The 63,887-nt window shown below is 42.1% G+C and overlaps 2 protein-coding genes across 5 annotated transcripts; one reads left to right on the top strand and one right to left on the bottom strand.

The window, feature by feature from the left end:
- Positions 1–9,381: 9,381 nt before the first annotated feature.
- On the top strand, positions 9,382–50,583 carry psd2 (pleckstrin and Sec7 domain containing 2). Of its 2 annotated transcripts, none has more exons than XM_014409887.4 (15): positions 9,382–9,915; positions 17,928–18,495; positions 19,145–19,882; positions 36,875–37,063; positions 37,489–37,569; positions 38,349–38,461; positions 38,844–38,902; positions 43,644–43,733; positions 43,908–43,951; positions 44,111–44,301; positions 44,397–44,467; positions 44,890–45,047; positions 45,598–45,742; positions 45,982–46,125; positions 46,411–50,583. In XM_014409887.4, exons 2-15 carry the CDS (start codon positions 18,008–18,010, stop codon positions 46,639–46,641), a joined length of 2,742 nt encoding a protein of 913 aa, XP_014265373.2. In that variant the 5' UTR covers positions 9,382–9,915; positions 17,928–18,007; the 3' UTR covers positions 46,642–50,583. The 2 variants fall into 2 exon arrangements, with proteins under 2 accessions (XP_014265373.2, XP_014265372.2); XM_014409886.4 differs by having other exon boundaries at positions 9,484–9,915; positions 38,349–38,476; positions 46,411–50,579.
- A 5,297-nt stretch (positions 50,584–55,880) lies between these two features.
- Positions 55,881–62,787, bottom strand: purab (purine-rich element binding protein Ab). Of its 3 annotated transcripts, none has more exons than XR_191487.3 (2): positions 61,224–62,397; positions 55,881–60,502 (listed from the first exon to the last, which is right to left on the bottom strand). XR_191487.3 is itself a non-coding variant. In XM_004563193.3 (2 exons), the coding sequence occupies exon 2, from the start codon at positions 62,303–62,305 to the stop codon at positions 61,460–61,462; it is 846 nt and encodes a 281-aa protein (XP_004563250.1). In that variant the 5' UTR covers positions 62,306–62,386; positions 62,692–62,787; the 3' UTR covers positions 55,881–61,459. The 3 variants fall into 3 exon arrangements, 1 of the variants encoding a protein (XP_004563250.1); XR_191488.3 differs by having other exon boundaries at positions 55,881–57,744; XM_004563193.3 differs by adding an exon at positions 62,692–62,787 and having other exon boundaries at positions 55,881–62,386.
- Between the last annotated feature and the right edge of the window lie 1,100 nt (positions 62,788–63,887).

Genomic DNA, 63,887 nt, shown 5'->3' with positions numbered 1-63,887 from the left:
TGGAGTCATTGGTTTGAATTCACTCTGAGGGTAATACACGTGCGCCCACACTGAGTGGTGTTAATGCATGAGCAGCTCCCTCTGCTGGAGCAATGCAAAATAACAAGTCAAGTCAATGAAAGGATCATGTGACTGCAGGGGAAGGGGGGGGGGGGGGGATAAATGAGAGTGTGCTTTTAGTCATACTACAAAATATATGTTTAGTGTGTGTTTATCCTTATTAGGTATATAGATCTGTTTTGAACAACATAAATATAGTATGTGGAAGATGCATTACCTCACTGTATTGAAATAATGCAAAAACAAAAAACAAAGGAACAATAAAAGCACATTGTAATTAAAAGGATATTTTAATATAAATCTTTGTGTCCATTTAAATTATATAAAAATCAAAGTTAGAAACACAAGGATGAAATGGTTTTGACACATGCAGAGAAGGGATGGCGGACATACTGGACAAAGGATGTTGAAGCTGCCAGGCAGGAAAGACCACAGAGAAGATTCGTGCATGTAGTGAAAGACGACCTGCAGAGGGCTGGTGTGACAGAGGAGGATGCTGCAGACAGGGTGAGGTGCTGGTGTGACCCCTAAAGAGAACAATGGAAAGAAGAAGACAATTCTAAAATTTAACTGGATCATGACATTTCAAATTTTTTGATGGATAATAAAGAGACTAACCTAAAAGCTGTGTGCTTGGTTTAAAATGGAAAATGGTCTGTATTTATATAGCGCTTTACTAGTCCCTAAGGACCCCAAAGTGCTTTACATATCCAGTCATCCACCCATTGGTGATGGCAAGCTACATTGTAGCCACAGCCACCCTGGGGCGCACTGACAGAGGCGAGGCTGCCGGACACTGGCGCCACCGGGCCCTCTGACCACCACCAGTAGGCAACAGGTGAAGTGTCTTGCCCAAGGACACAACGACCGAGACTGTCCAAGCCGGGGCTCGAACCGGCAACCTTCCGATTACAAGGCGAACTCCCAACTCTTGAGCCACGATCGTCCCCGATAAAAGGATGAACATTAGTGGAGTCTCAGTTGAGTTGGGGCTGTTTGTATTACCAACCAGGGCACTGGATCAGCAATCATTAGCATGATATACGCTGAAGTAGTCTGTGTGGGTTTGTGCCCAAATGTACTTTCATATATATAAATCCCATTGATTTAGAGTGTATGCTGTCACCAGACCTCACCATCCTGCAGCTGGCGCCTCTTTTTTGTTGGTTGTACATGCTGTTCAGAGCTTCTGTCTCTAGGTTAATAATTGCTCATGTTGAACTTGGTGTAAATTACAAAATACATTTACTGAACTATAAAAGAGGAACATGAAGATCAATGTATGATAAAGGAGCTTTTTTTAACACTGGGTTGTATCCTTCGCAGGTTTTTCTGGCCCTGTTAGGCGGTTAACAGCATTTCCTTGACCTTTAACCCCAACAAGTCTGCTGAGACCACATCTGCATAATCTGTCTTGTTCTGCTTTTCCTATGTAATTTTTCTCTCAAGAACTGGGATCTCATGTGATACTAGCAGTTTGCATTTCCCATCATGTTTTTTTTTTTTTTTATCAGGGTGATTTTTAATAGTAAAACATTTGGTACTGCAACATATCCCCCCTCAGCTGCTCCATGTTTAATGCATGGGCTGACGCAGAGGTTGTGCATTAGCATGGATTCACATAGGCGTGCGGCTAAAACGACCGCAAAGAAATATTGTTTTAGTCCCCAGCGTCTTTTAACTGGCAGAAGCGACTGTGATGAAGCTCTCGGTGCTGAGTGTTTGCCACAACGTGCCACCAGCGCTGTATGTTGACTTTTTTAATGCTTCATTTGAAAAACGTAACATCATTACATACACAGGCTGCATTTTTCATGTATATGCAGCAATGCAAGCTTACGCTGTGGATACTGGTTTACGTTCCACATTTTAATACAAAAAAAATAAATACCAGGCTTTACATGGATTAAAATGAAACCCCATTTTAATCGCAAGTATTACAGGCAGAGCTGCTTTGCTGATTACATGGTATGGCTGAATCAACACGAAGAAGCAGCTTAAACAGTTAAAACAGCATTAATTACCTTGGAGGGGAAAACTGTAAACGCAAATATGTCATCATTACCTTATTAGTGCTGCTAGCGAACAGCTACTGATCCTCACATCCACCAATGTAAATCCCTCTATTTTTTCCTTTTTGGTCTCCACCACTTCTTGTTTGGGTAAAGAAATGTCCTCTTCAGCTGTTTACAATGATTTATAATAACTATAAACTAAGTCTGTGTGTGTGCTGTTTGGTGCTGGGGAGGTAGGCTGGTGTGCAATAATAATATTCATCTAAATCTATTTGTCACTGCTGATGGGACCCGTGAGAGGAAACAAAACAGCTGAATGACACTAAAACGATCTTGACGCCTTTCCTATGACACATACTCGTGATGAATAGAACATAGTTGCAGACCAGATAAGGTAATATTGCATCTTTAAGAGGAACAGGTCTCTCCTGTAAATGAGACATTGGGTGTCAATGGGGCTATCTGTATAAATAAAGTTTAAAATACAAACCATCTCAACCTTGTCTTTGTCTCCAAAAACGTAGCATCTTCAGCTGTGTCACCTCCAGCTCGGCCTCATGTATTTTTGTCATTGCCACCATCTCAAACCATCCATCATAGCGAGTCTCACTACCTTCTTCAAACCTTCCCTTTCACTCTTGCTCTTGTCCTTCTGTCCGGAATCCCCTGACTCCAGCCTGTGCGCTCTTCTTCACTGCTCTTGTGCACTATCCATTGTTTTGGATGGTTGGGTATCTAAACTCCTAAGGTTTTAATTCTCTTGCATACGAGTTAGCAAGGCGGTTAGCATTTGGACGACAGGACGACACCTGGGCCTGACACTGTCCAGTTGTTCTCTGGTTCCAAAGACATCCATATTTACAGCTTGACACATAGGGGCAGAGTGTGGCACTGTTGCCATGGTGATCGGTCTGTCGGTTGACCTGGCTGCCCAGCAGACTCGTAGCTCATACACGCGCGCGCGCACGCACACAGACACACACTAAGTGTCGCTACTACACATGGCACATTCTGTCATCATGTTGGCAGGGCCGCCAGTGTTTCCCTTGTTCGTCTGGCTGGCCGTCTTTCTCTCACACTCTCTTTCTCACACAGACACACACAAACCCAAGTAAATACAGATCGGCTTTGTCCATAAATAAACATGGAAGTTTACTTTTTTTGTTCATTTCTCCTGGGAATGCTCATTGAGAATCATAGATTTATACATCATCTCGCTCTCTCTGACACACACACACACACACACACACACACACACACACACACACACACACACACACACACACACACACAGTATCATTTTCTTTACTTTCATCCTTCAGCTCACGAGGACAAGTGGTCACAGGTGGAAGTGACTGACGCTGAAAAATGAGGACCCTTCCCAGCTCCATTTGCACTCCTGTCTCTCGGAGGAAAGTGTGTCTATGTAACCTGCTTTTTCATGCCTGTGGATATAATGACCCAGATGAGAGACACAGACACGCACACACACACACACAATGACATTTACACAGATACACACCACAAGTGCTGACATGCGGTGTCCCCCTCCTTTTCAGAGGTAATGAATGCTGATGAGGTAGTCAAGGGAATCACTGGAGTCCGACACAAAGGCGTGGGGTTTAATAATGATGTCCAATGAGGAGGTAAGTGTGCGGCTTGTTTGTTTTTTCTTCTTCTGCTGAATCTGTTACAAAGATAAATGCACAGTGCAAGGCCTTTGTGTTACTGATGTGTTCCCGTTGCTAGAGTTCTTTTCCCAAGTGCAATAAATTCACGCAAAACACTCGCTCCTTGTGTTTTTTCTTTTTTGTAAATGGCAACCAGTACAACATGAATTGTCTTGTAAGGCATTGAAGAATGGGTTTGAAATTCATTTTTAAATTTAAAAACCCTATTTTGCACGACAGCATAGTAATAGCAAGTAATATATGTGTATCCAAAGGGCAAATAAAGGCCACAACACTACTTCCTTTTACCTCTGTTTTGGGCTCCACTGACTATTTACAATTAATACTATTTTAAAATGAATTCCAAAATGGACATGCAACGAGTATAAACATGCAAAACCAGGAATAATGTGCTCACACGTGTATGTCTCTGTGCAGCAGCATCCATTTGTAAATGTGATAGTGAGGCCTGATCAATATCGACCTAAAGTGCACTACAATAACAAATGCTTGTAAAAATCTCTTTAAGTCACAACAAAGATAAAAAGGATCAACTCTAGAGAATCCATTTTTACCTCAAGGTTGGTAACAACTTGTTTGACAAATGTTGCAAGAGGACTCAAGTCAGAACGGTGGACAGCTTGGGCCACTCGGCCCAAAAATAATGACCTCATGAAAATTTAAAAGAGTGAGAACCAGCCATGCTCTGATGCCCTGAGGTATCCTAACATCAGCACTGTGGGGCTGGGTTCAATACGATTCAGTGGAAAGTCAGCTGACTGCAGTGTGTTTTATTAATAAGAGAGCTCAGTTAATACTAAAAAGAAGAGGCCCGAGGATGAATCCTTGAGCTATACCACAGAGGGTGGCCAATGATGAATGACATTTACCATGAGAAACGGAAAGACTTCTGTCAGACAGTTTCGACTTGAGCCACTCCAAGGCAGTGGCTCTAACATGCTGCTCTAGGTGGGAAATTAAAACATTGTGGTCTAATGCGTCACAAGCTGCTGTGAAATGCAAAAGCATAAGTATGACAGTCCCCAAAGCCAATGGTTAAAAAAATACCAATAAAAACGTTCAAAAGTGCAGACTCTGTGCTGTGATTTGCTTTAAAACCTGACTGAAATACCTCAGAAATATTGGGAGTGTTTAAAAAAGGCTGCAGCTGTAAGATCTCTACTTTTTCCAAAATTTTAGAAATGAAAAGGAAGCTTGAAATAGGTCTGAAACTGGACAACAATCAGACATTGTACATCATCTTAAGTCAGGCTGCTGCTTATAAGCCTTTGAATGTAAGTTCCAATATTGTTGAATATATGGTCCAATAGTGCCCCAAATGTCTTTAAAAAACACAAACAAGTGGGAGGATATCATTGGGAGAGCCCGATCTGAGTAACAAGTTTCCTCAGTTATGACAGACACTGGAACAAAATGGCTAAAAACTGCAGGAGTGATAATAAAGAAAGGGTAATAAGAAGGATGTAAGATATGTGCTCTACCAGTTAAAATCTCGTCAACAAAGAAATGTAAAAATAGCTTCTGTGCATTTGGACTGAGGAGGGTTAAGATCAGAATTTTCAATGCTAAATAATAGACAGGACTTGTGGCAGTGGCTGTTGATAACGCTTGAAAAATATACAGATTTCTGGTTCTTTATGATATTTACTCCAACCATCTTTTTAGATAAGTGTCTTATTATCATAAGACACTTGTAGCTTGCCTTTCCCCCCCATTTATATTCTGCTTTTTTTACATTCTCTTGGAGCAGCAGTATTTCTGTCCTAGCTTTGCTAAATGTTGGCATTCTTCCTTTTGGTGCAGTGTATCAGGAAAACTGAAACAAAACAGCAAACTGAAGCCAAAGAGCCCCCTCTCCCCGCTGCTAAAGCATGTGATGCTCATAAATACGTATTCACACAGAAATACACATTAAATGGTCACTTTCACACATTTAATGCTTTGTGATTCATTGTGATTTACTGCTACAAGGGTATAGTGGATTTAACTGAATTCAATTAATTGAAATCAGCTAGATAAGTGTAAATATATAGAATATATAGAATTAAACTGAAACATTATCAGAGATTTACTAAGCATAGCATAAGTAAAACCCAGGAACTTTATTTTAAAAAAATTATACCTGGGAATCCCACAGGCCAGTGGGAGCCACAAAGAGGCCGCTGGAAAGCTGCAATCACCAAATACCCGCAAAGAGTAAGGCAAGTCCTGAGGAATCAGCTGAATGGTAAGAACAAGGCTATCAACACCTTCGCCCTACCGGTGATCACATGCCCTGCTGGTCAAAGGAGGACTTCAAGACAAGGAAGCTTCTGAGCATGCATGGAGGGTTTCACCACAAACCCAGCACCCTGAGACTGTGCGCTAAACGTAAGGAAGGGGGCCGAGGACTAGTGAGTGTCATAACCTTAAGTTCCCAGGCCTCTGATAGAGGACCCGAGCTTGGAGGATAAAGACTGCACACTGTCTATATATCTATCTATCTATAACATATATATTATATATATTTTTTAAATAACTCTTCCTATTTATCCGCACAAATGAATCTGTGTGTACACTCGTATTAATTTAATATCAGATATCACAGATGCACACGTGTTTACACTCCAGCACACTGTGCTATGAAGTCCTGAGATCAAAGAGCCACACCATGTGCACACACATACTGTGATGTGTGTGCTACATATATGTGCCCACAGTGGTTCCTGCTTGTGTGTGGTGTGTGTGAGTGCTCCCCAGCTGTCTCGCAGAGCTCCCTGTTGTTTGGCCTGACATGGCAGACGGGGCCGGCGCTGTAAACTCTTGGATCAATGCTTGTTTGGAAGATTTCTGTATCTAATTCCACCAAAGTCAGCAGCACTGCATCTTCTGATGTGTGTGTGTGTACGTGTGTTTGTGTACCCTAGGGTGCTTGAATTTGTGCCCATGTGCGTGCATGCTTGCATCTCCATCTTCCTAATGAGTTGTATATGTGAGCATGTGCGGAGGAATGCTGCAGGAGGTCCTGGTGTGTGTGGATGCAGAACATCAGTGTGTGCCTCGGTGGCTTACACACACACACACACACACACACACACACACACACACACACACACACACACACACACACACACACACACACACCCGAACATACAGAGCTAAGAGTCATACAGCAGGGGCTAAAGACAGACACAGACAGACAGACATCATCAGTCTCTCTCGCACCTCCCCCTTGCTTTGATTAAAGACACAATGTTATTACTTGAGCAGACCAGCATTAGCTTATTGATTTATCTCCCCCAAACCTGCACACACTCACACACACACACACACTCAACATGCCAGTACACCTTATGATTGCACATTTGGGCACCCATGTGTATGCATGACGGAACAAACGCATAAACATACTCTGACACCACAGCCGTGCACATTAACACACTCATATGCACCATTACAGGAGACCACCCGCTCCAACAAACTAAAATGCAAGCTGTTAGCTCCCCCCCCCCCTCCCCTCACCAGTTACCTCCCCGCCTCCCTCCCATCGTCACATCAGGGATTTCCAGCGCTCCCAACACGTTGCCGGCATCATGGCCCTGCAGATGTCACTTAGCTGCAGACACACCTCTTCATTTCTCCATCTCGCCAGCCGTCCGCCTCTCATGGGACATAGAGGAGGGACCGAGCGGAGAGCACTGAGTGCATGTGTGGGTGTGCAAGTGTGTGTGTTTGTGTGGCTACAGAGGGGGAGGGGAAAGGATCTGGGCAGGTTAATGAATTAGTAATTAGGATTGACATTGCGTCTGCAGTGGGTTTTCCTCCAAACTATTTCCACCCCTCTCTCCCTCTCGTGCCTCTTTCTTTCTGGTCATCTGTGCATCCTCTGAACTCTCTTTGTCATCTTCACACCCCACCTCCCCTTGTACTTCTCCTCTCTTCATCCTTCTCCTTGGATAACCCCCTCCTCTACCTGCCTGGCTATGGGCCTCTCCTCTCTAACCTTCTCCTCCCCTTGTCTTCAAACGCACACCAGGCTCTTTTGTTCTGTCCACATCATCATCTCTTTTGCTTTATGCATCTCTCTCTCTTTTTCTTCCTCTTAATTCTCCCTGTGCCGCTTCATCACCCTTTTCACTCGCTCTCCTCCTTCTTTAGTCTCCTTCTAATGCGCTATTGATCTCTGGGATATTACTGAGGTCTCCACAGTCTGTGCAGATGTTACTGTAAAACTTGGCACTCCTGGACATTTGAAAGGGACGTGCTTCAGAGTCCTGAAGTACCAACATTGGAAGATTTTGGCACGAGCCAGTGCAGAGCCATATGAATGATTGGATGCTACTGCTGTGCTTCTGTTCATGACCTTGAGGTTCTTTAGTATGAAGGTACTGTCAAAGCGGAGCACTGTACAAAGGCAGTTCTGATGGTCTGAACTGCCTCCTGATTGAATTTAGCTGTGCTTGTGAAGTGAAAGAGAAAGGAGAGAAAAATGGTGTCAGACATATGCTGTTACAGGGTGAAAATATCCCCTTTGTTTTGTCAAGGGCAGAGCGGGAACAGAAGCTAATTTGCACTATATGCTGAGAGATAACATTAAATGCTTACCTGTTAGTTGGACGAAGAATGATAACACTTTTGTGTTAAATCCTCTGCAATCCAACTGATCATATGTGGCTCAGAGCAGGCACCATCAGCAGCCTGACAGCACAATCACAGTTTCATACCATGGTGTGTCTATCAGTCTGAAAAAGAAAATTAAACTCCCTGGCAATTTCTCATTTTGACAAATGCAAATGTGCAAACACACATGAATATTAATATGGGGCGGGGCAAAAGCATGTGCATTGTATTAATGGCAATTTAAGGCGTTGCAGAAAGTGTTTATCTGACACTGTGTGCTCATTCCTTAAAACCAGTGGTCGTGTTTAGCGGTTCAATTGGGATTATTGCTTTTCTCAGTGGGCTTTAGTCATAGTTTTGACAGAGGAGGTAGCACAAACAGCATTAGAAAAAAAGGGGGACTGACAAAGATCAACAGAAAGCGCTCGACCTGCTGTTACTGATGATTAACAGTACCCTGAAAACAACTTCTGACAGAACTCAAGGCTAACCACAGGTCAAAGGTCAAGACAGTGGTCCGTTGCGATAGAATTAAAAAAATGCAAGTAGATTTTTCCATGATCAGTTGCACAATACAAGAACATTAGGATGTTCACTTTCATTTATGTGTGGTAGGTTACAGTATGTTCTGGCATGATTACACTGAGCTGTTTCATGTAACATGGTTCACTGTGGGTCAAGCGGGCTATTGACTGTTTCATAGGTCATGTTTTCCCTTTTCAGGCATCCTGCTGAATTCCTGTTGAAACCAAACTTCAGCATGACCAATGCAGCATCCCAGATATGACAGCTGCAGGACTTTAGACCTTGGACAACACCATCTGAATGTCTGTAAATCATCTACATGCTCTCTTTTTCTGGTCAGTTCCCAAACTTTTGTATTCACACCATTAATTCTTAATTCTAATATCTGGTGGAGAGGGGGGGGGGGGAGTAACGCCATCCAAGATCCCAGGACCTTAGTGTGGGAAAGGTTTCACCACCTTTGAGCACTCTATAGCTCTAATACCACCGGTCCAGCTGCAACTAAGCTCCAGGTCTCCAGGTTATCATCAGTGGTCAAAGAGAAGCACGTATGTCAACACAACTGTCGGCGCTAATCTTCACTGCGGGCTGCAGTGTTTGATATCAACAGGCCATCGAGACACGTCTCGTTCACACCGCGCTCTAGCCACGGGAGAGTGATGGTACTCCCGAACGGTCCGAGGAGCGGGTTTAGAGTTTCTCAGCTGCCACTCAAAGCACGCATAAGCTCCACAGTGAGGAGGAGACGGGCAGGACGCCTCCGTTCATCCGTCCATTCATCAGAAATAATCCGGACCTCCCCTAGCAGCCTGAGCAGAGGCGCGAGACGACACCACGAGCTGCTTCGGTTGGACGTCAACGTCGGGCGCGCGAGCGAGAAGGGGGGCAGCTGAGGAAGGGAGAGAAAAAAGAGCCCGTCTGTCAGTGTGTGGCGTGTGGATGTAGGGGAAGAGAGGGGGAGAGAGGACCAGTGCCGCCGCTCAACTCCAAGCATATTTCAGCATCCGACTGGACGCATTTCACCGGTGAGTGAAGATACGACACGTTTATTTTTAAGACAAACGGTCAAAGTGTGAAGATATTAACCTAGTGCGACTGTGTTAGCGCTGTTTAACCGCCGGGTCTAGCGAAGCCCATGCTGGGTGACCGTTTAGTAGTTTATTAGCGAGAGAGGCATTTCTCACAGAGGCTGTCTTTAGCTTTCCTGTTTTTCTTGCTAATGTGGGAGCAAAAATGCTCACGCGGGGCTGCAAGCCTCCTCGCGCCGGCAAGCCGTGTTTGAGGAGCTAATGTAGGCTGTGAGATATGCACCGTGCGGGCCGTGGGATTTTACGGAGGTGTGTGCGTGTCTGTGTGTTTGTGTCCCCCGAGAGGAGGCAGAGAAAAGCCTTTTCTCTGCTTTTTTAGGAGGACAAGTCGGTCTTGAAACGCGACCAAGGCACTATTTTGGAGGAAAAGAAAGACACCGGCCTCAATTGAGCTTGAACCGTGTCTCCCAGCCATCCTGTTGTCATGGTTACTGGCTCGAGGAGGCTGGGAGAACATGGTTGTCTCGCGCTGTGGTCTCTCGCTCTCTCTCTCTCCTTCGCGCACACACACGCACACACACACTGGTAGAAACAATAAGCCTCGTCTGTCTGGTGTTTGTTTATGTCTTTTTAAGTGCATTGGGGGGGGGACTCGCTAGAAAAAATAACACTGGGCCAAAGCTCTCAAATCAAGTGTATCCTATACATATAAGGGCAAAGGTGAGATGTAACCATGAGACATGTACCTTGAATAACATCATACATACTCTAAATTCTTTCCATAATGTCCAAATACAGGAATATTACAGACTCTGCAAAGACACTGCTGTGTCTTTGCTTTTTCAGGATGTGGGAGGCTTCTTTTTTAACAGGTGTTTGATAGCCGCTTATTTTTTATCCCCAAAAGCAAAGTCGCTATTATCTTAATTATAGCCATTTGCATGTCTAGTCTAGATCTATTGTAATTCATTTCCCCGATACAACTGTGGGCTCTTCCCATGCAAACGTGTTGCTCGCTCTCCAGTGTATTAATTTCATACTCAAGGTGTCAGACATCCAGACACACTAGCACAGCAGCTCCACACCAAACTGTCACCTCTTGTTGTCTTTTTCTTCTTTTTAAATCATCCCACTAATGACTTTATTAGCAGATGTGGAAAAAACACAAAACATTTTACGCATTCAGACTAATGTTGTGTAAATATAGGGTTTGAGATATTAAACATATACAAAACACACTGAAATTCCAAAATGACGGCAACCTATGGTAGCACTTTATAGCACAGCCTGTGACTTACGGTGTAATATCTCAACACCTACAATGCAAATACTCAGAATTATCGCTAGGTACGGTGGAATAAGGGTAACAATTTGAGTTCTTAAAGGACATAAGAAACAAATTATACTGTAAGCAATTTGAAGTAGTGAGTAACACCATGGTATTTTAGAGGAAAAGACAAACAGTATTTACACATCTTTCACTGTAATTACTCACTACTTTTAGGGACTGTATTACTGAGTAGCCTAACCTCTTCTTACATAGTGGTTACAAAGTATATATAGGGTTGTGCCATTCAAATGAGCTATTTTAAATTCAAAGCTTTAATGTAATTATTCATATTGAAAAATTCAAGGATAATTAATTCAAATTTATTGTCCCAAAATAATACATAATTACAATGTAAAATGGGGAGCTTAGGCAAATCAGTAATACAACCCCTAAAATCTGTGGATATATATTTTTTTCAATCCTTGAAAATTTGTTATCACCATTATTCTATAAACTATATTATATACCTTCTGTTAAGTATGTTTAAGTACTGAATATAACAGCCTAAATTCAGAAATATTACACAACGGATTTAAGGAAATTACTCCATAGTATGTGAGCTGTATTACAAATGTTTCTAAATCTACACTTTTCAAAATCACTCACATGTCACAAAGGTCTGTTATGCTTGCCGTGCATAATAATGAGTGAATTTGTATTAGAAGGTGAAAGCACCCAGGGGAATAGGCCCAAAACAAGATAAATCACCACATTATTGTAAGCATGTATTTAGATGTAAGCAGTTAGAGTGACAAAATGTGAGCGGACAGTTGACCTTGACTGCACAAAAGTGACATATTGGGGTGATTTCAGGGAGCTGGCTGACTGTTACGCTCCACTGGGCTGGTCTAGCAAGTTTTAGGCGCTGTGATAATGCTGGTGTGACTTGCAGCACAGGCATGAATGCTAAGAAAATAGCCCTGGACCACTTCCAAGTCCACATTTTCCTGACTGCTTTCACATCCTCAGCTTATAAGGAGGAAATGATGACATTATTTTCTTCCTCTCTGCATCTGTTCTTGTAGCACAACAGCATTTTTGAAAGGTGACTCTGCTGTGTGTGCATGTATGAGGATAGGCTGCAGGGCCAGTGCTGCACCCAGCCTACGTGTTATGAACAGGGTCAGTAGGTCATTTATAGTATAGGACTAGTCTTTCTGAGCATGTCTTACTGATAGTGTAAGAGAGGAGAAGGGAAGAACAGGGGAGGTTTGCCTTCTCTGTTCTTAGTATGCAGATCTAATATCATCTGTCAATGTTCAGCTGGCAGCTTCATGAATTAATTTTAATTACTAATTAGCTTGTAGAAAGTATTTAGAAGGCTGTCCCGGTGGTCTTAATGCTGCTCTGCGGTAGATTTTCTATTGAAAGCTAAAATAAAATGGCTGTACTGTTCCTTTTACATGTATAGCAACAGCTTATTTATTTTGATAGTATAATTTACATTTTAGAAAAAATAGGGTGATCAACTTGATGTCAACTACTGTGGTGAAACACCAGCATTGCATTCTTCACACCACTTGACAGTATTGGGGTGCTGCCTTTTAGTAAGAAATGCTCACGGTGGCACGCAGCACAAACAAAAGAGCTGCATACAAATGCTTCAATATTAAATGAACGGGGGCAGCACTGCAAACGTAATGAGGTCAGGCAAGTTGAAAGTATCAATTGATGGCCTGCTCCAGCATCTAAATTCAGTGAAAGGTGGTGCAATGATGCCCAACAGAGGTATCTACGGGCAGGGGAGTGCTTCCAAAAAGATTTACTAGATAGAGAGATAGCTAGACAGAGATTAATGGATTAAGATGATTAAGTCTTCATAGAGCAGAAAACAGTTAAGGCTAGTACAATACTTATATCATATTGAAAACCAGTATCCTGATTTTCTTTCCTATTGTGTCACTCGTTCATTTGTTAAACTCCCAGAGAATCTTGGGTAATCCTTTCCACTGCATCACATTACATTCAGTGACTGCCAATGAAATCTGGCCAGAGTGCAACACCACTTGAGGAGTCCTGTGCTCATAGGCACAAAAGTATCCTGTTTTTATGTATTTACAGAGTAAGAGAAACCAATTTTATACTTAAAGGTCAGGTTAGCCTGTTAATATAACTGTATAATGTCTTTGATTGTGGACAAGGACTGTTAAGTCTGATAAAATGGAAGCTATGAGTTTGAAAGGGACGGCACATCTATTGTTGCAATCATTCAAAATGTCCAAATGGGAATTCATGCAAATATTTCAGACTGTCTTCTCACTGGGGTTGAGTTATATGTTAACATTAGCCAGCCGACCACTGTGAGTACAGGAAGCAGTGTTTGCTAATTTGTCTGCCAAAGTGTGTGCAGCACAGACTCACCAGACTCTCAAATTTTGTATTCTTTTTGCTATAGCCTTTAAATAACCAGTAGGACAAAATGAGTAAAGTTAGGGACACCTAACAAAATCTATCAAATTAGTAAATATAAAATTAGTGAGACAGTAAAGAAGACTTAAGTCCCACCCACACATAAAATGATTTACTTGTTCCAAATCGCTTTTCAATTATTGATCAGTTTGCAAGAGGATATTCCAAGCCCCCTTTGTGTAGGTAATGTATTTATATGGTAATGTATCTCATATGTCATTCACCAGTATTGCTTTAGTTCCTCGCTTCAAAGATGAGAAGACTTTAATTTATGACCCTTGACTTTACATCGGTTATTTTGCCTGTTGTTGCTACACATGGTTGCTTTTTATTGACATTATAACAGCGCTTATTCGTACACTGGCAGGTTCCCATGGTGCTACATTCATACATCATGAGAATCTCCATCAGAGCAGTCTGTCAGTATCTTTGTACAACTCTCTGATCTTGCTCAACACAACAACAAAGAAGGGAACCCTTGGGCGACCACTAAATTAGAAGAATAGCACAAAAAAGGCACAAATAACAGCCAATCGAGTGGACTAGTCTATCACTGAGCTAACACAACAGAGAGACAGATAACCATTCACACTTGCAGTCACTCTTGTAGCCAGTTTTGAACAACCAGTTACGATATAACCAGATAAAAAAACTACTGTGTATAGCTCTTAAAACTGAATTGATTATACTAATATTGTTCGTAATTTGTTCAGATATTAAATGAATGGGAGTTTGTTTTAAAAACATAAGTCGATGTGTCAGTGTCTGTGTTTGATGTGATCTTGGGTGTGTCAGAATTATGCCATGTTTTCAGTCACAAAGGCTTCCCTTTTCAATTAAAATTTAGCACGTGTACAATTTAAGTTAAATAAATATTGAACCCAAGGATCTAAAGCAGCGGCATCTTCAGCACCACTGTGAGCTTTGTGTTCCTGTAAGATCTTCTCAGCACTTTCCTTTTCACTCTTATTATCTCAGTAGTTGCTTCTCTGCTGCTTATAGAGACCAGTCATGCTTATCACCAGAGACTCCCATTGGACTGCAGCTCTGTGTCTCAGGGATCAATAAATCACACCACGGTGTATGTCTATGTGCAGTCTTTGCAGTGTGTGTGTGTGTGTCACAGAAGCACATGTAGACAGATAGAGAGATATAAAAGGCACAAGAGGGAAGAAAAGCTATTTAATGGCAACTTGGTCTTTTATCCATCATTCTCACCGGATTGGTGAGTTATAAGTCTAGGCGATGGCATGCTTTTAGATGTTAGACGTTGGTCACATGATTGGCAGGTTGTCTGATCACAATTAAAGGAAATTGATAACGGTTAAGAGCCCCAGTGTTCTGCTGACAAAAGTGGAATGCATGCATCCATCCTGATAGCCATTGTATATGTTGAGACACAAAGACTCAGAGACACACAGACACACACATACCCCATCTGATAACCGCTCCCCCAAACACACACACACACACACACACACACACACACACACACACACACACACACACACACACACACACACACACACACACACACAGACAGACACACAGACACAGACTCTCTCACACACACACACTCTCACTCACACACACAGACACACTCACAGTCACGCACACATACAGACACACACACATACACGCTCACACCCACTCTTTGGATAAGACCCATTTACCTCAATTACTGCAAAATGAGTGGTAGAGAGTGCAGAGTTAGACTGTGAGATAGCAATAAGCATAATGGTGAACAGATGAGGAAGACAGAGTGGGAGAAAAACAGAACACCGGAGACATGCAGAGAGGGAGAGACGGAGAATTCCCACTTCTCGTGTCTGGTTTCATAACCGCTCACTGCTTCCATTTATGGAAATGTTTCACTGCTTTATTTGTGCGTCTATGTGTGTGCGTGTGTGCATTTCACTGCTTAATAATATGTGCAAATTCCACTTTGTGGAGTAGCATAAATACATGCAAATTGTTCATATGCCTCATACTCATACATGAATATGGAATCCATAAAGCCCCGCTGGAAATGTGAGCACCCCAGTTTGGGAATATTCAAGCTCATTATAGTAGAGATTGGTCAGCAAATTCTCATCCAAAAATGTTTTGAGGCCTAAGAAGCTTTCAGATTCATTACTAGTTTGTGAGATACACTTTTCATAGTGTGCTATAATGGAGTTTTAAATGTCTTGTTTGTGAAAACTATGATGTTTTCATGGATGGAACTCTGAAACAATCTGGTGACTTATGAATAATGCAAACCACTCCCATAATCCTTCTAGTAAAAGACAAAAAAACAAAAGAAAATGAGTCGGCCAGTCACCGATGGTGTACTCAGAAAGACTTTGTTCAGAAATCTGTCGGTCCTTTGAGATCATCGCAGCAGCAGTCAGAGAGAGGATGAGGATTAGAGGAGGCTACAGTAGCAGAGACACAGTGCCTGGTTGTGCCTGTGTTGTGTTTTGTTCCGTTTTTAAAAGTTTACCTGCATTTCTTGCTGCGACACAAGACTGTCTTCGCTTTTTCAGAATGAAATGCGACAAGCAAGATGCACTCTTATTTGTGTCTTTTAAATGTGTCTACAATAACACTCCCAGAGTGAGAGCTCCAGCTTGCATTTGTGTGACAACATAAATAAAACTCAAAGAAGTTCAACTTTAGTAAGGGGAGAACTCTCCATAAATTCATCATCCTTTTGCAACTCTGATGAAACAGTTTCTGGGCCTGTGGTATCCTCATGCTCAGGGGTAAGCCAAAGCACTTCCAACATCATACTTGTAGATACAAATTTGGCTCACTATCTAGCCTGCCATAAATTTGTCCTCTCTAAAATGGTTCAGTTTTTTTCTGCACAGTTTGGCAGACAATTTTTCCCCTGAGAAACCAGAATCCAGATATGGATGTTCATTTTGGCCTAACAGGACCCTTACCTACATCTGCATGCTATCAGAGGAAGCTATGAATTCCACTAAATATTTTACTGCAGTTGTGTTGCAATTCCCAAGCTGTGGATGATTCAGCAAAGCAGAGAACCAGTAGAGCATGAGCAGACTGGCAGGGCTGCTTCCTGGCAGCCCTTTTTATGATACTGACACATAGAACAACATAGCAATAAAAACATAATCAAATATTCTTGATCTTGGAAACAGCATTTGGCCCAATAAATAGCTGTTCTGGAGCTGTTCAGTATGACACAAACTCCCTCAACTGATGAAGCTTATCCAGCTTTCATGTCATAGACGTTCATGTTTCAGTCTTTGAATCTTAAAGACTGAGCTTTAAAGTTGCTCGACTTTATGTGAAACTAAAAATCCAAAGCCTAAACAAACTAACTTTAAATGAGAGAAAGACAATCAATATGAGAAGCTGGAACCAAATAAGCTTTGCTTAACAGTGACTAAGAAACGATTAATTATTCATTAATTATTCATATTTCTCTTAGTCACCATTTCACGCCATCATTTCATCGGATCTCAAAAAAGATAAATGTATATTTTTTTTATTCTCACTAAGTCTCTCTCCATATAATTTATATAAGAAAAATACATCAACAGCTGCATTATTCAACATTTTACAACAGGAACTGTTTCTGAGAGCTGCTCATTAGCATTTGCCCATAAACTCCTGAAAGGTGAATATAAACAGAGGGCTAACAGATCAGCAGCAGACCTTTACAATACGTTTACAGAGTTCTATGATGCATTAACTGTGTGTAAGCCATCATCAGTGATGAACCTAACACTATGCTGTCAGAACATGTGATTGTTTTGTTTTTTTTAAGTAAAAATTGTTTTCCCAAGTCTTGATAATCAGTGGACAAAAGAAAATCAATCAATCAACCCCTGACCCTAACATAAGATTAGGATTAGGGCCTAGAGGATGTGATTGGGATTGTTGCCGTTGATGACTTGGACCTCACAGGGTTAAGTGCATTGAAGGCAGGCATCTCCATGGAGATCAAGAGGAGCTACTATTATAAGGAATCTGCCGAGAATCTCTGTGCCTGCCTGTGTTCCTCTGCTGTTCGTCGCCCTCCTTTCAGAGCTGTTTTGGGATCATCTGCTGCAGAGGACATAATGTTCCAACATATACTGTATATCTCTCTCCAACACTGGCTTGCACACCTAAAAACACACGTATGCACAGCTGCTGCTTTGTTAAGAGTGACCTCTGTGACTTGCAGAGGAAAGCGCAGAGGTCATAAGAGAAATAATCAAATGACTGCTCTGGTTCATGGTGGTGTATCTTTCTTTTCTTCTTTTCTCTGCAGAGGATACATCCAAATTTAAGGTTTAATCTGCATCTTTTGTCTAAGTGGAGAGTCACCCATCCCCTGCAGGGAAGGGCACCATGACCCAGGAGGGGCAGGCTCTGCCCTCTCCCACCCCACCAGAGAACCCAGTAGAGCCCAGTACAAGCACCACTACTGACCCACCCAAAGAGACACATGACAAGACAGATGAGGACAAGGTGGATGCTGGTGCAAATGATGAGACAGATGAAGGAAAACAAGAAGAAGACGTCAGGGAAAGTGAGGAGGGGGAAACACAGAGAGAAGTAGAAGGGATGGTGGAAGTGGAAGGTGATAGAAGAGAAGGGGAGTTGAAAGAGGAGTGTGAAGATGGGGCCGGGGATGAGCATCAGCTGACAGAAGGAGAGGCGGAGGGGGAGAGGGAAGGGACGAAGGGGGGAGGATGTATAAATATGGAGGAAAGCTTAACGGGGGAGGAGACAACACATGAGGCGGAGGAGATGAAAGAGGAAGAGGAGGGGAAGGAAAATGAAGAAATTCACCCATGCACAGAAGAGGAGGCAACTAATTCTCAACAAGCTGGCCGGTTAGTGGACAAAATTTTATTTGTACCACTTTACCTGTCAGAGCAAGCAAGTGTCATGTTGCCTGTTAATTTGCATTGCTAAAAAGACAAACACAGCTTCCTTATATTTTTATAATAACCTAAGAGTGTCACTTTTGGTCAATGTTTTTTGTGCTTTGTGATTTGAATATTTTTTATGTTAAATTGTTTTATCTCTGCGGTTCCCTTTGTACATAATTAGCCTAATGTGCTTTACTCATATTTTACAAAATAAATAAGCCTCAACTTAATGAGCTGAAAAAATGGAAGAAAAATATTTAAAGAGCTAAGGGACACAGCAACCATTTCCCAGCTCCCCAACTGTCCCAGAAAGACATTAGTGGAGGGCAGTCTGTAAAAAGCTCAACATGTGGTAGAAAAATGTGCCTGCTAATTAGCAGATTCATATATAACAAGCAAAAACTACGCAGAATGATAAAGACATACTGAAAGCAAAGTACATCTAACCTTTTTCTTTTAAAAAAAGGGATGAAATAGTGATGCTTTTGTATCATATTGTAGTAAATAGCACAGTGTTTTTAGATGAACAAGATGACTGATCTTTTTTGCACATTTTTATCCATTTTCATGCGTGTAGGTCAGATGTTTTCTTTTCTTCCTGTTGATATAGATTGGCAAATGGTATAACTGGGAATGACGATGAAGATGAAGTAGGTGAAGAGGACGAGGGAGGAGATGAGGGGGCGATACAAACACACTTGGACACTTTCAGCTCTAATTTTGAGACAACTGTAGAACAGGCTGACACCGAAGTGGAGGAGGAGGAGGAAGAGGTCCAAAAAGAAGGTGATGGCAGAGAAAACCAGGACAGTTTCAGCTCAGCTTTTGAACAGATTGTCGAGCAGGTCGACATTCAGGATGAAGAGGAGGAAGACGAGAGAGAGTTGGAGGAGGAGAGGGAGAAAAGTAGGGTGGACAACAAAGATGGTTTCAGCTCCACATTTGAGCGCATCGTGGAATCTGCCCTGCTCAGGGGTGGGACCTGCTACAGCAGCCTGGACTCTCTGGATGTTCTGTCACTCACAGATGAGACAGACAGCTGTGTTAGCTTTGAGGCGCCACTGACACCGCTCATCCAACAGAGGGCACTGTTACAAGGTCCTGAACCTCTGGAGCTTGAGTTGGCAACAGTTCAGGAGCAAGAAGGGGCTGAGATTGGAACAGATGCCCCAGGGCCTGAACTCGGGGCTGGGGACAGTGCTGGAGCAGTGGCTGGAGTAGGAGGAAGCCCGCTGAGGACCACCATACCTGGGAGCAGATCAGAGTTTGTGTTGAGCCAGCCTGGACGCTGGGCCATTCCTAATGGCTATCACACAGATTGCCAGGGAGACATGATTAACTCTGTCAGGTAAGTTTTACTTTAGTTCCATGTGTGGACCAAATAACATTATTCTAAAGGGATGAATTTGGTTTAAAAAGTAAATATGACAATCCTGAGAAAATATGGTGTAATACATTAAAGAATTTATATAAAATGGGGATGTTTTTGCATGGTGGGTGGGTCATTTTACACATTCAATGTTAAACACAGTTTAATGAATATTTAAATGACTGATGACAGCTTCCAGGTTATGTGGTTGTTGAAGCCTTATGCAGATGTCTTACTCAAGTGTAATTAACTTAACTTAATGTGACCTTGGCTTAACCAGTAGGTGGCGTGAACAAGTGAAGCCCAGCTGTAGGTCCTTAGAGAGGTGGACAGGGAGGGCTGGTTGGGGTGGAAAGAGGTGGCCCGCCTCTTTCCACATATGCAAACTGAGACAGTTCTTTAAACAATAACCATGATGGAAGCAACAAATGTAGGCATGCGTTACTTAGCTTAAAATGTTCATATTTTTGGAAAATAAAGGAACTGAGTCTTTCAGTGTTCATGACTGCACAGTTTTGTGCACTCCAGCAAAAATGTTGCATTCACACAAATGTTGCATTAAGCTAAACTGAACAAACAAAAAGTTGCAATACAAGGAAGCTTTAACATTTTGATGAAACCAGTGGGACTGTTAAAGCAGGACTGCTGCATTTGAAATGAGAGGAGCCTCTGGTAAATGTATACAGAGTTTATTCACCAGAGCTGCAGACTGTGGCTCGACTATTTGCTCTCTCCAACCTCTTTTGCTTAAAGGATACAATAGAGAGAGATAACCTCAGTACTGTCAAATGAGAGGTTTATGCATCATGACAGAAGACCTTTTGAACAGAAACTCAAATTTTAGGAGGAGTGTGGTGGTTTTCTATGGGAGGGTTACACTAGATAAGATCCATGGCAGCCTGTCAGCATAATGAATCACTTGTGTGAGCAGGAAAAAACAAACTCGTTGGGCTTTTCGACAAAGAGAACTAGTTTCGTTCTTGATGAAGATTACATTTTTGACATTTTGACCAGTAACAGGTTGGGTTGGAACCTGATATATTGGTTCACTATGAAGGAAACAGATCATGGTAATAATGCTTATTTCTGCCTCTCTAATGTCACAGACATTAACTTGGTGGAGTTTTGGTATTGAAACTATGATATATTTTATGATATTGATGTTCAAATTTGGTTATAGCGAAATACCATGCTGAACAAAAGCACATTTTTAGCCTTTAAACTGTGACACTTTGAGTGGATGTAAAGTTGATTCAGTTGCAGGTTTTATCAGAGCTTAGATGTGTTTGCCAAATTACCATGAACTCCGTGTACTTCATGGACCTCTAGCTATTATCATAATACACATATATAAAATCAAAGCTTTATTTATCCAAATAATTAATCATTAAGGAAAATATGCTTGATATAAACTGAATGTATACGAATCAAGTACATTTCATTTGACCAGATTTCATTAAATTCCATAAATACACAGAAATTTTACATGTAACATTGTTACATGAAGCCAGACCTGGAGGGATTGTGGGGACACGGTAACAGCTGACATGACTTTCTTACAATTAATTACCTTAATAGTAGTAAAATGGGTTGAAGGAGACAACGTAGAGCCACTGAAGGGAGAAGCAGTAACGCAAAACATATGGCGAAAACATGTAACTTGAACTTTGGCTATAGGTCTCCCTCGCTGGTGTGCACACAGTCCCTGTGGCGTGTTCATCAGCTCTTCCCCCTTGCACAGTTCCTGCAGTTAGAAACATACTGGAATGCCAAATAGATGCACAGACCTTTGACATTATCTGCTCAGCTAACTGCTGGGATTTGCTCAGACTCTGGTATGACTTACAGGATGAATGAAGGATTTTGGATGTCAGTTCTGCTCTTCTTTTCTCCTCTCCTTACCAGTCTACAGATGTAGTACTTTAGGCACAGTCTTGCTTCCTGACCACCAGCGCCAAGCTGAATGAGCTATTGTTTATGTCATGACATCATCGTCTTCAGCTTTCCTCGGCCCAGCAGGGTCTTAGAGTGAATGTGAGTGTGTATGTGTGTAAGTGGGTGATTATTGCTCCGTGCTAGCCAGCCTGCCAGACATTTGAGCACTTAAACCTAGAGTGGATACATCTGCTAGTCAGTCTTAAAGGGAAAGTTTAAGATTTAAAGATACTAACAGTTTCCAATTATTTACTTCTTGATGTCCATTCAGATGCTGTTTTTCAGGCTGTTAAAAAGGGAACCTTTAAAACTGTTAGGAATTCCAGTGCAAGTTAGTCTTTTAATATTCTCTAGAAGGATTATGGATCATGTGCTTCTGAACTCCTTCTACTGATAAATGAATTTCCTTGCCTTACATTTCTTCTCTCTCTGTGCCATTCAGTGTCGTTGAGACAGTGTCGTATTTCACTGTCTCACCTTCTGCCTCTCCATTCATTTCTCCACTTGATTCATGTTATCTCACTATATCACATCTTAGTTATAACACACACACATAGACACACATACACACATATCCTCCATTTCACTTACACTGCTCTCCTACCAGCATATCTTATCTTTCATTCTTCTTGTCTGCCTACTTCCTTTTTTTCTGGTGGGTAGCCAGAGAATTGCCGTGGTTACACATTTTGGCACCTTGGGCGTCATGGACAATGGCCCTTTTTCACTGCGGGACCGAGCAGCTGCAGAGCATAGAATAAAAAATTAAAGTCAGTCAGTCAGTCAGCTTGGCAGACATTATGTTTTTTTAATAATCACCTTTGCCCATTATTTTCACTGAGATTAAGAATTTTAGTCATAAGAAAAAAAATTGTTCTAAAATAATTGTAGCAGTTGAAACAACTTTGTTTCAACTGCTACTCATAGACTTTATAAGAAAATGGACATAGCCACAATGACATCACCTACTGATTCGCGAAGTCCCCTGTTGAAGCCTAATGCCAGGAAGTTTGTCTGAGGCCTTCGTGGTGTTTTTAAAATTGGATGTCTTGAGTAAGGAGGGGAGGTGACTTAGAATCCGAGGGATAACACACACTCGTATGGTAGTAAATTGCTATTTATAATAAGACCATACTAAAGCATATGCTACTTGGACCATAATTTATAAAACTGAACATTTTTTTGTACTCAGTATGATGTAAAAGTAATGATTTGTCTTTTTGGCATCATAGATTTGTCATTTCATGTCATTTAGACTTTGTTTTATTTTATTTATTTTCTTTTTTTTGTTTTATCTGAGCACATACGTGTGTGTATTTACATATATATTTGTATTTGTAAATGCAAGTATGTGTACTTGTGTATATATTGTTTTTTTCTGTATATGTCTGAAATAAAGATACAATACAATACAATACAATAGATCAAAAGAACAGGAGAACTGTTTCCCCTGGGTGTCTATATCAGCGGTCCCCAACCTTTTTTTGCGCCATGGACCGGTTTGTGTCCGACAATATTTTTACGGACTGGCCTTTAAGGTGCTGCAGATGAATACAACAAAATAAAACCAGAACCGGTACCAAACAAAAGAATATTTATTCATAACACACGGGAAAAAACCTGGGGAAATCGAGTTAATGATAAAAACCCTGAAAACCATATACAGTATATATATATCTATATGATTTGCAAACGAAGAAGATGCCCCCTGCTGGCCATTAGAAAAAATGCAAGTTTAAGAAACTTGTGCGCTGGCTTCACTTTTCAGAGTTGTATTCTGCTCTGTATTTTCGTCTATGATGTTATTTCTATTTAATCGTGTTTATGGTGTTTTTGCATTGCATTTTTCAGGGTTGTGATTTTGGACGTCATACCTCTGCTATGTACAAAAATGTATGAAAAAAATGGTCATGCTGTGCTATAACTGTCAGTGACAATGCTGACATTTTTTTCAGTTAGAGCCCCTGTTTTTCCTAGGTTTAGCATGTACACTAATGTTAAAGGATAATACACCCTCTGTCAGTTCTTAGGTTTTACATATCAGGATATAATAAACAATTGGGTCTTAAAATTAGGTAAATACAACATCAGATGAACAACAACATATGACATATTACTCCATGTCATTATTTATTTAACAAAACTAAGACAGAATGCAGAACCATAGAATTGTTAAGTTAAGTAGACCTCATGATTCAGTAGCTTATAGAAACCCTTAATAGCAATAACTTGCGGTAACTTGAGGATCATTGTTCAGTTACATGACCCAGTTTCAGCCAAGCACAATGACTGCAAGGTACCCAGGTCCTGTGGCTGCAAAAGAAGCCCAAATAATCACCCCTCCACCACCATGCTTGACACTTGGTAGCCCTTCCAAACAAACCACACTTGTTCAGTCTTTTTCTGATTGTGCTGTCAAAAACTTTAACATTTTACATGCTAACTGAGGCCCTTTTCTCTGAGCATTTCACAGTTTGACCTTGGGGTGAATTTGCTGGGACATCAACTTCTGAGAAGATTCGCAACTGCCTGGAATGATTTCTACATGTGAATAATATTTTTCATTGTAGAATGATGGCCTTAAATTGTTTGGAAATGGCCTTATAACCCTTCCCAGACTGGGTAGCAGCAGTTGCTCCTCTGAGATCATTGCTGATGTCTTTCCTCCTTGGCATTGTGTTAACACGCCCCTGAATGCTCCAGACCAGCAAACTGCAATAACATCTGCTTTGGTAGAGGCACTCACACTTTCTGATGATCAGTTTATCGAGTGTTTGATTACTAGTACATGGATGCTACTTACCATCCTAATTCCAATAGAGGCAATAAGTATATATTTTGTTTTTCATGCACTGCTTCTGCATTTTGGAATAAATTTGTTAAATAATTAATGACACAGCGTAATGTGTCATGTGGTGAGGTTCATCTCAGATTGTATTTACCAAAGTAAAGTGTGTTTTATAAATGTAATAAGCAAAGACACACATTTTCTGCCAGTGCCACTGTTTCTTTGCTTGTGTAAGCCCCTGGGTGGTTACATTGTTTACAAGTAAAAGATAAGAAGTAAGTTTCTTTTATGTTTCCCAAATTTGTTGTTGCTTATACCCTACATCTTAATGAAATGTGCTTCATTAGGCTACATCAGTCACTATAAACAGATGTTGTGCTCCCTGGACAAGTAGAAGTGATGAGGCTCCACTCTGAGAAAGCATACACTATCTTTGCAGTGCATGTACATCATCTACAAATGTAGCTATACAAATTTGCTCAAAACCACAAATACAAAAACCTTAATGTTGCATATTTCTATATTATATTCATACTAATCTAAATATTACAAATATGAAAGGCAGATGTTTGTTATCTCTTGTGATAGTGAGTGAATGTAAATGACAATACAGCTGAAGAGGCAGAGTGGTGTGTCTTTGCGGAAGAACACATTGGCATGCAGTGTGAAGCAGTTGGATCGGCATATGTGTCTCAAAATGCTGCAGAAACTGTTACTGAGTCATACATCTGATGTACACATGTCTAACATGCTCTTTGTGAATGAAACTGAAAGGCTGTTACTCCACGTTTTGCTTCAGTTGTTCATACTACTAATCTCACCTTATTTTTACATATTTTTCAGCTTTTTTAACCATAGTTTTTGTAATATGGCAGTCAAACCAGGTATTCAAACTGATCCATTTGGCTGGCAAACCATGTGCACTGGTGTAAACTCATTGCCACATACACCTCAGTTTGATCTGAAGTGGGCTGGAAGGTTATTGCCTAATAAACTCTTAGAAACACTAGCAAATTATTTACCTTTCCTTTAGGGTATTATTTAATAAACCATCCATAAAACTAATGATACATGATTCAGAGGGACTTTGGTGCATCCAGATGGTTATAAAATGGCAAAAAAAAGCACAAAAAAAGAGAAAATTACTAAGTTGCAAAAAACGGGCACTTTTCTGTTATTAAATGGGAAGCAAACATTAACCCCCCCACCCACACACACATACCTAATTTTGTCTATCTATAACTTACCTATCTTTTACTTACTTTAGTGTGATATACTGAGCCCAACTGACAAAATTAGTTAAAAGACCCAAATGTATGCCCTCCTTCTTTGAAGTTTTCATGTTGTACAATGCAATCCAGTGGGCTGAAATGGACCATTTACTGGACCATATGTTTGACATCCCTTCCCTGGTGCATATACAGCCTGTCCACAAGTTAGCCTTCAATGTTTGTAGCTGGAGCTTTGATGTGGTGCAAAGAAACCTAATCTTACCTCAGCCAAACCCTCTCTGCAGATATTATTCCCACTGTTACGGTCTATTCTGACATCAGTGGGTGAAGATAGTGAAATGGGCAGCTGGCCACAGGAACAGGGAAAAAGTACAGCAGATACTGTAAGCATGCCAACCAGTACATGCAAATATGAGATGACAGTGCTCTTAGTCAGCAAACCTGGCTTTTAGTTTTGAGCTTGTACACTTGTGTAGTTTGTCAGCCTGTCAGTCATTGGGTTAGACAGTCAATTGCATCTTTTTTTTGGTTACTTAGTCACTGTTACTTCACACGAGTTGTGTTGCTCTGTGCTCTGTGGGGACCATGAGTGAAGCTTAACCTTAATCCACAGAGGAGACTAAAATCGCCATGAAAACACACTCTCTGTTGGTCAGTCTATTTGTCTGTCCAGCAGCTTACTATAAAGCAGGCTATATCTACGCAGTGAAGCCAACTAGATGCAGGCTGATTATGTGATAATGCAAACTGCGCTAGAGCATCCATGCCCTCAAAACAAACACACGCAGTGCAATACTCAAGAAAAAAGATCCAGTGTCTGGACATATATGAATGTGTTTGACAAATGTTCTATGGCTGAACATTTGCATGAATACATGTGATTCCATTGTGTATGCGTATTCCTCCTGGTGGCTCACAAGCCTAACAGATCAAGCAGAGCAGATAAAAGCCAGGCAGTTTGTTTCCATATCAGAGAAGCAGCTCTACTGCATGGACTAACCTCTTTCATACACAGTGTTGAGCGCAGAAACACACATACACATGAAAGACATGTGGGCCAGAAGCATGCATAAACAAAAACTGTGTTTAATGCTCGCACATTCTAGCTCACTCAGTGATGCAGATATGGGAGTCCTTTATATCCGTCTTTCATATTCTTAATCTTTCTCTCTCTCTCTCTCTCTCTCTCTCTCTCTCACACACACACACACACACACACACACACACACACACACATATGTTTGAGGATATCACATTGGGAATAAAACCCTTAGTGAGGTTCTATAGCACTGCTGAAACATCCTGCAGATTATCCTCTCCTGGCTCACACTCAGGCAGTGATATGGACACATGCAGTCCCACATACACAAAAATAGATGCGTACACAAAAGGTTTGCAAACAAATCTCTTTCACCCTCTCACCACAGACTCACATGGTAACTGAATAGTTTCAGCACCAGCATATTTATCCCTGGCTATTTATAGCTCAACTCTGTTTTATGACACATCCCACAACCCTACTGTAGAAGTGACTGTGTCTGCTGAATTATGTCTTTCTAACCATGGGTTTCTCTCTTCTGAGGCGTCTTGTCAGCACTTCCTGTATGTGCTAAGTGGAAGAGAAAGCAGACCATATGAAACATTTGTGCGCAGTTCTTGGCATGACTGCTCAAACTGTAGCTGATTTTACAGCAGATGGTAATCTTTAGCTGCTGTCAGATCAAGCTGCTGTGTTTAGTGTTTCACTAAACCCAATCCCACACCTGAACATAATTAGTCTCACCCAGCCAAAAGAGGTCACCATTGTCCATTGTTTACAGCTGAGTAGGTGGTTTTTGAGTCCTGTGTGTTTCTCTGTGTGTGAATAAGAGCTTGTAAGATGGAAACAGTAAACTACGCTAAAGGTTTTCACCCTTTTTCATTTTGTTGTTATTACTGATCGAAGGATTTCTTGGTCATTTTGTATTATTTAGCTATGCTGTGTTTATAAAGGTATAAATGATTGACAAATTTAGGTTGTTCTATTCTCTCAGTTTGTGGGTGCATCAGTGTTTCATCTAAATCATCAATCAGTCGTTGTCTTGTGTGGCTTGCAACTGTCAATGTTTAATTGGGCTTGCAGTCAACAGTAATAGTAACTCCTATTAAGAGCTCAAATACAATACAAATTCTTAGAGTAAGACGCAAACAGCAAACAGTGCAATTTACCTCTGTTTGCGCATGTGAGCGGTAAACAGACTATTTTAAGAAATTGTTTTGCAAGGCTTTTTATGTATTGAGTTCACTTATGTTTGCAACTTAGCAGGTGGAGCTCAAAGTTCTTTTTGAGTCAAGCTTCACTGGCTGATTGACTAAAATGCATAAAATAAGAGCTTGTTTTAATCAGCTACATGTTTTTAAGGCAACATTTCGCTTCTAAAACCTCATCAGCTGAAAAGCTGAATCTTTTTTTTTTTTTTTTCCCCACGTGCTGTTGGCTGCGGCATCATATTTGTGCTACAACAGGTTTATAAATTCTGCTGTCTGTGTGGTTGTGTGTGAATGACAAAGGTTATCCATGAGTCATAGGAAGCCTCTCCAAAAAACACAGACTTGTGACTAGTGTTCAGATGTGTAAAAACAGTAGTCTGGCCACTGTTGTTGTCTGTATTCACCAGCCACTTTATTAGATGCACCTTGCCCACCTCTCAATTTTAAATACACGTAGACATTGAGGGCTAGCAGGAGGGACTATGCGCTTACCTGCTGCTCTCTGGCAGGTAGCTCCATGCCCTCCTGGGTTTTAATTGCACCTTAGAACACACATGCATCAACACTACAATGAGCGGGTGGAGGGAGGTTTGGAGTCTTCTCTCACCCCCATTCTCTGCGGCCTGCTGGAGCGGGGGGGCTAGGAGGAGGAGTTGGCCGTCCGACTGCGGTCTGGAGTGTGGGGCCTCCCTGCTGCTGCGGAGTCGGGGCGGTCTGCCTCTCCCCACCGCAGGGAAAAGGGTAACACCACCTGGGTCTGGGTGCAGTTCCCCCCTCCAGGGGCAAGGGTACCTAGACCCGGTTCGTAGAGTACGCTTGGGGACAGAGTCTCTTTATGTCTGTCTCCACGTTGGTTGAGTGTGGAGTAAGTGCATATGAGAGCATGAGGGTGGGAATGGATGTTTGTGTCTGTGTGTGCCTGCATGTCTGTGTCTATATGTCAGGTTGGGTATCAGACGCCACCTCTCTGGGGACATCTCAGGCCCTCCAAGGTTTGGAGGCCTATCTCTACCCACCACCACTTCCCCTTCCAGTGGCGGACTCCCTCAGGTGTCGGTGCGTTGGTGGTTCTTTGTGTCTGGGGGTGGGCGTCCGGGTACACACCGGCTCACTCCTTGGCGGCCGCTTATCGGGGCCTGGAGCCTGGGGCTCGCTCGGGCCACTTCGGAGGTGGGGTGCCCCCGGCCTCTCGGCCTGGGGCTCGGTCACTCAGGCACAGCTGGCTGCCGGCGGAGCTCACGGGCGCGTCACTGCAACTCCCCCTGGCTTCTGCTCCGCGGCTACTGAGTGAGCCCTCATCTGGGACTCTCCTCAGCTCTTACTGGGACAGTGGCGCGGCTGCCCCTCTGTTGGTCTTCCTTGGTCTCTTGTGTTCTGGGGGCCTCTGGATGTCTGGAGTTTTGATCTCCTCCATACCTGCTTCATACCCTGGAGGACGGGGCTGTGGCTCCCCACACTCCCTAGCAGATCGTTACATGGAGAAACCTTTGGAATGCAAGCATGCTGATCCACACAGGTATGCACACAGGTGTACACACGGGTATTCACAGACGCGGACTACAGCTTTCTTGGCTGCTGCCTCAAAGCACATTGTGCGCTGTCTATCTTGCCCCCACACCATTACACCACCCGTTCTTAGCTGGCACGTATTCTGTGGTCTTCTGCTGTTGTAGCCCATCTGCTTCAAGGCTCAATGAAATGTGTGTTCAGAGATGCTCTTCTGCACAACTTGATTGTAACAAGTAGTTATTTGAGTTACTGTTGCCTTCCTATCAGCTCAGAGCAGTTGTGGCCATTCTCCTGAAGTCAGGCATCAATGTATTTTCATCAAGGGAAAGCTGCTGCTCACTGCACAGGTTCTCTTTTTCTGACCAATCTCTGTAAACCCTAGAAATGGTTGTGTGGGAAAATCCCAGCAGATTATTAGTTTCTGAAACACATCAACAACCACGTTCATGTTCAGTGTGAACTGCAGCAGGTCGTCTTAACCACGTCTACATGTGTAAATGCATTTACTTTCTGTCCTGTGACTGGTTGATTAGATATCACCTGTAGAACAGGTCTACTTAATAAAGTGTATAATATATATAGCTTTTTTAAAAAGATTTCCACACCCTATCTCCTGATTTTTTACTTTTATCAATACAGATGCTTGTTGTGATAAAGTGGGTGAGAAGACCATTTGTCTATATTCTTAGTTAACATTCTTGTTTTGATTTAACCATATTTCATATATGGTCTGCAATAGGCAAACATCTACTATCCCGGGTTTGTTTATGTTTTGCACTTTTACAGATTATATAATATAACATCTTGGTTTAAATCAATTCCTACAAGTTTGTTAAGTTAACATGTTATTTATTTCAACTGTTAATTGGTATTGTTTAGAACTTACCTTACCTACCTGTCTTCCAGAAACAAAAGGAGGAGATGTAGTTTTACTTCCTGCTTTATACCTTCTGGGTTTGTCTGAGGTCACAGGAAGAGACCAAGTGCAGAAGGGGAAGAACTCTTATAATTTAATAAAGTTGAGTTTAGAGGGTTTATGAAGAAATAGATTTATTGTTGTAATATGTATTGATTACACCACAGAGTTTATGTTGCCAGTAAAGAGGAGTAGTAGAGGTTTGAATATAATCATGTTCATCTTACCTACCTACTTAATGGAATAGTCCAGAGGAGAAATTGTTTGGTTAAGTGGACTATTTTAAGCAGAAGAACTCAGGTGTTTCGAGAAAGAAAGGTTCAGGTCAGTGTAGCTGTGTGCAGTTTGACCTTAATGTCTGTTGATTTAAGTTCAGTTATGTTTATTTGAACTGAGTTAATTATAGAGTTGAGTTTCTTATTTGTTTTTTTGTAAATATTGTTTGGGTCACAAAATGGTGAATAAATCACTTGCTACACTGGACAGCATCAGTCTCCTGCACTTCTTTGACCTCTTAAGTCGAGTCCTACCACACTTGTCATTTCTTTTTCTGTGCTTCTTTCCATCAGATCAGAAAGCGGCCTTTGTGTTCTAGCTAGCAAATGTACTAATATTACTCTGTGGTTTTGTGTGCTTTACATGATGGGTTATTTTTGTCTCATTTAAATTATATTTACATAGCAACCATCAGTCTCCCACCTCTTTTTAACCTCTGTTATATCTGTAGATATTTTTAGCTAAATGTCTCATTGTTCATTACACATGGACATTACGCTTGGATTTTTCTCTATCCGGTGATAAACTCTTGCAAAGTAGAGCCAACCAGTCATATTTTGTCATATTAAGCTCAGGTGGCTTTACGTTTACCTTGGAGCATGCACAGAAATCCTCACATCTACTAACTGCTTGCGACTTAATGAACTTTAAGAAAACAGGACGTCCAGCTGGCGTTGGACTGATCTGCTGGCTCTCAGCCCTATAATGCAGAGGAAGTTGTCTTGGCTGGGACACACAGGGCCATTGTAAAGCCACCACTAGGAACAGCGCTATTCATCAGAAAAAAAGTCTGTCCAGTGCTCGCTCCGCCCCCAACATCCTCCCTTCAATGGAGCTTTCAGACCAACCAAGAAACTTCAAGGAAAGCCCTCCAAACACACTCCGTGCATGTTCGCGTTGTAGTGGAATAACACAGCAGTGTCACTGATCGTCTCTGAATACGCTGCGATTTTATAGAACTTGACTTGGCTGAAAGTTAGATCACCAAGCCGGGCCGATGCACAGTTCACCGAATACTGGACGATGAGGCGGTCGGACCGTAGCACGCCTTTAACCGCTAATTTCCAAGATCCGAGATGTGGAAAGAGGAATATGATGTTCACTTCGACTTTTTGCTGCAACTCCTGTAAGCTTGGCTTTATCTCTCTAAACTCTTTTAAAGCTCTGATCTCCAGATGGGTGGGTACATTAACAATTATGCTGCGTGGCAAAATGGAAATAGTGAGGTAGCTGTGGTGTAAGTTGACCCTGGCGAAAAATTCCCATGATACTAGAATAATATTCATAGAAAGGCATATTTATGGTAGAAAAGAAAAGAAAAAGACAAACCGTATTTTAATCTAATGTGGCACGTGGCTGACGATGTGCTGGACTGGGTTAGCTATTACTTTTCATTTGAATTAAAAAAAAAACAAATCTGCTGGAATTATTATTATTATTGTTTTAATAATTCACCTATTGCTAGATAGATTATTTGATGTCGTGGGTACAGCAGAGTTCAGTTCAGTATTTAATTGAAGATATGACAGATCATAAGCTGCCAAGTTCAGGTTGATGGGTTTACAGTGGTAGGAAACGAAGAGCCAAAACTAAAAACACCACCCCTCCGATTAAGTGGAAAATGATTAAAAATAAGTCACTTTATCACTAGCTTACTGATCAAGTGATTAATGTCTTAATCAGTTATTGTTGGATTCAGTTCTAGTGATGTATTAAAATATGTAATAAATGGTTTGTAGCCAAAGACCTGATTGCTGTCACCTGCCTGCTTCTTATAAAATCAGTACGGCTGATTTGTTGTAGCAGCCACCAGTGTTATACCCTACGGAAAAGAGCAAATATCAGTAATGTGTGTGATTCTGTTTGTTTATTAATAAACAGTAAAGGCTGCTACTGTCATCGGTTCACTGAACTAATGGTAACGAGTGTTTTTATTCACAGAGGTGCCTTTGTTGTTTGTATTAGGTTCCGTTCTTACATTTGTTTTTAGTTTCATTTTCTGCCAAGACTCAATCTAAAAGTTGAAACAGATGACCTCACTGACACGCTTGCACAACTACACACAGAGCTTTACTTCTGCCTCTACTGCTATACATCACTTTGGCCATAGATCAGTGTAGGCTATATAAAAGCAAAAGAAGAGCCTGTAAAATCACAGAATTTTACAATTTGGTTTACCCCATAATTGGTAATTACACTCATCCAAGATGTATTTAGGACCCTCCGCTTCCTCCCTCATGCACACACCCACACACACACCTTACACAGACACACCTTGTAGCTGTGGGCACGGGTAGTACACAGCTAAAGAGATTAGCATGTGAGTCAGAGACATGTCCTATCATGCTCTGAGTATGACACAGTCACACAGACACGAGCGCAGACTGAGTGGCGGTCACACTGACTGAATAAGACTGGCCTGGGGATACAAAATTGTGCCTTCACATAGACTAATAGCTTTGCTGTGTGCCACTTGGCCCTCAGTAACTCTGAGTGTCTTTTTCACAAAAGACCTGCACTAGATAGCTGACACTTAATACTGTGTCCCTCTCACTAATATTTTGTGTTTGTGTGCCAGAGACCGTTGCACGGGAGGGAGACTGGCATCGTTTTAGCAATTTAGCCCCACGACTGATATGAGTTTTGAATGATTTATAAGGACGTTCTGAATGCAGTGAATTAATATGATCAGACAAGCGAAAGCACATTCACTGCTAACACCAGGCTGGATATTGTTTTAATGGTCTGGCACACTCATTTTATTAGGTGTATATCAACATGTTTGCCTGTTGTTATGAATTTTTTCCCTTCATCTAATTGTTTGTGTCTCAAGTAACTAAGCTTTTGTGGGTGAGAGTTGTGTATTGATGAGGAGCTGGCTATGGGGTAGCTGTGCAGGAAGCATTTTAATCGCATCCCTAAACCAGATCTGATGGCCCCTTTTCCACTCCAAAGAGCAGCTAGTTTTACTCCTCCCGGAAACTCCCCACCCTGTCCCCAAGGCTGAGCCTTTGCACGCTGTCAGTGGCCATTTTCTGCTGGCTTTATCTGCAATCTCGTTGTCATTCTTGGAAGTGATGCTTTGCTATGATAAGTTGGAGAAGTTTGTATGACCCAACTCTTGGTGGTTAAGAAGTTTATGTATCCTGTGACTCTGGGTACTCTGTTTATGGGGGTAATAGTCTGTTGCTACCAAGGCAAATTGGCCCCAGCAGATCAAGGGCCAGATGATGATTCTATGAGATTAATGAATCAGCCAAGACATGAAAGTGGATCCTTGCCTGGAGCAGGGAAATCAGAGTCCTTTGTGGTACTGAGCTGTATGGGTGTAGCACACAGTCAGCTAAAGTGCGTGAAGTCAGGGGACTGAGTCTTAGCTATGGAAACTAGTCATTTGTGATTTCGCCTGTAGCTTTGGATTTTTGTCCACTTTCATTCTTCTTCCTGTAGCGTGGGACACTTAGCTTCCGCTGTATCCATAGTAACCAACTAATCCTTTACGACAGCAGTGCCTAATGTATTGAATTTACGAGGGTAATGAAATTGGGCTGATCACATTATGCAAAGACATCTGAATCATCTGTTGGGGCTGCTGGCGGCGCATCACGGATGCAGAGACCAGAGACCAGCAGGAAATGAAGAAATGCTGCTGAGACTGACGGAGGTGAATGCGTGTACCTCATTTGTCATCAGGATGCTGGTAAACATGCGAGTGGTGTATCATTTCCATTTGCTTTTTTTTTTTTCTTTTGTCATGGATGGGCATTATGCTGTCTTTTAACCAATACTTTGCCTGTGGGGTCTGGATGGAGCAAGTGTCTTACAGACGTGCACATCACATGTGGAGAAATGTCAAGTCTCTATCGACACACAGAAGTCACAGAAATGACTTGGAATCAAAAACAATCCTCACTGTTTATTAAGATGCCAGTAAAAAGGCTACACAGCTTCCCACTGATTGACTCTGGCGTGCAAAACAGTGTGCAAAGTATGTAGTGCAGTGCAGCACAGTGGATATAACATCAGTCAAGCTGCCACAGTAAGTCATAAATACATAAGCAGGGCACTAATTAATACTCTGCATTGATTATCTATGCTGTCTTTACAACAGTTTAACAGCCACAGAGCATGTGGGGCCTTTTGTTTGAATAAACAGACTGTTAAACTTTCCTTCAGCCCCCAGTAGCCTTCATCACAGCCTGCAGTAATGCCCTTATTTATTAAAGGTTGCCAACTGTAGCATGAGACTCAGCCTAGCTGTCATGGTGCTACTCAGAAGTTATGTAGTGTCTTCTGTGACTGAAAGCCTCAGAAACCTGCTGATGTCCTCAGGGTAAAACTCTGTAACGCCAAATCCTGTTTTACAAGCTGGACAGTGCAGTGTTTGAAATATGTCTGCGTTTGCCAGACAGGGAGGGTCTGATGAAAGATGCTTTTAAGTTTCATTTTGCAAAATGTATAATTTAGTGTCTTTCTGAAGCATGACCCATACTAGTGATTAAAAAGTCAGAACATCAGCTCCTGCTGCTGTGTCAGTTTTTTAAAATCATTTTGTTGCAACATGATGGTTAAGCAAGTTAGCACTGTTTACCCACAGCAAGAAGGTCCTATGTCTCAACCTGTGCATGGGCCTTCTCTGTTCAGTCTGTCAGCTCTGGGTTCCCCTGCAATCAAAAACATGTTAGGTTAATCATAGGTTAATGTTTCTGTGTTGGCCAGGAAGCTCTTGCCTAAGAGATTCTAAATCTGAAGAGCTCCATTTCCTGGTTATATAAAAGGTATATAAAGATTAAAAGTTTTTACTTCCCCCAATTTAATGTACAGTGCTAAATCACTAGGCTAAAAGCTTTTATGCCCGTCCACCCCTGTCAAATGTATTCCATTTATATCGATGCCCTGGACAATACATGTGGAACTTCTAATAAATTGAATGAAGTTGACTTTATTCATATAAACATCAAATTTGTGTTAGATCACTAGGATCAGAGCATGAATGATATTTATGCAGCTTTAGGCCTGTTGAGCATGCTTTCCCCTGCAGTGGTTTTACATCCTTCTACTTAGGCTTTTACTGGCTGAAAGTATGATTCATTTATTTATTTATTTATTTATTTATTTATTTATTTATTTTATGTTTAAGCATAAGCTTAAATGAGTAACTCACTTGGGTGAAATAGAAAAGAGCTTAATAATCAGTTCAGGCTGCTTATAAAATGGTATATTCCAGCAACGGTTAACACATTTCAGTTTGAAACATTACCATGTATTGTTACCATGGTGCATAGTGTTGGAAATCTGTCATCGATTCAGCCTGTGCAAGTTATTACTTTACGCTGAAAACAGCACGTTCTGTCGTGTTCTCAACACTCACTTTATCTGTTCTTCACCTTTATTACTCCTGCAGGGGTGACTAAGTGCATTCTGTTTTTGGCATAAACTCCTTGTTTCATACTCTCACACAGACTCATTCACAGCTGGAATAGACATTTGACTGATAGACAAGGAGGTTGCAAAGGGCGTTTAACTAGCACATTTGGGTGTTTGGGGAAAGCTACCATCGAGGCCAAGGAAGGAGCATTACTTGGTCACTTCTGAGAAGCTTACTTTACTAACTTCCCAGCTGCATTTTCCCAAAATAGAAGGGTAGAATTAAAGGGTTTTCTTTATGTTATAGCCCTTTAATATAGCCCTTTAATTCTAATTATCTTAGTGGTCCACGGTCTGAGATTAGTGGGGCTTTTTAGAGGAGATTGGGGCAGGTGAAAGCAGCTTCAGCTGTATAATCAGCCATCATATCCACTGCATCAAAGTAGGACATTAAGTGACAGTGAAAGTGGGTCACTGCCATAACAAGTCATTTGAACCTCATTTGACTTGTTTTTCTGTGCATGTGAGCATATGTTTATGTAATTGAGTTTTATGCTTCACAGTTGAGCTTTTTCTGTTTAGCTGTGAGTGAGTGGGTGTCCATAATGGGCATGCGTTCCATTCATTACCCTGGGTACCTGCTTGTGTGTGCGACTGTGTGTTTGTTTTTACATGTGTGTGTGTGTTCTCCTCCTCAGCGATGCCAACCTCACAGACGGGCTGTCTGACTCAGATGAGTGTGATTTGGGCAGTCTGGAACACGGGAGCACGGATACTCTGGCCAATGGCTGCCGAGCTGACTGTGAGGCTGCGAAGAGGCTTGCCAAGCGCCTCTATCACCTCGAGGGCTTCAAACGCTGCGATGTGGCCAGACACCTGGGCAAGAAGTGAGCATGCATACAGACAGTTAACACAGGCACACACACTCTGGTGTGATGGTCCAATACAGGGAGGTTTGTGGGCTTGCCACAAGTGTTCCATATCCACGAGACACAAAGATGATGGATGTAAAAATCAAACAAACAAACAAACAAAACAGAAAAAAGTTTCATTAAACACTCCTCAATGTGTGTTCATATCTGAATGTGTATCCATTATCTATAAATATTTCCCAGTAGGCACACAAAAATAAGGGCGCAACAAGTCAGGTTTTAACTGTTTTGTTGGTAAATATAACTGTATTGTAATTTGAAATAAAATATAATGAAGTTCCGTTTAATCACAGGGGAGTTACACCCTTAGTCGTGGCTGTAACATAGTGTTATCAAACATTTATATAACATTTGTTGATGTGCTTTCTGTCTCCCTGCAGTAATGACTTCAGCCAGATGGTGGCATCAGAGTACCTGAGCTTCTTTGATTTCTCTGGCTTGTCGCTGGATCGCGCCCTGAGGTAATGCCCACTCAGCACTGGCAGGTGATGAATGTGTGATGGTAGAGCTATTAGTGCATGCACCTAGGCTGTGTGTGTTCTTCACATTCCCTCTTCACAACACATTAGCTTTGTGTTAATCAAGCTGTCGTGCTCAGTACAGTTAGCTGGTGTAGCTGACAGCTGCAGAGTACATCACGGTCTTGTATCTGACATGTTGCTGTCTCAGACTGCTGCCTTCAGTGCAGGACTTTCAGTTGAGTGAACAATGCTGATGAAAAGTGACATCCTGCATTCATTTTGGTACTGTTGGGATCTTTACATATTCTGGATCTTCAAAGTACATTCAGCCAAAGTGATGAATTCTGAAAAAAATTTTTTTAGATGCATCATCTGTATCTAAATCTGAAAAAAAGATGTCAGCTACCAAGATGGCTTCCCTAGAATAATAACTTTTTTTTTTTTTTTGCCTGTCCCGTTTGGCTCTTTTGCCATCAGAATTGTTGTCTAAAGGCAAAGAAAGATGCCCAATAACTTTAAATTTAGCACAGTTAACAAAAACAGAAAATGCTCAGATCTGTGATAATAATATGCTTTTGTTGTTTAACAAAAGTGTCAGTTGACAAATCAATCAATGATTTTGACACTGATCCCCTCTGATTTATTTACAGTTTAGATGTGGAACCTGTACCATACTGCACTATGCCACAATGACCTGAGTTTTAAAAAGCAGGACTAACTGTTGAAGTTTTGGGTTTTTTTTGAGAAAAATGTTTCATAAGGTTGTTCATGTGTGGCAGGAACTTCTTAAAGGCCTTTCCACTGATGGGCGAAACCCAGGAGAGAGAGCGGGTCCTTGTCCATTTCTCCAGACGCTATTGCCACTGTAACCCCCAGACACCCACCTCTGAAGGTCAGAGCTGTGAAGGTGATGATAAAGATAATCAAGGGTAACAGTATTATAATCAGAAAGTGAAAAAAGACAAAAAAAAATGGCTGTTGTTGGTGTCCATGTAGAAAACAGTTGACTAAATGTCCATGGCCCATAGTTTTGCATTGCAGTGATGAAGCTGGTGCATTTCAATTCTTAAAATGTAACTATTGCAAATCACTTTATAGCACCAGATGATATTATTTGAGTGTGTAGATATATTTTGTGCAGCACTGCAGACGTGTGCTGAAAAACTGTATGTACATTGATTTTGTACACTATTGTTTTTATATGAGTGTGTGTGCTTGGAAAGAAGTGGTGTGACATTTAGCGGACCTCAGCCATGTGTACTGTCCCTTTACAGATGGAGCCCACACATTGACCTGTGCCCTCATGCTGCTCAACACAGATCTGCATGGACATGTATGTATTGTATTTCTCTGACATTCTGATTCCCAGAATTAACAACCTTTCATTTGTCTAAATCACTCTTCATGTGACTTCATATTGCTATAGAAAGCCCACCTGTGAGGTCTGCTATCTACCTGTTGTTTTTGCAAGCTTAGCTTTAACAAAATGTTGGTTAGTTGTTCAGTCCCATCAGAACAAGGAACGCTAACTAAAGTGTTACTGGTTTGTTGCTGCTGCCCTAGAACACTGACTACAGTGACCCTGACACTAATGAATGCATCAAAGCAGAGGTGTGGACTCGAGTCACATGACTTGGACTCGAGTCAGACTCGAGTCATTAATTTTATGACTTTAGACTTGACTTGAAAAAATGTTCTAAGACTTGTGACTTGACTTGGACTTTTATACCAATGACTTGGGACTTGAATTGGACTTGAACCGGTTTACTTGAAAAGACTTGATATTTCACCTAGAGCTGGGCGATAGAACGATAACGATATGTATCGTGATATAACTTTTACTCGATAGAGAAATTAAGCTATCGCGATAGACCTCGCCGCTCTTGTCCTCAAAAAAAAAAAAAAAAAGGTCAGCCAATCCAAATTAAGTAGCGCAGAGCCGAACCAATCACAGCCGCAGCGTCACGTCGCGTGGCTTGTTACGTACAGCACAAGTGCCAAGCCGCACGTGTGTTTGTTTGGGAAGCAGCCAGCGGGTAATGGAGGAAATGAGTGTGCCGACTAGAAAAATCAACCGAGCGTGACCGAAGAGAAAACAGATGATGGTTCCAATGCCGGAGAGATTGTCAAACGGAAGAGCCATAGAAGTTCCGTAGTGTGAAGGTTTTTCGGCTATTTCAAGTCTGACAAAAAACAGAGTAGCGTGCACTGTAAATTGTGCCGAAAGCAAGTCTGGAAATACAATAAACTGGAGCATGCGTCACACTGTGCGCCACGTTATTGTTTCGGTGAAATGAATTTCTACAATACTGTTACTGTTAATTCTACTCTCTGCAGTGTTTAAATGCTTACATATACACACAGTTACTGTCCCTCCACACATACGACTCGGTTCTGCTTCTATGCCCCAGCTTTGTTTACTTTTTCCCACCGAGGCTTCTAGACTTCTGATTGGCCAACATTTCGGCACGGTTAGGAATCTAGCGCCACCTGCTGCTTTGGCATGTTCATAGCAGCGTTTTCCTTCATTTCTGCCTTTATGTGTGGACGGGATTATTTTTTAAAATGAAAACGGAAAATCTCAGTTTTCAAAAATACCCGTGTACGTGTGGACGTAGCCTCAGTCTCTGACTGGAAGCGCTAATTCATCATTCGGCTTTTGTCAGACTAAAGTAACTGTTAAAACTGTTTGAAAAGCTCAGCTATACAACAAGGAGAGATTGAGAATTTCCTTTTAGTTCTCAGTTTATTTGATATTGACAAAAGTTAGTCAGTTTTGTCTGTTCTTCTGTAAAACAAACTAAGATTTATTTTTAGAATTAATATTTTGTTTCTAAGTGGAATTGACAATTTAGTCTGTTTCGTTTGTTCTATTTTGAAACTTAAACGCTTTAGCGGCTGCCTTTTGTGTAGTTTGCAATATTTGCCTTTATTTATCTGAAAAAGTCTCATGTTCCTTAAGTACATCTACTCTGTTGAACTTATTATGGGAAATAAATATTTAAATAAAAACAAGCTGCTGATTATTTCACATTTTACTTGTGAGCAACGGCACATTTAAATCTTACAAATATAGTTATTTGGCTTATATCGTGATAGATATCGTTATCGCCTGAAATGAAAAAAACATATCGTGATATGAAAAAATCTCATATCGCCCAGCTCTAATTTCACCCCAAATATAAAATTTAACACGCATATTATATAGAGATTGAAAATGTGACGTCATTCACGGGTAGAACCGCAAAGGATTCTGGGAACTCGTGGCAAGAAGTACTAGTGCACGCAGGCTTTCAATTAAAATCAGTCACACAGCGATAAAAAGAAACACAAAAATGTCAAGAAGCCGTTGTATTATTAACTGCAATAGCCGGTCGCATGACAGCCACGGGAAGCCGACGGGTAAAGAGATCGGTTGTTATCGGATTACGACGTTTAAGAGAAATTGTACGAGCCATGTTTCCGAAGTGACAAACAGGCGACGGATGGCCTGGATTGCAGCCATTCAAAGACCAAATATAACGTCCCAGAACACTCCAGCTCACAGGTTAGTCTGCTCCAAGCATTTCCACAAAGGTCAGTCTGCTGTTGTAGTTAATACGTCATTTTCATAACATAATTGGTGATATAGGTTACAAGCAAGTCTGGCGCTGAACAGAAATTGTCGCGCTATGCTCCTGTGTTTATTGTGCATAAATAGTGAATTGTCCTGACACAATATTGCGTTTCGCTTCTGTTATTATGGTACATTGACAAAAACATATGCTTTTATTCACAGGATAAAACAGGTTTTTTGTATCACTAATTGCCCAGTACGATTACAGTATACAATATTATTGTCACTGCTACATTTCTGTGATGCGTACCAGAAATTATTTCCACTACTAATTAATTACCATTGAGCTCAAAGGTCCTATTAATAAACGGTTAAGGAATGTGTATTTATGACGACAATTTGTGAGACTGGTAAACTTATGATACGTACGATGGTCTTTCGTTCTACACGGTGCGTTTCAAGGTCCTGTACCCATCCGTCGGTAAACTGTACCTGGGCTTGTTGCAGTGACCGGAAGTTACTAAACTTCATGAGTGTATGCACTCACTCCAAGAACCGTATAATTATAAATATGCATATAAATATGCTACGATGAGATAGCTGACTTCATCTAACTAGCAAATGTTTTCCAGGCTACGTTGGTGATGCAGTTTTTTTTAATGTGTATGATATTTTTGTCATGCGATTTTAAAGCCGGTCCTACAACCGCATCCAAGAATAACATGCAGCTTATCTCAGAACTGTCGGTGAAAATTATTCTTGGAGCTAGGTTTAATTGAGCTGCATTCTAAAGAGGTGCAATTTCACAATTTGTGTATATTTTCTAAGTTCACTATTTTGTCATGTGTTGAGAAAAACACAGATTTTAAAATTACATGGTCTAATATTTACATTTAGCATAACTGCAACATGCTTTTTTTCATTTTTTTTTTAATGACTCGAAAGGACTTGAAATTCAAAATTTCAGACTTGTGACTTGACTCGGACTTTTACACCAGTGACTTGAGACTCGACTCTGACTTGCCTGACATTACTTGAGACTTGACTTGAGACTTGAGGATAAAGACTTGAGACTTACTTGAGACTTGCAAAACAATGACTTGGTCCCACCTCTGCATCAAAGTTAGATAAACTAGCTGACGTTCGCTAAATAGCTTTCACATTTGCTTTGACAGTGAAAGATTTCTTGTCCTTCACCTCCCAAAGGCAGTATTATCGACCCATCCAGATCAAAGCTATATGTAATTATCAGTGAAAGGTGATTTTCAGGAAGATACAAACATAGCCAAAGTGGACCTCCGGCAGGGACTTTTTTAAAAATGAGTCTGGAGTCCCCAAAACATGTAGGTTGTTGACATTCAGGTCTTGCCTCACAGGACTGAAAACTGAATTAGACAACAGAGTGTAAATACAGGCCTTTGTCAGCAATGCCATGTCTTTATCTATGTCCTCTTTTAGGTATAGTTCTTCTTCTTTCCCTTCTCTTTCTGTGCTTTTGTCCCAGCTTCTCTCTCCCCTCCCCGGCCTAGTTTCTGACCTGTTTCTGTCTCTCCTCTCCTCCTGTAGTCTCGTCTGTTCCCTTCTAAAAACAGGGACACTGTGGTCTGCATAACATGATCCATCATAGGCTTTTTGCTTTGCTTTTCTTCACCCTCCTGCTAATAGTAGTTTTACTTAATAGGCCTTCTCTAATTAAAATCCTCTCTTTTCTCAATCTCTTTCCCTCCTTTTCAAATCCATCCTCTGCTAACCATATCTGGTCCCCTGGTCTCTCTCTGCCCCTGCAGGTGGTAAGTATACGTACAGTACTAACACTCATCTCGTTCACAAATGCTCCTCCTTTTGTCAGCTGACAATAGAATTGAAGTCATATTTTTAAAATGTAGGTTTTTAAATACTTTCGTTCAGTGAGACAAAAGTATTTAAATACCTAAGTTTGGTTGGTATTTATGCTGCTTAAATGAAAACTGATCATTCAGTGAAGTTGTAAGAGTATTATCCTCTTGTGACCATTAGTGGATCATACCAGTAAAGAGAGAATAAAACATTTTCCACTGCCTGTCAGATCACATCCTGATTAATTTCTGTTTTCGCTGGAAAAGGGAACTGGGCTGTCTTGCCTGCTATGTAACCTCCCTGGAGGAATGTGTGAATCACATCAGTTTCAGATCAGTTTTATTTCCACTTCTGTGTCTATTCAGGTTAGAAACATCTCCCTTCTAATCATGAGGCATCGTGATTAGAGGTCAAAACGCTGGTAAAAGGTGTGCTTGATATGTTCTAATATAGGCACTACCACTGCGGTAGTACCTCAGCTGTATAACACTGCCACCCAGTGGACAGAATCTAATCTGCATCGACATTGGAGTCGATAAAACTCGGTGTAAAGCACCAGTTTCTTTAAAATAATAATAATATATTTTAAAAAAATCTTTTCATACACATGCCCCCCCCAAAAATCATTAAATTGTTGTTTGTTCATTTCTCTCTGTCTCTTGGTGTGTTCTCCTCTCCTCAGAACATTGGGAAGAAGATGTCCTGTCAGCAGTTTATCAGTAATCTAGAAGGTCTCAACAACAGCAAAGACTTTCCCAAAGATTTATTAAAGGTACAGATCTCGTCCTGAAGTAGCACAGCAACAGGAGACTGAGTCAGCTTGATTGTTATTTATTCATTTATTCTCAGCCACAGACTAAAGTTTGTGTTGTCATTCCAACCCAGTAGTCTATTTTTTTTTTTTAAAGAAAATGTTCACAAGTCCCCTCTTTTGTTGCCTGCACAGGTTTTGTATAACTCGATCAAGAACGAGAAGCTTGAGTGGGCAGTGTGAGTATGTGTTCTGTGCCCATCAAAAGGATAAGTATTTGTAGTATGCAAGTTTTTTGAAGTAAGTGCACTTGAATACATTTCAGTGTGTGTGTGTGTGTGTGTGTGTGTGTGTGTGTGTGTGTGTGTGTGTGTGTGTGTGTGTGTGTGTGTGTGCAGTGAGGAGGAGGAGCTGAGGAAGAGTCTGTCAGAACTGGTGGAGGAGCAATGTGAGGGCGGGAGTAAACGTGTTGCTAGGGTAACGGACGGCAGTAACCCTTTCATTGCCATTCCCATTCTCCTAAATGCCGTCACCTACAAGCATGGCGTGCTGACCCGGAAAAGCCACGCCGACATGGATGGCAAACGCAGTGAGTACACACATTTTTGACTCAAGTTAGCAAATCCTTTATGATAAAGAAAAATAGTAATAAAGCAAGAGCTTTCTTTGTGTTTTTTCTCCTAGCTCCAAGGGGTCGCCGAGGATGGAAGAAGTTCTATGCAGTTCTGAAAGGGATGATCTTATATCTCCAGAAGGTACCGCATCTCGTCCTCTGCTCTGTTACCATAGAAACACACTGCTGTCACTGCAGTGGTGGATGCTGTGAGCTTCTGTGTGTGTGTGTGTGTGTGTGTGTGTGTGTGTGTGTGTGTGTGTGTGTGTGTGTGTGTGTGTGTGTGTGTGTGTGCCAGAAAGGGAGGGTGATAGAAAAGGCAATTACAGAGGAAATGAGGCTGGTCTGTGTAAGTGTGTGTTTGTCTCCCCCTGCTGGCAGGAAGACTTTACTAACAGCCCATAAGGTTAAATAAATTAGCTTCTATTTCTTGTCATCGGGGTAATGTTTTTAATTTCAGGTGATAGTATGAAGGTGATGTTACTCTGGTGTCAACCTGAATGTAGTGATCTGGACACTATCGATACGTGCAACAGTTTCCTTCTATTCTTGTTACTTACCCAGGATGAGTACAAGCCAGATACCGACATTTCAGAGGTAGACCTGAAGAACGCAGTGCGAATCCACCACGCTTTAGCTACTCGTGCCACCGACTACAGCAAGAGAGCCTACGTACTGAAGCTCAAAACCTCAGACTGGAGAGTCTTTCTGCTGCAGGCACCGTAAGTTATCTGTCCTTAAACAGTAAAATTTTAGGTTTCGAAATTTTACAACTTTTTTTTTCAAGTTTTAATTTTGCATTATTTTTGATGAAACCATGTTACTTCGGTTTGAGAATGAATGTTTTAAGAGGATACGCAGGTGTAGAGGAGAAGGGTGTGTGGTGCATAATGATCTATGAATAATCTGTAAATAGCCCTGCTCTTAAGAAGAATTTCTGTGGTGGTTTAAGGTGCTAAAAAAGGAGTACCTACTAATAATCCGATAATGGAAGGCACTATCTCTCATTTGATATTCAGCATGCCTCAAAACACTGATTACACTATTATTGTGTCGAATGACTTCAGAACTGTTTCTGTGTTGGATTTGTCATTTAGATTTGAAATCTTAAAAGCTTTCAATTGAAAATGTAGGTGTGTAGTATAACTAGTTGGATGTTTGATATGATTTTAATTGCTCGGTTGCTGTCATCATTTTCCTGCTAAAATGAAACATACCACCATTAAAACTTGAATGAATTGGTTCTCTGTCTTTGTTTCTGTCTCTCTCCAGGAGTGAGGAGGAGATGATGTCTTGGATCTTCCGGATTAACCTGGTGGCGGCGCTGTTTTCTGCCCCAGCCTTCCCTGCTGCTATCGGCTCCATGAAGAAATTCTGTCGGCCCATCCTGCCGTCCTCATCCACCCGACTGAACCAGGTCCGCACTCAAGCACATGCACAGATGGTGGCACGCATTAGAAACACGAACTTCCTTCTCTTGCATCCCACAAGAAACATTATACACCAATGTCAGCATTCAGCATCCAGTACTAATTGCATATACCACACAGTCTATTTCAGCAGCATGCACAGTTTACATATGCTATTTGTATCTGCTTACATCTGATTGGCTGTTTTGGGGTCCTCTGGCATCTGTTTGCGCTGTGATTGGTGCAGGAGGACCAGCTGCTGAGTCACGAGAACAAGCTGAAGCAGATGAGCCTGGAGCTGGAAGAACACCGGAAAAATCTGCCCTCAGCTGACCCAAAAAGCAGAGAGTGGGAGGAGTACCGGCTCAAAGAGCACTACCTCGCATACGAGGTAAATTCTTTGTGTTGCTTTTTGTTAATTTCTCTGCTTTTAATTTTCTTTTTTTAACTGATAAACAGCTAATAGACCACGAATTATGACAGAGGAACATGTCTGCTGTATTATTTTTAGAGTCAAGGGTCACTTTATTTACCCTTGGTATTAAAAGCTAGGGTAGACAACCTGTTTTTTGGCAAATTGTGTTATTGGTCTCTTCTGTTTGACTCTTGATTAATTGTCCTTTGGTCTTTTTGTCTTCAAAAACACATCTCTCCTTCCACGCCCCTCTCTGAGCAGAAGACTCGGTATGAGACATACATCAGCCTCCTGCAGGCTAAAATACGCACAGAGACGGATGACCTTGAGAAGATTGAGGCCAGCGTGATGGGCGGCCTGATCATGGAGGGCGGTCTGGCCGGCCGAGAGTGCCACCTCCGCAAGACGCAGTCCTCGCCGTCCATCAGTCAGGCGCACGGTGGCCTGAACGGGAGGGCAACTGGATGCGACATCCCAGGAAAGAGGAGCTGAGGAAAGAAGACCAAATGCCACAGCCCTCAAAGCAGCATCTCTTCAAGCCAAACTAGTTAAATCCTACAAGTCCTTCTCGGATTTGCTGTTAGCATTTTATTTATTGTGCTCCATTCTTTAGTAAGCCATCACTATCCTTCCCAGAATTTATCAACCGTGATGATAAGTTCCTGTAATGAGCAATAGATAAGAAGAGCGTGCGCTTGATACCCCACCACAAGCGACCCTGCCAAACCTCAGTTCTTTTAACTTTTGTTATTGCACATTACAGCGATCATAACTGTGATCACTATTTATAGCAGCATCGTCAGTATTAATTTTTGAACTCAGAGTGAAGAGTTGTCTTTAGTTGAAATGTGTTTTTTAGTTGTGAGCTGCAGTAGTTTATAACCTGTCGATATAAGACTGCACAGACACAGACTGGTTTCCTTTGCCTTGCTCCGCAGCTTGGGAGTCAAGCAGTGATTGAGATGGACATAGTACAGATGGTACTACTGTAGCATTTTGGCTTTACTTCAACTTGCGTTTACACACTCGGCCACTCACAAGACTGTGTGCTTTATGGACCTACAATATTGTTGGAGAATGGTGTCTGAAGATGCAACATATCTGTCCCGGAGATATAGGAACTCGGAGAAGAACTCAGGAGGATCAGATTCCTGTATAGCATATTTATTTATTTATTTAACCTTTATTCACCCCAGCAAGGGTTCCCCTCTCAACATTCACACATTTACATGCATTCACATGAGAGCAGGAGCTGCCAAGAGGAACCATAGTTTAAACTGTTCACTGAGCTGCTCCACCGGAGGAACTGGAGGTTGAGTGCCTTACTCAAGGGCACCTCGGCACTAGCTGTTGAGGGATTTAAAGAATACTGTTACTTGTCAGAGATCAAACATGTGTTCCTGTGATTTTTGAGCTGCCGCTTCCCCCCTCTAATACTAACCTGTGTTTAACTGTATGTTTCTGGAGAGGGCAAAAGCACTGTGCCATGTTATCCACTTACTGCTCTTTCTGTACCATGACTGAGTAAACTGAGCTGCCAGAACTCATATGTAACAATATATGGTTGGGCGTGAGGTTTCTGAAGACTGAAGGGCTGAACAGGAAAGTGTGGGTGGGCTGGTGTGTGCACATGCATGTGTGTGTACGCGTGTGCATTGGCGTGCTTTTGAAAGTGGCTCCAGTTAAGAATTTGAACTTGTAGGCGACAGGAAGAAGTAAATATAGCAGGGTCATGTTATTTGTATAAAGATTTTGTTGAGCACATTGAGAGAAAACAAGCCGACGGCCTTATGCTGAATAGCACTGCCGGCACAGTCAGGCCTGAATCTCTCAAAAGCATCTTCAGGACAAAGCCAGCCACGTGATAAAACGTGTTTTTAAGTCTGACTGATCTCTGCTCTGATTTATAACATGCTACATGGACCTATCGCAGCGTCGTTTGCCCTGTTATAATTTTGGGAATTTGACTTTCTGTTGCCAAGCTTCTTATTAGATGAAGATGTTTTTAGGAAAGCAGGCCCTGACCGATTTCAGATGGAGGCTGGCTGACAGCAGAGCATAGCAGCAGGACTGCTCTAGCGTAGTGGGCTAAAGTCAGGTAGGCTGACAGCATGCTGGATAGGAGAGGGGAACGGCGGCAAAACAACTCCACCAGCAAAGTAGCCATCAAAACACCCTCCACATGGGTGAGAAGGAGCTGATGGAGGAGAGACTTGTTTTCTTAGAAGAGACTGGTTTGGTTTACTTAGTACGACCGTCTCTGCCAGCCAAGAACAGGCAAAATGGACATCCAGCACACATTACTCCAAATTGAGGAAAACAACATAATGAGGCCGATTCTTCTGGAAGGAGGACTTGTGTAAGGTTGTGGGAAAAGGACATATGGTGGTATCGCTCTCTGTGAGCACCTCGATTGATCCTATATCCCCCAAACACACACACACAAATACACACGTTCTCTTTCTGTGTGATTTGTTATGTAATGACACAACTGTAGATCAGTGAGTTCAGCGCCCCCCTCACACAAACACAGTGTGACTCAGAAGCATGTAGACATAACCAGGGTTGCGGATATTGATGGGAGGAACAATTATATCTTTGGCTCCGGACACATTGCTTCTGTTGCTACGTACATTGTATTAACAGTGACTGATGGGATCTGAGATCCTTTTGGGACTTTGCTGGAAATCTGGAATCACAGCTGGAATCCTGGAACCTGATTCTTGTACAGACCAAAACGCTGAAACAGGAGTGGAGCTTTCAGAGAGGAAGTACTTTTTCTAAAGCTGTATTGTTAGGATAAATACCTGCTTTCTTACACGGAGACTTCCCCTTATAGTCACTTTGGCTGTTGTGCTAACCATTGTTTCCCAATGTTCTAGGTTAGGCCTGTGCTGTAATATAGGGTTGTGGAAAAAAAATTGTTGATTGTTATGTTTTATTTAAGTTAAAAAAAAAAAAAGACAACTTCGGCACTTTGATGTCAGGATTGGATTTTTCTTTTTGTTTGTTTTGTTTGTATATCTGAACTTTTCTGACAGGATGCTCATACTATGTAAAGGACATATTTACTGAATATTTAGTCTGTGCTTCATAAAGTAAGCTTTTATACAGATTGATTGTGGTTGTAATTTATAAAACTGTCAAGACTAAAACAATGAAAAGCTAAAAAAAAAAAATCCGTGCCAGTTTTTTAATTTGTGTTTTAATTTTTAATTTGTGTTTGTGTTTTTTAATTTCTTTGACATTCTGCAGACATGACTATTACTATGTAATGCTTTTAAACGTCTCCTGTTTACAACTACGCCCACTTTCCTCCACAGGTCAGTGCACTTGTTTGAAAGTTGCTGCTAAAATGTGTTGCCTTGCAGTTAAACTGTCAGTTGTTAAGTTGCACATTTACCCATTGTGGAGCACATTTATCGTAAACCCTCATTGGCCACTTTATTAGGTTCGACCCTCCCTTTTATTTTCCTTCAAAACACAAAGGTGCTGGAGACACTCCTCAAAGATTTTGGCACCTAATAAAGTTGCTTCAGATTTTTTAGCTATTTATCCATGACGTGAATCTCCTACATCCCACATCTCAGTACAGTAAACTCATTGTCATGTTCAAGAAACCTCTTTGAGATGATTTAAGCTTTGTGACATGAAGCTTTATCAGAGTGTGATCATAAAGGGAAGGACATGGTCACTAGCAATACTCAAGTAGGCTGTGGTGTTTAAAGCATGCTCAGTTGGTACTAAAGAGTATGATGATGAAATATTTGCAACACCAAGGGAGAATCGGTCCATCCTTTAATGTTGGTTGTGCCAAATTCTAATCCTACCATTCAAATATTCAAGGAGAAATCAACACGCCTCAGGGCAGGCAAACTTTTTCCAATCTGTAGTCCTGAGTTTTCTTTGCATTGTAACTTCAGTTTCAAGGCTTGGTTGTAATGAGTGGTCATTTGAGTTACTATTGCCTCCCTGTCAGCTTGATGCAGTCTGCCCATTCTCTTTCTGACCTCTGGCATCAACAATCATTTTCACCCAGAGAACCGAACTACCGCTCACTATACACTATAGATGGATTTGGAGCAGATCAGCAGTTTTTCTAAAATACTAGGACCAACCTGTTTGGTACCAACAACTATGCCATGTTCTAAAGCTCTGTTTGAATTTCAGCAGGCTATCATAATCATGCCTGCATCCCTAATTGCATTATGTTGCTGCCATGTACTCAAGAGGTTGAACATGTGTACCTAATGAAGTGGCCAGTGAATGTATATGTTTATGTTACATACACATATTCAAAAATGAAGTTTCTGTAAAAGTTTAGCTATAGGTTGCTTAATGACAGAGACCGCAGACACACCTAGCATGTGTCTGTGGTCATGGCCATGTGTTTGTGGAACAAACAACCTATTTCGTGTGTGACGTGTTTAGTACACAACCATAAAGCCTCACAGCTGAGACTGTAGGTAAGAGCTAAGCGTGATTTTTTTTTTTAAAGTTTAGTTGAAAGAACATGATAAATATTTAATTACACATTTAGCGCAGCATAACTATGCCACTATAATAATTTAATATGCTTAGTTTAAGACTATAAGGAACGAATATCCTGTAGCTGCCCACATATTAGTCACAATAACGTTATGTTTTTTTTTTTAAATGTCCACTCGACTATTTCCACTTAGTTGTCATTTGCCCCATGTATATAAAGGTGATTCAGTAACAGGGTTAATTTGATACCTAACGATATAAAGAATTAGCCGATGTGAAAAAATAAACAGGTATGGTAGACCGTGTGCTGTGCCACGCGCTGCCTGTTACAGAGAGTGTTGCATTATCAATTGCAGCTGTAATGTTGCTGAATTTCCGGGTAGCTGTGTCTGCTTAAGGCTGGGATTATACCCGCACGCAGGCACGAACATTTAGACTCTGTGGGTGAGTAGTCCTGCACGTTTTACTGTTGCCAAGTCCGCTTGAAGGACGCATGCGTAGCGGGTGCATCGTTGCGTGCCATCTGCCTGGCTAGCGGTCACACGGACGTCCGCGATGGGGAAACTGTAACACTGTCCTACAGTAAGTGTTTCAAACCGAAAGGTGTCCGCTGAACCATTTCTGTCATACAAGCGTTTGGAAATGCACATGGTTGTGAGTATTGAGACCTCCAGATCATTAAAGTTTTTTTTAAAAAACAAACAAGAAGTTGTGACATAAAAAAGACAACAAATTTGGCGCCATTGAAAGTCACGCTAAAGCATAAAAAAGACCTGCTAGAATTTATGAATAAATGAACTGCAAATATGAGCTTTATTATATAGCTTTAAAGTAAAAATGTTTTAAGGTTGATAAACACAGAGGTAAGGAGCAAGTGAGGAGTCAGTCAATTTACCTGTCAATCCCAGTGATTTGGCCAGTCAGGGGTGGGGTTAGACATTTTGAACCTATCACAGCCAAAGAATCACAGGAGTCACTAACACAGCTAGCAATGTTTGATTTTACTGCCCCACAAAAATAAAAGCATGATCATTTCCTTAATACCACCTGTGCTTAAAAAAGAAATTAAGGAAGTAAAAGTAAAAAAAGAAATGTTTTTATTGTTTTATCTATTCTGCACAGGACTCCCACAGCATCAGCAGCAGGTGCTGGTCTCATAATCAGTGCAGCGTAACCAGAGATCTTTTTTCCCCCTCTGCATTCTTGTTCAGTGACATATACTGGAGCCTACATCACACACACTGCAACTCAACCCTGCAAACCCTGAGGGACGTCTTAATGCTAGTAGAAGCTAGCTATTGTCGGCAGCTATGTTTTGTGTAACTCCTCTGACTTTCAAATCTGAAAGTACCACGAGTTCCCTTTAAATGCTATAATTTGAGAGTGTACTTATGTTTAATTGACATTTTTTTGCAGCTATAATCGTGAGTACAGTGTGCATCTTCTCAGCTTTTAAAATAACCCTAGCCAGCTCATAATGGGGTCAAATGCTAAAATCAGTCAATAAATTCATACTTGAATTTGGCATCTGTTTCCCCTTACACTCTAACTGTATTCGTTTGGTATAGCACAGACGTATGTGCAAATATATTCTGAGAACTTTCATATATAACCATCATAAGCATATGTATCACTACTTTGCTATTACATTATCAACTCTAGAATCAAATCTAACCTCTTATGTGTCACTTTCTCTTTTTACAGCAGTCTCTCAAAAACATGACTCCTTTATAAGTAGTGAAAACAACAAACATTTGATTAAGGGTATGAATACCACATTAGCCATGAAGCTTCACATTTTCAATCCTTCCACCTTTGTAACAAAGACAGGACTTCTTTTTATTGCCCTAAGAAGTCGGGATTTTTTTATTGATCCTGCAGAAATGAGGCAGACCAAAAGTCTCTTTCAAGCTCTTTTAAGGTTCTTTTTTTTTGCTTTCAAATTCTGTCGCTCTCCTTCTTTGCCCTCTTTGCATCATCCAAGAAGGGGGATTGGAGAAGGATTTTCTTTTTGCCAGGTAAAGTTTCCACGATTGGTGTGGTTGTTCCACTATTTCGGTTGCCAGGGAAAATAAAAGCGCTGCCTTTCTCCTGTTTTGCAGTCTACATTTTCCCAGGAGATTTTGAACCTGCTTTCCATCACAACTGCACCATGAGAACAAGGCTTACTGGTGTCCGGTCTGAATGCTGATAGCATCGTTGCATTTTGCAGCAGCAGTTTGAGCATAAACGTAAAGTAACTTTAAACTCCCTTTAGGTATACGGCATAGTTGAGTAATCCACATGAGGTGCCATTAGTGATAATGACACCCTGGATGATAACATGGTAGTTAATACAGTGCTCCGTGTTCTGTGTAAAACTTGACTTTTTGGGTCATGATAGTCAAGTGACCTGTCACATGGATTAAGAATGCCCTGAGCAGTGAGTCTTATGGCTTTAGTAGTCCCATGCACTCTTTGGCCACCTGTCTCTGGAATAAGTAAAGGCAAAATGTAAAAAACCCCAAACAAATCAAATCCGCCCACTGTCGTTACCCTCCTATGTGCCAGTCAGTCCTGAAGACGTCTGTGTGTGGTGGCTCTTGATGTTTTGACGCCCGCTTTCTTTCAAGTTCTTGATTTGACTTTTCTTGACATTCTCCCCAAAGCTGCAGTGATTCCTGTTGAATGTGCACCTTTTTGCTATCATATCAGCCTCTCTCTTCACATGGCGCTGTTACCTCCTGTGAGATTCCTGACACCCCTCCCCCACCCATCACCTTCACTCAATACCAGGTTGAGATGCAAATGAGGAGACTTCACTCAGGCAAGTCTGCTGGACCAGACGGAGTGAGTCCCCTTGTCCTCAAGACCTGTGCCCCCCAGCTGTGTGGAGTCTTTCATAAACTGTTTATGCTGAGTCTGAGTCTGCAGAGGGTCCCGGTGATGTGGAAGACATCATGCCTCGTCCCTGTACCAAAGACGCCACGTCCCAGTGGCCCCCAGGATTACAGGCCCATGGCACTGACCTCTCACATCATGAAGACCCTGGAAAGACTCATCCTGGACCAGCTACGACCCATAGTAAGACCACATCTGGATCCCCTTCAGTTCGCTTATCAGCCTCGTCTCGGAACTGAGGACGCCATCATCTACTTGCTCAATCGTGTCTACACCCATCTGGACCAGCCGGCGAGCACTGTGAGGGTCATGTTTTTTGACTTTTCCAGTGCTTTCAACACCATCAGGCCGACCCTCCTGGGTGATAAGTTAGCAGCGATGCAGGTGGATGCTTCTCTGGTGTCCTGGATTGTTGATTACCTGACAGGAAGACCACAATGTGTACGTCTCCCACAGTGTGTGTCTGACAAGGTGATCAGCAACACAGGGGCACCACAGGGGACTGTCCTCTCCCCCTTCCTCTTCACCCTCTACACCACAGACTTCAGCCACTGCACAGAGACCTGCCATCTTCAGAAGTTTTCTGATGACTCTGCGGTGGTTGGATGCATCAGCAGGGATGATGAGACAGAGTACCGGGCTGTGGTCGACTCCTTTGTCACGTGGTGTGAGCAGAATCATCTGCAGCTCAACGTGGCAAAGACCAAGGAACTGATCGTGGACTTCAGGAAGACCAGGAAACACTTGACCCCTGTTTCAATTCAGGGGGTCAGTGTTGACATTGTGGAGGACTATAAATACCTTGGAGTACACATTGACAGTAAACTGGACTGGGCTAAAAACACCACAGCACTTTACAGGAAGGGCCAGAGTCGTCTCTATTTTTTGAGGCGACTGAGGTCCTTCAACATCTGCCAGAAAATGCTGAGGATTTTCTATGAGTCTGTTGTGGCCAGTGCGATCCTCTATGCTGTTGCATGCTGGGGGAGCAGGCTGAGGGTCGCAGATGCCAACAGACTTAATAAACTGATCCGTAAGGCCAGCAATGTTGTGGGGATGGAGCTGGACTCCCTCAAGGTGGTGTCGGAGAGGCAGATGCTGTCCAAGATAAAGACAATGTTGGATAACACCTCCCACCCACTCCATGACATGCTGGTCAGTCACAGGAGCTCGTTCAGTGAGAGACTGAGATTACCGAAAAGCACCACTGAACGACACAGGAAATCTTTCCTGCCTGTGGCCATCTCCCTGTACAACGCATCCACTTAACACACTGTTTGCTGCTACAACTACACACGTTTCTTTTCCAACTATTTATCTATGAGTGACTTATGTATGTATGTATGTATGTATATATATGTATATATTGTACTATTCTTAGTTAGTGTATTGTCTGTCTTGTCTTAATGTTGGTTTATAATGGAGCACTGTAACAAAAAATAATTTCCCCCAGGGATCAATAAAGTATTCTGATTCTGATTCTGATTCTTTCCCTTTCCCATCTACTTTCCATGAATAAGTTTCGATTCAGCACTCTGTGAACAACGAGTCTTTTCAGGAGCCTTCTGTGGCTAACTGTCCTTACAGATGGTGTCGACGATCATCATCTGGACAACTGTCAAGTCAGCAGTCTTCCCCACGGTTATAAAAGATCACTGACAGGTAAAGTGTCTGTGTAGATTCTCCACCAATCAATTCACCTCACATCCAAGAGGCTTTTAGAACTGAAGAAGCCTCTTGGATGAGAGGTGAAACATCTTCAAGAAATTTAAAGAAGTCCAGTTACTATCTTTCCGAGCTCCATAGGCAGGTAAAGTGAATAACATCAATCATCTTGTTGCAGTGCAATGTTCTGCTGGTAGAGCTTTGCATTCGAGCAGATGCAACTCTGACACGTGGCGGCTGCAGAAACGTTATGGTTGCGTATGACAACATGTGCCCCAGCACGCTCCAAATACAGCCCATGAAAGCCTGGAAAACACAACAGGGAGTCAAAGGTGCTGACTTTTCCTGATCCCAATCTGATCACACAGTGGCAGGATGTGCATAAATGAGCCTGACTGATAGAGGCACCACCCTGCCGGGACACCGTGAGAGGTCCAGCTTCCTGTCCGAATAGGTGAGAGCTTCTTTGGGTAGAATGAACAAGGGTAACTTAATGTCGCAGCTGATCAGTGTATATTGTCTTTCTCGTTGTGCATAGAAACTTGGCAGATTTTCTTAAAAAAAAAAGAAACTAATAACTTTGGTAATAGTATATTGAATTCAGTCAGCAATTCCTGCTGGTTGGGGTTCATCGAGCCCGGGTCTGTTAAAAAACTGACCATTGTGAAGTTAAAGACAGCTATGCAGAGACCAGGACATGTGGAATGACATTTTATTGCGCCATTAGTCATTTTTCAGACAACAAAGCTCCCTCAACATTAAAACAAACAGCAATGTACAAAACAGCACACCTTTGTTTTATTTTTTTGCCATCAACGGAAATTTAATAAGGTAGTGAGAGTACATAACAGAAAGGAATGGAGTGTAAGGACGCGAATTATGATGATGATGTCGAGATGTATAGGATGAGCTCGATGTCAAAGCCAAAGTAAGCACCATCGTCATATAGTCAGGAAAAGGCCATATTTCAGTAAGAAATATCCTAGAATGGGTGAGGAGAGGTTAAACATGATACAAGAGGGTCGTTATCACAGTTTTCAGACATTTTATCAACTAAAAAAACAAAACAAAACAAAACGAACAAAAAAAAACAATATCGGTGTAGCACTACTTTATCATGCAATTTACTTTAGTAAACCTTCTGACACAGACAAAATATACTTCAATAAGTAGAACTCAATACATCTCTGTCCAGCAATAGTCACAAAGCCTGTAATTTATACTCTTTAAATGTGAGATCCCTATCAAAAATAATATGCAGATTTTTATTTTTCTTAATATATCTAAAGTGCAAGTATTTATCCATTTTTATTCAATGCTTTCTGTAAGTATAAAATACAAAGGAAAAAAACAGCAATGTTTTTCCTGTTTACATGTTATATTTTTCTGAAAGGAGGAGCATCATATATAACAAACCATATATATATATGTATATATATATACACACACACACACACGCCACAGATAAAATATTTTCGAAAGATACAACATATTATCTCTTATGGGGATGGTAAAGGGATTGAGACCAAACGGTGACAATGGGATATGTTCATTGTGCATTGACCCCACCCCCTTAAAAATCCAGGATCCATTTAACCCAACATCTCCAGAACAGCTTCAAGGACGTCTTCAAGAACTATACACAACAGTAGCTTTTACAGTCTGCGAACACGGTGGACCCTACTGCTCGGTGCGTGTGCAAACAGAAGACATGCTGAATGAGCTCCTCTGTCTGTGGTTTTCTAATGAGTCATATAGTGCTTGGCTTTGACCAGAGGCTGCGATTGGTTGTGTGATTAACCAGAAAGTCCGAATGGCCAATGAAAGACTACAACACTGGAAACCAGAAACAGAGCACATTTGGTTGTTTTGAACACCTTAACAGAAGTTCAGTCAGTTCTTTACTTTTTTTGTTTTTTTAGTTAGTACTCGTATAGTCTGGTGGAGGCGCGAGCCGGCAGCCGCGTTTCATTTGTGGAAGTTTTCTGTTAAACCGTCAGATAGACGGTTTGTTTCCCACCTACAGCGGAGCCATCCTAGCAATCTGACACTGAGGTGCGTGCAGCAAGTAGATATCGCTGCATCTACAACTTAACCTCTCCTCAGTCTGACCAGGAATGGTCTGGTTACCTGTAGTCTGATCAACGAAAGAAAACGGCACACTTAAGTCAAATCTGACAAATGAATACTGCGGGCGAAAGTTCGGTTAACATCATGGTTAGAGATCACTATGATGGCTGCTGCTGTGGAGAAAATAATTGAAACGGCGCTAACAAGCACAGAGCAGCATCGCTCATGCACATCCAACCCGTCCGGAGCCACCCGAAGACGGCACACCATCACGTCCGCTGACACGGAAAACGAGACGAACGGCATCCGCCTACCATGCTGCATTTAAGTCCTAGAGATGGATGACTGTGTAGATGTGGGCACAACGTGGTTGCGAGGTGACTCCAGGTAAAGGTCTCACAAAATCAGGTTTGATCGCACCGGAAGTACGCTTCAGACAAAGACCCGAAAAAGCCACGTTCAACGCTAAAAACACAACCGACCCAGTAGCACCTGGAGAAAACAAAAGAACACATGTTTAAATCTTTTTTGAAAACAAAAAAAGAAGCGAACAATGTGTGCGTTTCACAGAGTGAGGCATTCACAAAGTGAACTCTATGAGCATGTTCAGGCTCTCCTCATATTTGGCCATTAGAGAAAAAGAGAAAGGAAGCGTCGTATTTCCAGTCTTAGCATGTAGCAGACATGATTAAAGTCAGTCAGGCTAAAGCTAGAACACTTTGGGGAATAAGTGCTGTATCACCACAGTGACTTCAGACTCGCGGTGACCTCAAGATGAACTCAGGTTGACCTCAGATGTGCTTTTCTGGGCACATAGTCATAGGTGGTTTGTACGTGCATTCAATGAAAATAAATGTTTTTTGTATTGAGGGCAGTGTGAGGAAATATAATCATCTCTGTAAGAAGTGGAAGAGATTTCCAGAGAGAAAGGTCCTAACTCGATCTGTCTGCAGCCGGGTTGGAAGGTTGTGGCAGGCTGCTGCTGCTGCTGGTAAGCCCTTACAGTGCAGTGCCAGGCTTCATCGGGCCTTTCACTGTCACTGAGACAAACGTGGGCCAGAAACAGTCCTGTGGTGAACAGATGGGATTTTCTGGAACCTTTTTTTCTTCTCCTGCCATCACAAACGCAGCCAATCAGACACAAATCAGCTTTTAAAACTAAGGATTGAACTTGTGACACCTTAGGAGCCCAAGTGTGCTCCGGGGACTTCTGCTTTCGGCCCGGCCTCAGCTCTCCTACATACACGGTAGGCCTCGCTTTTAGCCGCTTTTATCCAGCTGAGGCCTCTAAAGTGTTCCCTTCCCGTCAGCTAGGTGGCATGCCACACCGACAGGCTCAGTTGTATTTAACACACTGAGAGTTCAGCAGGACCTCAGTGCAGGGCTGAGTCAGCTGAGTCAAAATGAAGGGATGGACTACACGTCCTAAGTGATGAATAGTGCACAAGCAACAAGCCTTTTTTTAACGCCTGGGAAAGGGAGCGAGACTGCGACAAGAGTCTTCCCACATCAGAGGGGATTGTGATCCTCGCCATGAAAACAACAACAAACTCCTCTGTCCTTTGGCTTCTGCCGCGGCTGATCGCTATCACCCGGCTCGATTGAAACCCCAGAAAAGCCTAAGTCAAACTGCGGTTCACCTGTACTGCAGTCCCAGGTGAGCGAGGGCTCGCACTCAGGCTCCAAGCACACAGTTCTCTTTCTCCTAATGACAGGAGGCCTTGTGCAGTTCTAGACACAATTCAAAACACTTCAGAGGCCTCCCAAACACTCAGATATCAACAAGAGGCCTTAACAGGGGGAGAGTATGTGTGTGTCTGTGCGTGCGTGTATGTGTGTGTATGCCAGCCACCCCTGGACCCAAGTCCCAAGATACTATTCAAGCTTAGTGTAGAAGGGCCAACATGGAGACAGTCAGAGGTTGTTGACGGTCTGTGTTGTGTGTTTGGAGGAGAACTTTTTTTTCGTTTTCCTAAGGGAGGACGTAAAATACCCGAGCTAGTCTACGCGCACTGAGAGACAGACAAGGCAGCCTACTGGTTTACAGAAAGTGACAGGAAGAAAAACAATTAAAAAAAAACTCACAACGAGTCTGACTTTTTTCACCTCGAGAAGTAAAAGTCTTCACATTTTGGAAATATAATGCGATGCATCCACTTCATCATCATGCTTTCAAATATCTACTGATCACATAGCCTATACATTTTTTTCGTCTATACACGTGATACAATGCCACGATTGGCACGTACACAATATTGCACACTAATATAAAATGTCCTACACTAGTCAGTGGCTTCGTCTCTGGCTGGGAGGGGAAACCTGACACGTTTTGGACGACATACTGTGGAGGAAAGGGGAAAAAAAGAAGCATCAGAATAACAATGCAAAAGTGACATATTCTGAGCGGCGAGGCCCCCAAGGAGCGATCAAGGGGCTGTAGCACCATAAAGAGATAGACACTGCCTCGGCCCTGCACTGATAGGCCTCTACATCCGCTGGACCGCATTCGTACTGACTGCATGGGACCGGCCGGCTGGCCTGCCTGGCTGGCTGACTGCCTGGCTCTTTAACAGCATCCATCTCAGCTCTGACAAATAAGCCTCATCCAGCCGCTCCTGGGTTTTCGTTTTTTTATTTTTATTGTATTTATATATTTTTGTTGTTGTTGCTGTTTTTTTCATTTTTTGTTTTTCTTTTTAACATCATGGTGCATATGGTGAGCAAAGCCACCCATAACATTTCCAGCTTACTTTCCACGCTCGCGCACACTCAGTGAGATCTCGGGAGGCACCGATCAGTCCGTTGAGCCAGGGGTGCGGCTAGGGATTCTGGGCTCCATGTTGCGCCATAGCGCAACATGCATAGCCCCCAAAGTGCCAACAACACCCAAGAACACAACTGGACCCACCCCCTGCCCCCAGCTCCTAGCAGCCTTTCAGCTTTACTTTTGGTGTTGCCACGCATGCTCCATGCACTGCAGGGGTGTGAATCCCACAGCCCTGGTGAGTATATATTTCTGCCTACATAACAGCACTCGTAAATGAAAACATACAGCGGTCGAGGTCACAGACCATCCACGTGAGAACACGTAAACGAGTGGAGTGTATAAGGCACGGGTCGTAATGACGTCAGAGAGGATGCGTTGCCTCGCCGCGCGCTGCGCTGACGCGTCTTTTTTTGTCTGTTTGTTTCTGCGCCTTGCGCTCCCACATATGGACCTTTTTTAATATCCTTTTGCATCCCCCACCACCTTGAGGAAAAGAAAAAAGAAAAAACAACAACGTAAAGAAAAAAATCCCACAGAAAACGTGGGCATCTTAATAAGGAATTTTTTTTACAGCTGATTCACAAAATCATAATTAGTACATCTAAGTTAGCACTTTTTTCATTTAAGTTTATGTGGACATGGTGCAAGAGGGTTGATATTCAATAGAGTAGCTCAGAGATAGGTTTAACCCATTTGTTTGAGGCGCACATAGGCTATTTAGGTTTGTGTCTCAACCTTTTCCATAATGGCATGAGAGAAATGCTTCCATTAGCCGACTACGTTTAGGCCAAATTAGAGACTACAGCCTACTTTGCCAACTTCTTTTCAAAACATGTGCCTACACGCATGCTGACAGGTGTTTACAAGGCCTGCAGTGCTGCCTTCTGCAACTCATTGAGCATTGCCATATTTATTCTGCGTACCTTTATAATAAACTATACATCTGGATTCGGATTTTGGTTTCATAAAGTCCATAATATATCCTCTTTGTGCTGATGTCAAATATTCCTTCTCCATGAAGACTTTATACTCTAAACCTCTGGTTTTATTTTGATTAAATCTTAGGTCTATTACCAGTTTTTAAAACACTTAAACATTTTTTTTTGTGAAATAGCTTTGATGTGTGCAAAATCTGTCATCGATAGAGATATAAACACTCTGTTCATTGTCACTTAAATCAAGTAGGAAACGGTTCATATCTTACAGTTCAGTCCTTGATAGCAGCGGCTTACTGTTACATGGGTGGTAAGTGGGGTGACATCCAGTAAAATGAGCGAGGAGACAGCAGAGGTGCTGCCATGTCTGTGGAGGTTGTGTGTGTGGGGTGATTCCCTTGTAGATTCTCTTTCTATTTTACAGTTAAAAGTCTGGGTTGTTTTTTTTCTCTTCAGAGTCCAACGTTGTCTCGGTTGTTTCATGTCAGCTCTCCTAAAATCCGCGTCAGTCATCGTCGCCGTCGTCTCCGCCGTGCGGGCCCTCAGGTAGCAGTTCCGAGGCCCTTTTCTCTCTACTCCTCTCCTGGATCTTCCTCATCTCCTCCGCATATTTACAGAAGGTGTTACCGAATTTGGACCACACTTTGCAGGGAACCGTAATGGAGTTCCGGTACGTGGGCTTCACCTCACTCACCCGCATGAACACCCCGTACTTATTGGAGCCCACGTCAAAGAAGAAGCGCTTGTTGTCGACAGTGAGCGAGGTGCCCTCCGGGAGCTCCGCCGGCTCCTCGTCCACGCCGTAGTCGTCGATGAGTTTGGCTAAAGCGTCGCGGAACTCGATGAGACCCTGCGCCGGCAGAGCGATGGTCTGGCCTTGCGCGCTTCCCAATCCGGGCCCCCGATTAACGGTCTGTCGGATCCTCAGGAACCGCCCCCTCTGGTTCTCTTTCAGATCCATGTAATATTTCCGATTCTCCCGCACCAGGAATTCGCTCTTGAGCGCCCGCCGGGGCTCATCCTGCACTATGTCCGGGTTGGTCGGGCCCAGCTGGGCGTAATGTTCGATAAAGTCCCCGAGATAGTCGCGGAACTCCACGGCGACAGACATGGAGAGAGTGAGGCGGCTCTTGTTTCCCCCAGCCCCGACCTCGGCTATCTTTAGGAAGCGGCCTTTAACATTCTGCTTCACGTCAAGGTAGAAGCGCTTGTTCTGGATGTCGACGCGCTTCGAGGCGAGCTCCTCGGTGTCGTGCTGCAGCCGGGACATGGCGCCCATTGCGCCCGGAGGCAGCGAGCCGGGGCCTGCGGTGGGCCCTCCGTGGTCACTGCCACTGTCTCTGTCCGCCATGATGCTGCCTCCCTGCTTTACCTTCCACCGTCTCCCTCTGCCTGCTGCAACCTCGACTGCCCGTCAAACCGCTCCGCCGCTCTATCGCGAGACGAGAGAGGAGAAGAGGGTGAAAAAATGAAAGTAACTGTAGTGTGGTGTTACTGTAGTACTCCGAGCGGGCTGCGTTCAAGGTCCCCGCGCGGTTTTTGCAACGTTTCGCAGAATTTACATTTTAAGCCGTTAAAGTAGTCGCATACTGCAAATGAAAGCCTAAAACTCCGCAGCCGAGCTCACAGACAAATGTGTTTACATAAATAAGCGGGTCTAAGCAAATGAAGATCACGGGGTTTGAAACCTGTGTCAAACACAGCTAAGAGCAGGGCGCAGACAAAGGCTTAGCCTACCTGGTGGTTACTGGGTCGGGTGTTTCGGCACCATGGACAGTCGTTTTGGGGGTTTCAGCACCACGGACAGCGAACCCGCACGGAAGGAGATGCGGGGAAGGGAGAGCGGGGTGAAAAAGAAATTTCTGAATGAACAGTCGATGGTGGCTGCGTGGGATTTTGATGCACTGCGAAGCACCGTGAATCATTAGCCTGTGACTGGACACGCTGGTGTGTCTCTGTTTCTCTCAATGGGAAATGACATTGAAGGGCTTAAAAAAAAAGTTAAAGGGAAGAAAAACCTGTTGCTATACATTTATTGGCACACATGGTGACACGAGTGTTTGGCAGCACTTCTGATAATGATTTTCTCCTCTATCAGTGGGAGCCTTTAAGATTCTGATTTTCTTGGAATTCACTTCAAGGCCTGACACTTAGCGCTTTATATGGGCAAAATAAATAGCCCGGTGACCCCCACAAACACAAGCACTACTGTTTGGGGTCCACGAGACAATCACCACTGCAAAATTCTAGGTATCAAATTAGTGGAATAGAATGAGCCATAATGTGTGAAAACCAGAGTCATTACAGTTTTGTATTGTCTAACTAGTTTTGATTTCATTTTGATTTTGATTTTTTTTTTCTTTTAAGCCAGTTTAGTTTCAGTAAGAGTGAAGTTCTGTTTAGCTTTTATTGTTTGAAAATGTTCAATTGTAGTTTTTTTTAGTTTCTGTGTTCATTGTAGTCTTTGTAATATATGCTGTGTGGAGGGCACATGTCAGAGACAGGATTTAGGAAGTCATTGCAGAAGTGACAATAAAAACACAGACACTTGAAAGCAGCAGACTCACAAACAGAGTCTCAATAAACACCAACAAAGTCTCATTTTTATTGGTTTTTAGTTTTGAAAGTTGACACAATTGTTTCAGTCTTAATATTTTTCAAGAGCCTTTTTTTTTAATTTTAGTCGACTAAAATGTTTTTTCACATCTAGTTTGAATTTTAGTTTTAGTTGACTATGATAACCTTTGTGAAAACAACCTTTCCTTTATTGTTAAATTAGTTTTATCCCACCTGCAATCCACATGCTCACGCTGCATCCATAACTCCTCCAATCCCTGTCCCTAATAATTAGGAGCTACGGGAAACATGAATTCAGTAAATAGTTCACCGGTGGAACTACATGCTTTTCACTGGGATCTCCAGTATAATTGTGT

This window comes from Maylandia zebra, linkage group LG2 (genome assembly GCF_041146795.1).
Source record: "Maylandia zebra isolate NMK-2024a linkage group LG2, Mzebra_GT3a, whole genome shotgun sequence".
NCBI lineage: Eukaryota > Metazoa > Chordata > Actinopteri > Cichliformes > Cichlidae > Maylandia > Maylandia zebra.
The sequence above is the reverse complement of the archived record's forward strand: the minus strand, read 5'-3'. Positions and strand labels throughout refer to the sequence as shown.

Bases quoted from the DNA above. Each gene is read 5' to 3' on its own strand.
- psd2 (XM_014409886.4), top strand. From the start codon at position 18,008: ATGACCCAGGAGGGGCAGGCTCTGCCCTCTCCCACCCCACCAGAGAAC. The intron at 43,952-44,110 runs GTGAGTATGTGT...GTGTGTGTGCAG, and splicing joins GAGAAGCTTGAGTGGGCAGT to TGAGGAGGAGGAGCTGAGGA. The intron at 46,126-46,410 runs GTAAATTCTTTG...CTCTCTGAGCAG, and splicing joins AGCACTACCTCGCATACGAG to AAGACTCGGTATGAGACATA.
- purab (XM_004563193.3), bottom strand. From the start codon at position 62,305: ATGGCGGACAGAGACAGTGGCAGTGACCACGGAGGGCCCACCGCAGGC.